General features: G+C 49.2%; 2 protein-coding genes across 4 annotated transcripts; both read left to right on the plus strand.

The window, feature by feature from the left end:
- Window positions 1–14,752: 14,752 nt before the first annotated feature.
- SEC14L2 (SEC14-like 2 (S. cerevisiae)) lies at window positions 14,753–43,964 on the plus strand. Of its 3 annotated transcripts, XM_006894783.1 has the most exons (12): window positions 14,753–14,947; window positions 16,929–17,004; window positions 21,208–21,251; window positions 22,423–22,482; window positions 22,739–22,927; window positions 24,377–24,472; window positions 24,818–24,878; window positions 26,046–26,129; window positions 32,266–32,372; window positions 32,459–32,598; window positions 32,719–32,888; window positions 43,638–43,838. In XM_006894783.1, exons 1-12 carry the CDS (start codon window positions 14,894–14,896, stop codon window positions 43,766–43,768), a joined length of 1,212 nt encoding a protein of 403 aa, XP_006894845.1. In that variant the 5' UTR covers window positions 14,753–14,893; the 3' UTR covers window positions 43,769–43,838. The 3 variants fall into 3 exon arrangements, with proteins under 3 accessions (XP_006894845.1, XP_006894844.1, XP_006894843.1); XM_006894782.1 differs by lacking the exons at window positions 22,423–22,482; window positions 22,739–22,927 and having other exon boundaries at window positions 14,894–14,947; window positions 43,638–43,964; XM_006894781.1 differs by lacking the exons at window positions 14,753–14,947; window positions 16,929–17,004; window positions 22,423–22,482 and having other exon boundaries at window positions 21,240–21,251; window positions 43,638–43,768.
- Window positions 43,965–46,835: 2,871 nt separating this feature from the next.
- On the plus strand, window positions 46,836–52,640 carry MTFP1 (mitochondrial fission process 1). The gene is made up of 4 exons (XM_006894784.1): window positions 46,836–46,938; window positions 47,837–47,964; window positions 48,507–48,739; window positions 52,568–52,640. Exons 1-4 carry the CDS (start codon window positions 46,872–46,874, stop codon window positions 52,638–52,640), a joined length of 501 nt encoding a protein of 166 aa, XP_006894846.1. The 5' UTR covers window positions 46,836–46,871.
- The last annotated feature ends 8,247 nt before the right edge of the window (window positions 52,641–60,887 follow it).

The following is a 60,887-nucleotide window of genomic DNA, read 5'->3' on the forward strand; positions in this document are numbered from 1 at the left end:
AAAATTTTAAAAAAAGAAGAATGATGTTGCTGGAATTTCCCACTCTGATGTCACAGTTTAAAATGCTAATTAAGGTGACTAGATTTGGCCCTCTTGTTCATTTTCTTATCTTATATGAGCTCAGACTGTGCTGTATAGTTGGATGAGGTTCAGATGAAACTGCAAGGTGCTTTATGATTTTAACTGTATCTTTAACTTTCTTGTGTTTGCTCCCCAAATTATGTAGCTACTCCCTAGCTCTTAATACCACTATTTGCTCTCTTCCTCTCATTCCAAGCAGGGGTCTTCATTGCCTCCTATCTCAATATATATCCACCAATCAGGAACAGATTCTTGCTTCTACTTGCTGGTTCACGCAGAGGACAGGTCTCCATCTCTGTAAATATCCACATCTGAGCAATGATGTCTTCTTTGGATCCACCGTCAACCTCCTTGGTCCCAGAAGTCAGGAGAACAAGAGTAGTATTGCTCTGGGCAAGACTGCACAGCAAAGTTGTCAGTTTGAAGACTAAAGTGAGCTTGATTCAGGCTAAAGTCTTTTCCATCCCTTACTATGAATCTGAGAGCTGGACAGTGACTAAGGATGCTAGGAAAGAACTGATGCCTTTGAACTGTGGTGTTGGAGAAGAGTACTGAAGATCCCATGGACTGCAGAAAGAACAAGCAGGTATGTCTTGGAGAACGTACAGCCAGAATGTTCCTTGGAGGCAAATATGATAAAGCTTCATCAAATATATTTTGGGCATGTAGCTAGGTGAGGCTATTCTTTGGAGAGGGACATCATACCTGAAAAGGTGGAGGGTCTGCGAAAGAGAAGAAGACCCTTGACAGAATGGACTGACACAGTGACTGCAGCAACGGACTCTAGTGTGTCAGAGATGGTGAGGATGGCACACGAAAGGATATAAAGTTCAGAGCTGTTTTCATAGGGTCACAATGGGTCTTACGTGACTCAATGGCACCTAACAACAACAGCAATGATGTCAGTTTAAAGACTAAGGTGTGCCTGATCTAAGTCATAATATTTTCAATTGCTTCCTATGCATCAGAAAGTTGGACAATGAATCAGGATGACAGAAAAAGAATCAATGCCTTTGAACTATGGTGTTGGAGGAAAGCACTGAATATCCCATGGACTGTCAAAAGAACAAACAAATCTGTCTTGTTAGAAGTGCAGTCAGAGGACTCTTTGGAGGCAAAGATGGTAAAATCTTGTCACATAAACTTTGGGCATGTTGTCAGAAGGGGCCGGTCCTTGGAAAAAGATATAATGTTGGGAAAGGTGGAGGGACAGAAAAAGAGAGGAAGACCTTTAACAAGATGGGGTGACACAGTGACAGTACCAATGAACTTGAGCATATCAGGGATCATGTGGATGGTGCAGTGCTTGTTGTTCATGGGGTCACTTTGAGTCATAGTTGACTTGACAATGCCTAACAACAGCAGGAACCTATGATGGCCTAGTGGTAAAGAGCTGCACTGCCAACCCACAAGCAGTCAGTTCAAATCCATTAGCTCCTCCCCTGAAGAACGATAGGGAATCTCCTCCCGTGTAATTTACTGCCTCTGAAAATGCACTGGATGATCAGTGATGGGTCAGCTCTGACTTGTTGGTACACAACAACAAAAGCTTTGCATCAGTGGGGTTTGCCGTGTCCCTGTAGACTTAGCAGGCATCCACAGTCCGCCTGAGATCTGTCCTCCCACCGGTAACCCTTGCTTACCCATGAAGAGACAAGAGATTGAAGATGTGCCTGTAGACGTGTGGGGGTCAACCTAGGCCAGTCAGGGCTCTGATGCTGGGGGAGCTAGAGGTGGGGAGCAGAGGAAGGGTTGGAGGCGATGGAGGAGCAGTGAAGAGGGAACCTGCTGCTGGAGAGAGTCTAGGAAGAAAAGCAGGAGAGGATTGGTGATTTGCTGCAGGGAGATACGTGAGCCCAACAGGGTCTCTTTGGAGCAGAACAGCTGAAGACAAGGAGGCTAAGGACCCTGGAGGGAGGGAAGAAATGGGTGAGGTGGTCACTGCACCTGCTTCTCAGGATTGGACCGGCAGGACTCAGCTCTTTGGGCCCCCTGTGGGGGAGCCAAATCCACTTTACTTCTGGGGCCAGATGGAGCTCGTGGGCAGGGGCTATCACTTTCTCACTGTATGTCACAGGGAAAGTCTCTTTTCATCTCTCAGCCTCTCTCTCCAGCTGTCAAATGAGAACTTGGACCCAGTGATTTCAGGGGTGCTCTGATGGTTGTTGTTATTGTTGTTGTTGTTGTTATGTGCTATTGAGTCATCTGCGACTCATAATGACCCTATGTACAACTGCCCTAAACTCTCTATCCTGTGCCAATCCGACTGTCTCTGACACACCTACTCCCATTACCCCAGTCACTGAATCAATCCATCTCATCAAGGGTCTTCCTTTCTTGTGCTGTTCCTCCACCCTCTCAAGCATGACATCCCACTCCAAGAACTGGTTCCACTTTTCCACATGTCCAAAGTATATCAGATGAAGCTTCAGAATCCTTGCATCCAAGGAACAGCCTGGTCTCACCCTCTCTAGGATGAAACTGTTTGTTCTCCTAGCAGTCCATGGTATATTTGATACTCTTCTCCAGCACCACAGCTCAAAGGCATCAATTCTCTTTCTATCATCCCTAGTCATCGTTCAGCTTTCTGATGCATAGCAAGTAATTGCAAAGACTGTGGTCTGAGTCAGACACACCTCAGTCTCCAGACTGACATCATTGCTCTTCAACACTTTGGAAAGGTCTCTGACAGAAGACTTGCCCAATGCAATTCATCTCTTGATTTCCTGGCTGCTGGTGCCAAGAGTGTTGATTGTGGAGCCAAGCAATCCAAAGCTGTTAATAATCTCAATCTCTTCAGTATCTATCATGATGCTGCCAATTGGCCTAGTAGTATGAATCTTTGTTTTCTTGATGTTGAGCTTCAATCCATATTGAAGGCTGAAGTCTTTGACCTTCTGCAGCAAGCACTTCAGGTCCTCCTCAGTTTCAGCAAGCAGGGTTGTGTCATCTGCATAACACAGATTGTTGATGAATCTTCCTCCAATCCTGATGCCACATTTCTCCTTACAGAGCCCTTCTCTTGGATAATCTGTTCTGCATATATATTGAAAAGGTATGGAGATAGGACATGTCCCTGGCGTACACCCTTCCCAATTTTGTACACGCTGTGATTCCAAGTGACTTGCTTCTTAGATACCAAGGTTTCCTGGCTCAGGGCTGGGGTACGTGCTGTGTACAGGAGCCTACAGCTCCTCCTGTCTCCTCAGTCTCCAAAGCTGCAGGAGACCTAGGGAGGAATGAAGCTGTTAATGAAACTTTGTGACATGGAAAGTGCTACCTCAACTGGAAGTAAGTTTTGAAGCGTTTCAAATATTTTAGAATTGATACAAGGAATAGGATATGTGAGAAGGCTGGCTAATTTCAGGGGGAGACACTTCTCAGCTGGGAAATTACCTCCTCCAGCAGACACAATGCTATGCAGAAAACCACAGAAATGAAGAAAGCCATTGGAGGACAAACCTTGGCCCAGATAGAAAGAGGGCAATGTAATAAACCTGCCACCAGGTGGCAGCCTGGTCCCTGGGGAACAGCAAAGGGTGCATGTTGGTCTTGTTTTCATATAAGCCCTTTGGGGAATGTAAAACGCTCAAGGCATCAGCTTCAGAGAGAGAGTGAGCTACCGTCAGCATCAGCCCAAGGCTGATTCTCAAGAGTTGGAGGCCAAATAGAACTCCATCCTCCAACCGTGTTACCAGTTCGGACACCAGCTGTCTCTCCCAGGACCCTCGCTACTTTCTCTGCTTCTTAGTTGGGTACTTTTGAGTCGAAACAGACCCATACCTGACCCTCCAGCAGGTTTTTAGAGGCAGTAAATTGCACAGGAGGAGACTGTGCATTGTACTCCTGAGCAGCTGGTGGATTTGAACTGTGTGCCTTTGGGATTGCAGCAGTTTTTTTTACCACTAGGTCACCAGAGATCCCTTCTCTGTTGGGACTGGTAATTCATCGTAGGGGCCTCACCGAACTCATGAACCCTACTTCCAACTCTGGGGTTTATTAGGGAATAAATAGGTTACAATTCTAGATCAGGATCAATCAACTTAAAAGCAAGAGGAACTACTCAGGATACAGTTCTCCAATCAGGGCAGTTTGGGGCCATGACCACAGGCAGGTCTTTCTCTTGGCACTGGTCCTTGCTCTTGGCCTTCAGTCCTCAGTTCTTGCCTCTCACTCTCCTTGGGCCTGGCCTCTGCCCTTTCTGAGTGGACGTTACAAAGCTCTTTACCTACATTGGTAAATATCCCAAGGCCTCCCACTTGACAAGCCTCCTGCCCAGGGGCACTCAAGTCTCTTGCACTGGGGCGTAGCAAACTTACTTAGTGGGATGGTCTTGTGTAATTTTGTTGTCATCTCACATTGTTTTTTTGGGGGCTTATTTTCAGAAGGAACTGGCCCTTGGAGAGAGACATCATCCTGAGGAAGGCAGAAGTCAGCGAAAGAGAGGAAGACCCTCAATGAGATAGACTGACACAGTGACAGCCACAATGGGCTCCAGCCCATCTCTGACAGAGATGGTCAGGACGGCGCAGGACAGGACAAGGTTCAGATCTGTTGTCCACAGGGTTATTAGGAGTCGTCGGTCGATCTGATCGGACCTGACAATAACATGTTATCTTCCGAGTCACTACGCTCTATCCTTGAATCTAGATGATTAGTACCTCGGGGACTCTGGTCCAAAGGACATGCTCTGCTCTCAGCTCTTTTCGGTTGTAGGGCATTTTCCCTCCAACCTCTGAAATTGCCTCCCTTTGCTTTATAAGTCTAGCAGGATGACAACATGGGCTAATCACCTACAAGGGTGCTACATGTACCTTATTTGCTTTATCGAAACTACCCAATCCTCTTGGTGGGCCACGAGTACCTTATTTGCATATTGTTAGATGCCATCCAGCCATCCCCAACTCATAGCAATCCTACACAACACACAATGAAGCCCTGCCAGATCCTGCACCAGTTACACGCAATTATTTTGTGGGAGTTTTAAGACTATAACTGTTGTTGTCTATGACTTGTGGCAACCTTATGAACAACAGAGGGAGCTCTGGTGGCCTAGAGGCAAGAAACTGCATTGCAATCCCAAAGGCACTTGGTGCGAAGCCACCAGCTGCTCTGCAGGAGAATGGGCAATCTTCTCCCATGCAATTAATTTCCTCTAAAAACCCACCGGAGGGTCAGCTATGGGTCGGTTCTGACCTGACAGTAAACAACAACAACAATGACAGATCTGAACCTTGCCCGATCCTGTGTCATCCTCACCATCTCCATCACAGCTAGAAGGGGCAATTTAGAGCAATTGACTCACCACAAAGAAGGTTGTATTGTTGTTGTTGTTGTTGTTGTTGTTGTTGTGTACAGGCAAGTTGGAACCGACACATAGCTGACCATCTGGCGGGTTTTCAGGGACAAGTTAATTGCACAGGAGGAGATTGCCCATCCTTCTCCCATGGAGTAGCTGGTGGATTTGAACCACGTGCCTTTGGGATTGCAATGAAGTTTCTTGTCAGTAGGCCACTATTGCTCCCTACAAAGAAGATAATGTCTAATTTACAGGAACCCACCACTTATGAGGACTTCAGGTCCAGTGAGCCCCAAAAAAGAACTAGGCTTGGAGGGTGAAGTGATGTGTCTTGGAATTTGAAGGTCCCTGAGGTTCCTGTCACCTTGTTGGCATGTGTCCTAGGATCTGTCTTAGAAAGTCTGAGACCAGCCCTTGTTTGCCTGCTTCCATCACTGTGTCCCCCATTCAGCCCAATCCCAAGTTCAGAGAGGGAAGATGACTTGTTCAAGATTCTAAAGGCAGGTACACAGCAATAGCTATTCAGTAGTGCATATGTAGGTTGTTATTGTGTGCTGTGGAGTCAGAACTGACTCATAGCTGACTCTCCAGTGGGTTTTCAGAGGCAGTAAGTCACACGGGAGGAGACTGCCCATTCTTCTCCTGTGGAGCAACTGGTGAATTCAAACTGCTTACCTTTGGGGTTACAGTGCAGCTTTTTTACCACTAGGCCATAGGAAGCTAGAAAATTGGGGGTGTCTGGGGGCCTGACTTCTATTCCCTAGTCCAGCCCTCAGAGAGTGTGAGATGATATCAGGCATGTCCACAAATGGATGCCAAGTGAAACCTAGAAAACAGACAGTGAATCATAAGCACATATGCAAGTGGGGCCATTTCCGCCCATGATAAATGCCGTTAGAAAGCTATCACATAGCGCTGGCAAAGGCCTAAGCTCTAGAATTGTTAAGGTTCAGCTGGGGGAATGGAGACCTGGACTGAAAGGGCGATATGTGGTTTGAAACCTGAAGAATGAGAATATCCAGGGACGGAACGGGGCGTGTCAGTGAAAAGTCAAACACTGACAACGTACCAGACCTTTCTCAAGTGCCTTTTCACATTTGGAATCAGTACATCTCAATATAATACTTGCAGGAAGGACAATTATCATTGACATTTTGCAGGTGGGAAACTGAGGCACAGAAGTCCAGTAACTTTAAGAGGTCATAAAGCCAGGGGTCCAGGGTCAGCGGACCCAGACTGCTGTATCCATACCCTTTCTCATAAACACTGGTGCGGTCACTGGCCTTACTGTGCCTTCTGACTACACCCTGACTGTTTCGGGAACTCCAGGGGCTTGGTGGTAAAGAACGGCTCTGCCAATCCACAAACGCCAGCTGATCTGTAGGAGAAAGATGGGCAATCGCCTCCTGTGCAACCTACTGCCTCTGAAACCTTGCTTGAGGATCAGCTTTGAGTCAGTTCTGGCTTGTTGATAACATTTCAACACCACCACCACCAACATCATATAAGGATACAGGTAAGGGAGAAGGGTGGCCTAGTGAGTAAGGAGCTGCACTGCTAACCCAGAGGCACGCAGTTCGAATACACCAGCAGTTCAGCTGGAGAAAGCTGGGCAACCTCTTTCCATGCCATTTACAGTCTCTGAAAACCCGGGGAGGTTCACTTACGAGTAGATTCTGACTTAAGGGCACATAACAACATAATACCTAGGGATGTATATCTAGGTGCAGAAAGCTCTGATGGCCTAGTGGTAAAGAGTGGCAGTGCCAATACAAAGGTTTGTGGTTCGAATCCACCCGCTGCTATGTGGGACAAAGATGGCTAATCCCCTTGGTGCAGTTTACAGCCTCTGTAAACCTGCTGGCAGGCCAGCTAGGAATCAAGTCCTGATCATCACGTTGTTGTTGTTATGTGCCATCGAGTTGCCTGCGACTCATGGCGACCCTACGTATAACAGCCCTAAAACCGACTCTGTCCTGTGTCAATATTATTGTCTCTGACACATCTACCCCCATTACTACATTCACTGTATCAATCCATCTCATCGAGGGTCTTCCTCTTTTGAGATGCCCCTCAAACCTCCCAAGCGTGATGTAACAACAATATATCTGGATGGAGGAGGTAGAAGTAGACTTGGCAACCTAGCCTGCCCATGGGGTCTCCAGCTAGTGCCACAGATGGAATAGCATCACCAGCCCCCCTCCAGGGGGGTCCTGACTCCCTGCCCCAACCTCTCCTTTTCCCACTAATGGGCCCCTTCCATTCTGACACTCCGAGACAACTGGAGCCTGGTGAGAAAGGACTTTGAGATTAAGGCAATGATACCCAGGGAGGAGAGGGCCTTAATTAGGGAGTTCGGGTACCAGGAGTGCAGCGGGGAAGGATTTGGGAAGGATTTGTGCCTTCACAAAGCTGGGCTGGACTGCGGAAGTGAGGAGGAAGTGGGGATCCTGGGGGAGGAGCGATGTGGGCTCGGTTTCCCACGGTTTTTTTGTTGTGCAAACGCAGAACGGCTAATCGCTTACATTTGTGCACACGTGTTTTTTCCAGCCATTATTTCGCTTCGAATTCTCACAGTGGCCCCGGGAGGGAGGCGAGGATTATTTTTCCGCCTGGGTTACAGGCCCCCAGAGAAGGCAGGTGACTTTGCCATGGGAGCTGACCTTTGGCACCGGGTCTCCTGGGTCCGGATTCAGGTTCCTTCTTACGCTCTCATAGCCTTGGTGCAGGGGGAGAGGCCAGATTGGAGGGGGCTGCAGTTACAGCAAAAGTGATTGAAGAGGGACGTCGGCGGAGCAGACCCCTTGATTCTTCACTACGAGGAGAGGGGGAAAGCAGGAGGGAGAATGGACAAGAGCAGAAGGGGATGCTGGGTAGCTGGGCTCCCCCTGCCTGAGCGCCCTGCAAAGAGGCCTCCTTCCCCTTCGCAGCACCCCCACTCCTACCCTCAAGACGTGTATCTGGTGAGAGTTGTCTGTGACTTTAAACTTTCAGCTTCAAAGAGCTAAAATGGACCCCTACAAAGAGCTCCATTCTTGTTCCACATAGAGTATGCCAAGGCCCCAAAAGGAGGAAACCCCTGCTCCAGGCCCCAAAGAGCACCCTCAGTTTAGAAGAGCTCCCTAAAGTCCTTCCTGACATTCACCCCCCCAACCCCACATCCAAATGCTCCTCTGGACTTGCCCTCCCCACTGCTCCAGCTCCCACTCCACACTCCATCTAGCACTTTTCAACCCCCACTCCCTGGCCACAAGCACTCCTAGACCTGGAAGGTCCATGGAGGTGTTTTTTCCTCTCCAGGGCTAGCACAGTGCCGCCACAGTTAAGTCTTTCTTGAATGAATAAATAAATGAGTGGAGACTAGAAGAATGAATGAATGAATGCGCAAATGAGTGAATGAATGGTCTCTAAGCCTCTCCTTCAGTCAGAAGGCCCTGACGGCTCCTCTTCTGGGGCCCTTTGCCAGTAGGACCTCTCCTTGCTCAGCTACACACCTTAATGTCTCTCTGGCCTTGCTGGGCCCTCTCCTCTCTTGTGTCCACACGCCAGCCCTCTGGCCACTCCTCTGGTGATCCACTCTTTTACTTTCAGGAAAGCACACTGATCTCCCTCTCCCATCCCTGCTGCCCCCTATGACCCGGTCAATCATCAATCAGGTCTCCAGGGAACTCCTGATTGGCCAGGGACCCTTGTGTCTGCACTCCCTGGTGGTACTGTCCTTGCTGTACAGGAATGACCTGTCGCTTTGGCTGTCACCTTCAGTCCAAGAGCTTCTTAAGGACATAAGTTGGCCTCATTCATTGGGGCAGACCACACCTGCTGTGCAAATAATGTTTATGAGAAGTGAGGCTGCTCCAATCAGAAGGCAGATCCTGGGTCATCTTGGAAAAGGGTAGGCACAAAGTTTGGGTGAATCTCTTCATTCTGGGAGCTGCAGCTCCTCAGGGATGGGAGAGGAAGAGGTTCCTGCCAGCACCCCCTCCTCTGCCAAGCTGTCTGAACACAAGGGCTTTTCGGAATGCTCCCTCCACTGTGGACATGGAGTGTTCCACAAATATTTGTGGACGAGTTTAAATGACCATTCTCTCAGACTCTTCAAATCACCATGCCAATCTCAGCGCCGCCCCCTCTCCAACAGGCACCGCAGAATCCAAGGTCAGAGTACTCAGTGGCCTCTGATCTCCAGGCCAACGCCCCTCATTGCAGAGAGGAGGGAACAAAGGCTCAAGAGCAAGGGCCAGGCAAGTCAAAGTCACTGTCATTGCCGTGGAGTCGGAACCCTCCAGTAGTGGATTTTCAGAGGCTGTAAATAACACGGGAGGAGACTGCCCATCTTTCTCCCCAGAGCAGCTGGTAGATTCCAACTGCCAGAGAGGCAGCCACTTTCAGGTTAACAGCACAATTCTCTACTCACAATGCCTGTCTGCTGGTGGTGTAACAGTAACTGCAGGATAATCCAAGCCTTCGGACCAGGAGTCCTAGCTCCCAAAACTAAGACCATCACCATCACCCACACTCCTCCAGGAGCCTTCTGAAGCTCACACTCGCCAGCTTTCTCCTCCAGTCTTTAGTAATCAACTCCGAACCTGCCCTTAAGCCTTTTAACTCTGGGGCTGGGGTGGAACATCAGCGCTCCATCTCCCCTGCTGGGAGAGAGAGGTAGGGGGAGGTCACGTGGGGTTGGGTAGGTAGACCAGGGTAAAGTTCTTGCAAACTTTGTCATCACCTTTTCATTTCATTGGATCAAGGCCTTAAGGGTAAGCGGACAGTTGTTCTGAGTTGGAACTGACTCATGACTGACCCTCCAGCAGTTTTTCCGAGTCAGTTAATTGCTCGGATGCTTGAAAGGTAATAATCTTTCTGCCACAGAACAGCTGGCTGGCGGATGCCCATTGCCTGCAGTGCAACTCCTTATCCACTTGGGTGATCAGAGCTCCCTAAACGAGGCTGTGTCTAGACCACAGCATGCTACTTCTCTGTCCTTGGAGAAGCAGTTGAAGCCACTGGGGCTGCTAGGACAAGAGGGAGGTAGGACCTGAGCCTAACTGAGCGGGACTGGGCAGATTCGGGAAGGAACTGGGGAGTCATGATTGATTCTTGAGCAGGCGAGCAGTGCACCTCTCCCCCCAGAGGGAGAGTTGCTGGGGATAAGGAAGGAGTGGGGGCGGGGAGGAGGCATTCTCTCCCTAGTAACCAGCTTGGTTGCTAGATTATGTGTCTAGGATTTACATTATCAGATTAGCAGAGCTGTTCCACAGTGGGTGTTCTGGAGGTGGGTGAGTTCCAGGAGGGGCAGAGGAGGGAAGGTTTCTTTTCTTGGTTTCATCTTAGGGTAACTCTAGATTCCTGGGGGTGGAGGTGGGCGGGAGGGCCCTTAGTTGGGGCTGCAGTCTATTCCCTGATGGGTTGATGTGTGTATGATATGTAGTAACCTCTGCTTTCTTGAGGGCAGCCTCTGCTAGGGAGTCCCAGGCTAGCTGAGTACTCTGAGCACTTGGGTTCAAGGCTCAGTGTAGTACTAGCACTCACTCTCACTTGACCATGAATCATCCACGATCTCCTCATCTGTATCAAATCACCAGAATGCACGCGGGACCCTCAGAGGCTTAAAATGAGAAGGGAGAGTTCAAATTTATAAACTGTAAAGTGACGAGCCAAACGCCCCAGTTGCCCAAGGGCAGACTCCAGGTCAGAATAGAACTGAGTTCCATAAGGTTTTTTTGTCTTTAAATTTATGATTTGAGTGAAAGTTCACAAAACATATTGAGGTTTTTGCCAATTAATTATTCATGTACATTTTGTTCCATAATATCGGTTACAGTGTGCGCAACATCCGATCTTACATTCATTCCATAATCTTTCCCTTCTTTCATTTTAAGCATTTCACTCACTCAATCACTCACTCACTACCTTCGAGGCAGAATCGACTCATAGCAGACCTTCCAAGGGGTTTTCAGAGGCAGTAAATGACATGGGAGGAGATTGCCTACTTTTTCTCCCACAGAGCAGCTAATGGTTTTCTCCACCCCAACTTCCCCTCCTTGGTAACCACACAGAATGATTCTCTCTGGATGTAAACCACTCTCTAGCTTCTTATAACAGGATCTTATGCAATATTTGTTCTTTTGTGACTGACATCTTTAGCAAACATAATCTTCTGTAGACTCATCCATACTGTGTATTGTTTCACAATTCTTCATTGTTTCTCGATGTTGCATAATACCCCGTTATGTGAACATACCGTGGTTTCTCTAGCCATTCATTGATGGGCACTTGGGTCGATGAGCACCTGAGCTGGTCCCATCTTTTTGTTATTGTAAATAATGCTGCAATACACAAGGGTGTGCATATATCTGTTCATGTTGAAGGTCTTCTTTCTTTAGGGTGCATGATGGCCTATCGGTAAGGAATTGCACTGCCAACCCAAAGGCACATGGTTTGACTCTACAAGCTGCTCCAAGAGAGAAAGATTGACAATCTCTTTCCATAAGATTTTCTGCCTCTGAAAACCCACTGGATGGTCAGCTGTGAGTCAAGTTCATTCTCAATGGCATATAATAATATACCTTTGGAATTCCTTCAAGTTGGAACTAACTCATAGCTGATCCTCCAATGGGTTTTCAGAGGCAGTAAATTACATGGGAAGATATTGCCCCTCTTTCTCCCATGGGGAAGCTGATGGATTCGAACAGTGTGCCTTTGGGTTGGCAGTGTAACTCCTTAGCACCCAGCCAACAGAGCTCCTTAGTAATGGAATAGTTGCATCAAATAGGATTTTGAATGCCTGCCTTTCAGAATTAGATCGGAGAAGGATAGACAATCTCCTCCTGTGCAATTACTGCTTCTGAAAACCCGCTGGAAGGTCAGTTATGGGTCAGTTCTGACTCTATGGTACACAGCCCAACACAACACAAGTCTCTGGGTAGATTTAAACCTCCAACCTTTCAGTTAGTTGGACTCTCAGAAATTGACCTGTCAAGTGAAGTGCTCTTTTAGTCAAAGGGATCTAGAAATCTGGCAATTTAGTAATCCACTTTGCTCCTTGCACAAATGTAAGGGGTACGCTGTTCTGGTTTCCTTTCAGTAGGCTCTGCCTTGGAAGCACACCCAGCATCTCAGCCCCTGACCTAGCAAAGACGGCAGCCATGTTCTGCGGGTCTCTGGGCCCCAGACCTCCGGTCCATGGCCCCTGCTGTGCCGTGCAGCAGAATCTGATGATGGGGCCCAAGCATTTTAACTGGGCTTGTCCTGGCCTGTAGAGAGTTCTGGTAGCCTAGTGGTAAGGAGCTGTGTTGCCAGCCCTAAGGCATGTGGTTCAAGTCCACCAGCTAGCTTCTCCACGGGATAAAAATAGGCAGTCTCCTCCTATCTGACTTACTGCCTCCGACAACCTGCTGGAAGGTCAGCTACTAATCAGTTTCGACTCCATGGCAAATAACAACATCTGTGGTCCATCTCGGCCTCCTACTGCCTCCAGGTGAGGAGTGAAGCTGGTGGTGTCTGCCCTTTGCTCTCCTGGAGACTCTAGTGTTGGGGTGGGCTGACGCTCTGGGGGGTAGTAGACCCATAGGTATTCATCTCCACAACCAGGCACCCTCCGCGTGCAGACAGCGGGCATAGCTTTCCCCATGTGTCAGCTTTGTGCAGGCCATGTTTGCTTTGGGCCTCAGTTTCCTCAGCTGTTAAATGAGGCGAGCTTTGCAATCTCTGAATGGTCTGTGAATGACTTAACTCTCCCTTCCTGGGCTCCTCATATCTGCCTCTCTGCTTCTATGAGAGCATCTCTTGCATTCATTCATTCACTTATTCATGCAGTGCACACTTACCGTGCACAGGAGGATGCTGGCTGGGGCAGGGAACTTGTGGGGATTCAGAGGAAAGAAAGGCCCTTGTATCCAAGAAGCTCCCCCACTAGAAGGGCCACATCAAGGTCCTCTGGCTCCTTTCTATCCAATCCTCTCTTCCTGCCTCTCTTATTGTGGTCTCACACCCCATCCACCTTTACTTGTGTTATTCCCCCAGCATGGAACAAATGAATCTGCCTTTGACCTCACTCTTCCATCCTGTATTCTAAGGCCCAGATCAAATGCCAGCTCAAACACTTGCTCTTTCATGCTGTATTCGAAGGCCCCGCTCAAATGCCCCTTCCTCCTTGAAGCCCTCTGTGATTCACTCCTCCTTGCGCAACAAACTCACTTTTGTATTCCAGCTGATGTGTCTTATCTTTGGAAAGGCAGCCTGGCATCGGATTGGTTTCTGGGTCCCTGTGACAGCATGCAGGGCCTGGCACACAGAAGGAGGAAAGAAGGCCCGAGGGGTTATGTGAGCGATGCTGCCATGAAGGTAGGCGCGATATGACAGGACATCCATCCAGTCAGAGGACGTAGGATGCTAAACCACAAAAGGATGAGGCAGGAGCTGGACCGGGGGCTCAGGGTGAGAGGAAGGTTGCACAGGTTGGGAGGCTGCTGCCAGGAGTCTACTACCCAGGTAACACCAGCAGCCACACAAGAGCCCACAGCCCTGGCCTCGAGGCCTGAGCTGGGGACGCAGATAGACAAACTGATAGCTGTCATCATGTTCACTGTGACCGCCCAGGGAAGCTGAGGCTAAGCCTGTCCTGGGCATGGCCCTATAGCCGATAGAGTGGACTTCGTCCTGCTGCTGACTTGAAGAAGCCTGGGTGACCACCCCTCTTTAGAGGGTGAGGTAGTATGAGTTTAAAGGGGTGAAGTCTCAGGCTGCCGTCTCAAGAGAAGAAGTGGAGGATTTGGGATTCAAACCCAGAGCTTCTGCTTCCCAAGTAGAGGAGCTGCACCTCCCTCCGTGGTGACCCAGGGTGGGTGTTCTTTAGGAGTTTGGGGACAGGACACTGGGTGCGGAAACAGAGACATCTCTTAACCTCCTCAGCGTGTTGGCCTGCTCTCTGCCAGTTGCTATGACCTGCTACAGACAGTGACCTTAAACGTGGCAAACCATCTGGTAAACCAGTGGCCAGGCATGGGAAGGTCAAGAGGCCCCCCCATAGGGTAAGCCAATGCCACAGTCCCCCCAAAGCAGAAGATGCCTAGGTTTAGGGAGCATTGGGGATACAAGCTCCTAACCATCTTGGGGGCAAGGGTTCTACCTTTTGGGGACTCCGATTTTAGATGTGTCCATGGACATCTAGATTTTAGATGTGTCCATGGACATCTAACTCAATCCCTTCGTTGTTCAGATGGGGAAACGGAGGCCCAGAGAGCTCTCGGGTCTCCCCCTAAAAACTGACACTGACCGTTAAGGGGAAATGTGGGCGTAGACGCCACCTTCGCTGCCCTGGCCATCAGGGACCCGGGGTTCGGACTCCTGCTGCGGGGTGCGTCTCCCCCCTGCCCCGCCCACGGATCCTTTAAGAGGCGGGGCTTGGCCGACAGCCCCGCGGCCCGGGCAAAAGGCTGGCACTTGACTCGGGCGGCGAGAACGAGCCCCGGCTCCATCAGCTGCAGCAACCGCCGCGCCGGAGCCCGAGCCACGATGAGCGGCAGAGTCGGCGACCTGAGCCCCAAGCAGCAGGAGGCCCTGGACAAGGTGCGTCCCCGCGGGGCCCGGCTCCGCCCGCAGCGGCGTTCGCGGCAGAGGCGCCGAGGAGCCGAACGGCGGGACGGGCGCTGCCGGGGCCGCAGGGGCGCACCGCCCGCTCACCTTCCGCCCGCGCCCCCCGGAAGCCCCTGCCTCCCCCCCGCCCGCTGCCGAGGGGACCCCCCGGGAAGTTCCTCCACCCCCCGCCCCGGCCCCCGGCGAGCGCTGGCCGGTGCCACCTGGGGAGAAGTGGTTGCCTGGAAGCCCTCGGCGGCCGCTCAGGGCACAAAGGCAACATTCATCCTGAGCACTGGCAGCTGGACCCGGGGGGAGCAGGGGCTGGGCCCCAGGTTTGCTCCCATTTCCGGGAGGTTTTCCTCCTGTCGGTGCAGCGGCGGCGCGATGGAAAGGGGCGGACAGCTCCCTCCCCTGGGCTCCTGGCCCCTGCTCCAGCCCCCCCCCCCATCGCCCTGCGACCTTGGGCTGAGCCTTTGGCCTGCTTGGGGGTGGAGGTGGGGTGTATGTGTCGGTGCTCCCAACGAAATGAGGAGGTGGGACCAGATGATGAAGCGGGGCGCTTCGGTGTCTGAAGTCTAGGATCGCGTGACTCACGCTACTTGGCTGGGGTGAGAGTGAACTGAATTCCACCTCTTCCCCCGTCCTCCCCTTCCCAAACTCAAGTTGCAACTCAAGCCCCTCTCTGACCCGGCACTTGGAGCTGATGCTCTTGCGAGGGCAGAGGTGAGCCTGGCTTTATCTTTGCACCTGGGCTGGCCCAGCGGAGGAGGGGACAACTATTGGAAGGTTGTTACCCTTAGAGGAGGGAGAATGGTGCTTCTTGAGGCCAAAGCTGGAGGCTTGAGAACTGGGCAGTTTTCCATCCTGGGAAGGAGTGGGGGTGAGGGAGGTGCAGCAGGGCCCAGGCACCCTGAGGACCATGGAAGCTTTGTCCGGCCTGAGCTCCCCTCACCCCCCACCCCCCACTCCCAAGACTAGAGAGGAAGGCTCCAGAGTTTGCTGCTGACCTGCAGGGGACTCAGGCAGGATTAGAGGGTGATTATAATGGGAACCTAGGGCTGGATAGGGTCCTTGGTGAGAGGTGGCCCCATGCCTGGGCCTTGAACAAACTCTTTTCCTGGGCAGCTGGGAGCTGTTGGGAGGGCCCTCAATCTCTGGTTGACCTAGGCACAGGACACAAGTGGCCAGTTCTTATTGGTCCCCTCTGTGGGGTCACTGACCAGGGGATGTGAGTGGCTAGAAGCTGGGGGCTGGGAGAAGGTACATGGGACCTGCTTGCCACAGTGTAGTGTTGAAATTGGTGTGTTATCCTTGAGGTCACTGCCCAGTGCCTGGTTTTGGCCCTCCCTGAATTTCACCTCTGTGATCTCACTCATCTAGATTGCCAGGTCATGCCCCCTTTTTATCTGAAGCTCTGAGACCACCTTCTTCCTGACTGTCCCTTCTCCTCTGTTCCCCAGCCATTCCAAGATGAAGAGTGCAGGAGATAACAACAGAAGGGGTATTCTCTGGACTCAGATAGCTCCAGTTTTGCATCCCAGCTCTGCTCCTTACTCGCTGTGTGACCTTGGGCAGGTTTCTCAACTTTTCTGGGCTTTATTTCCTTCATCTGGAAAAAGGGAATCATGGTATCTTGAGGCCTGCTGACTCTAAGGCGCTGTGAAGAGCACACGGCCGAATGATAACTTTTACTGTGGCTTGTACCAATTACCACGGTCACAGTTAGCTGGGCACACGCCCGCCTCCCCACCAGCCCAGGGCGTGGAAGGGTACACTGCGAGGTCCGCAGCAGCATCTAATTCTCTTCCCATTATGTCCCTGCTATCCAGCACCAGTGAGGGTCCCAGGCAGCACGACTGTCTGCTGAGTTAAATAATGTGAAAGAGGGGACAGCAAAGGCCCCTGTGAAGAGTCCTGGTCAAAGGTCAGTCAGGGTGGGACCTGCCACTCACCCAGGTACCTCTCCCCACAGTTTCGGGAGAATGTCCAGGATGTACTGCCCACCCTGCCGAATCCAGATGACTATTTCCTCCTGCGCTGGCTCCGAGGTGAGGGACGAGGGGCCATGAAGTGGGAGGTGGGGACAGAGGCTTGTTCTGGCACACTCTGGAAAACACTGCCTGTGGCAGGCAGAGACTCTAGAATTTTCCATTTTAAGACCCCAAAGAGCGCTTGGCAGTTAAATACCTTAGCCCAGCTGCGACTCACAGAGGTGAGGTGACTCCCTCATGCACACACAGTGAGTGGGCTCCAGGGAGAGAAAAGACTGGAATCCAGGTCTGCAGACTCTCAGTTCTTTCTAGTGAGGCCATGTCTCTGATGGACTTGGGGAAGGGGGTGGAGAGGAAAAAAGTGAGGTGCGAGAGGCCTCGTGCGGGAAGTTGGCGGCAGAGCCCAGTTTAGAACCTTCTGTGCCCCGAGGAGACAGTAGGCCCTCTGCTGCCAGCGCCAGTGCAGGCAGCTTGAAGGAGGCCAGTGTGCACCAGGAACAAGGGAGCTCAGCCTGACCTGCATTGACAAGAATCTCCTCAAGCTGTGGGCCAAGCTCCAGAAATGCTTAGTTCCAGGTCCAGGCCTGTCTTGGGCTTACTGTGGCTGGTCTAACCTTTCCCCTTGGGAAGACAGGACCAGACAGTGTGCCCTGTGTATTGACAGCACAGATGTCTGTGTATAAATCGAAGCACTGTTTCCAGAAGCATTAAGGTAATATCAGTACCCCTACTCCTCCTATTTTTTCTCCATCCTTCTCTTGTCATTCATGTTGTATGTCACTTTCTTTCTCTGGCTTTTCTCACTTGAAGTTTATAGAAAGTTTATTATCACAGAAGTAATTAAGAAAATTTCCAGAAGTGAAAGTGTGTTGTGTAATCACACTCTATATACACACCAAAAATATCAAATACAGATCCTGCCTGATTATTTACTAACTCAAATGTATAACATAGGCATAGATTCCCTAGGAGCCTCGGGACACGGACGAAGAGATCTCTTCTCCTGGCCTCCCTGGAAATTGAATCTCTCTCCCTCACTCTTGGGGAATTGCTAAGTAAACCTGTCCCAGGCACAGGTGCAGCCTGGAGAGCCACGTGCTGCCTATTCCCTCTTCTCAGAAAAGCTGTAAACCCACCCACCCAGCCCAGAGGGTGGAGGGGCAGCTTGGGGGTGGCAGCAGTTAGTCCAGGGGGGCTGGGAGGAAATTGTGTCCTAGCATTTGCTAAAGGACTGTAGCTGGAAGGAAGGGGTGGGTGGAAGAGAGTGGGAAGGCACTGGCCTCCTTAAAGGGCCAGCCGCAAGCTGATCAACCTGACAGCAGGACTGCCTTAAAGGAAGAAATGGGGTCCAGAGAGCCAGGAATAGATACTAAGCTCTCTTCTGTTCGAGCCATTGCTAACTTGGAACTCCAGCTGCTAGTCTCTTAGGTAATCCCCTCCTGGTCCCGTGATAGCCCCTCTCCTTGGGTAATGCATGACAGGAATTTTGAGGGTACTTTCAGTCTCAATTAGTCAGATGAAACAGTGGCGGCCCAGAGAGGGGAAGACACTTAGCTGAAGCCACACAGCTGAAAAGGAGCAGAATGAGGTCTGAAGCCTCAGCCTCCCTGGGGCCAGCACTTTTTGCAGTGAATTTCAGCTGTTCTCTGAAGCCATCAGTGTGGCTTCTGGGTGATTCCTGGGCAGGCACTCAGGCCTGGCCGGTAGCTTCTTGGGCCCTTTGGTGAATTTCAATGAGGGTTTTTGTTGGGTGATTGGGATTTTTTTCCGTTTGTTTGTGGTTTTTTTTGTTTTGTTTTGTTTAAAAAGAGACCTGCGCCTGTTTCCCCTTTGATTCTAAAGGAAATCTTTGCAAGCTTCACAGCCACAGAACACGTTTGTCTAAGCTAGGTGGGGGTGCCAGGTCCCAATCTGCATGTTTTCCCCCAAATGTGGCTGTTTTCTGGGAGCTGCAGGCCTTGGGAACAAGCACAGAAGCCCCACTGACACCCCTGACTGGAACTGAGCTCTGGGAACCCCAGGAAGTAGGATCCAGGATGAAACAAGGAGGGAGTGGGAACCCCCCACCTCCCAAACTGGTCCTTTGTTACTAAGCCCTTTTAATTTCCATCTTTATTTCCTGGAACCCCCAGAGGGACAGAGGTAGACCCTTCCCATCCCATTTGATAGGACTACAGAGTGATCAAGTAAGAACTGGGGACAGAAGCCACCCTTGGGGTTGCTCCAGCCAGCCCTGGGGAGGCCTGACTCAGCAGCCAAGGTAGGAACCCAGTGGGGAACCCCAACAGCAAGAGACAACTTGGGGAGACCCTGGATGTTGGACCCTAGCAGATAAAGCTTAGCTGGAGAGCTTCCCCTGAGATAAGGGGCTCATAGTTCACCATTCCTGTCCCGTTGGAGGATAAGGGATCTCCTCCCTGTAGGGGTGTTTTGGTTCCCACATGAGGGCCCCATGTTCACGGTCCAGCCAAGCTCCCTCATGAGATATTGCTTTGCGTCCTGTTGTAGGATTCCCATAACGCTGGTCTGTCTCATCTAATGAGCATAGTATATGATACTGACGGGTGGTCAGGATCTTGGCCAACATCAAACAGAAGATACAAGAGCTGGAATGCAAACACATGTTACATGACTCTGAAACCTGCCCCATGCTGTCATGATAGCATATGAAATCAGGCTACAGGGGCACCTCATGAGACCTGCAAATGTGTCCCCTGCTCCCAGTGACACGTGTAGCACTTGATCAATATCTAGTGATGCACCTTTTGGGCCACAGAGGGGACAGGACTTCACAACAGCCGAGTCAGGGAATGTGCTCAGCCACTCCTAGGTACCAGTGACAGTCCAGAGGGCAGCCTGATTAAGGGACCAGTGACAGTCCAGAGGGCAGCCTGGCTGGCCCAAGTTTCAGGCCCGTCAGCAGATCTGGACGCTGATCAGATCCACCAAGGACATGCGGCTGGGAGGGGCAGTTCATAGGTCAGCTGGCGATGTGGGTTAGAATCGGGATCTTGAAAGGTCTTTAAAGGATGAAACGAAGCTGACTAACAAGATGAAATTTGAGAGGGATGGATTTAAGGTTCAGGAAAGCACTCTCCATATATGGGAAGGAAGGCTTAGCAACAGCCCAGGTGAAGAGGATTTGGCGGTTTCAGTTAACTCTAAGCCCCACCTGAGTTAAAGGTGTGCCAGCTTGCTAAGAAAGGGGTTTGGTTTTTTGAAGAAAGGCAGATGGTACACACTTTGGACAGATGCTTTAAGAAGGCTGCTCGCACACTGGAAAACAGCCAAAAGCAAGTGATATTAGGATGGACTTGAAAGCAATCTATGCGGTTTGGGGAGAGGATCCGAGATGGGCAGTGTGATTGGATGGGGAGACTTGGGCTAATAGATCTGGCCAGTATTGGCAGGCTTGACTTGTCATGTGACATTCTCAAGGGTGTCTCTGGAGTTGACCCCCAGTTGAGAACAACAGTGAGAACTGGCTGCTGAGGCAGGAAGCCTGGAGGGGCCAGTGGGAGCTTCATGTTCAAGATCAGGCAGGCCTTGCAAAGATGGGCCCAGGTGGACTTTGATGCTAAAACCTTCTAGGAGCTCTCAGAGGTCCTTGTGTTTCTTTATTCTATCCCTTGAGGAAGTAACAGAAGTGACAAGTGGTTCAGTCCCGCTGGGGTGAACTCAGATTGATGCTCATCTGTGTGCCCTCGGGTGGCCTAATGGGTAATGAGTTGCACTGCCAATCCAAAGGCAGGCAGTTCAAATCCACCAACAACTCCTCAGGTGAAAGATGGGCGCTCTCCTTCTGTGTAATTTATCGCTTCTGAAAACCCGCTGGAGGGTCAGCTGTGAGTCAGCTCTGACTCAATGGCTCAAAACAAAGTCTTTGGACTTTGGGTTGATATTTCTTAGAACTGGAGGGAGGGAGATAAGCTTCAAGGGAGGCAAACCAATTGATAAAGGATCCAAGATTCACTTTCCCTGAGAGAGTTCACATTTGACCTGACTGCATCCGCTGGAATAAAGCTTTTTTGAGCCAGAGGCCACGATCCTGCCCTCAACTGCTCTGAACTGTGGCAGCTGTAGTTCTCTCAAAGCCTTCTCTGAAGGTCTTCACACCAGGTTTTCCTGTGGGATGTCCCAGAATCGGTTAGGATGACAGCCGAGAGGAGCTGGCCCTCCCTGGCCGCTAGGGAAACCTTCCTCTTCTTGTACATGGAAAGAAACTGACTGACTGACCCTGATCACGTTTCCCTTTTACAGCCAGAAGTTTTGACCTGCAGAAGTCAGAGGCCATGCTCCGGAAGGTGAGGCCCACTTAAGTCTGCATCCCACTGTGGCCTCTGTTTCTCCCGTCAGAGTCCCACCTTGCTTGGGCAACCTCTTGCAGACCCTGTCCACTCTAATTGCACCCTTTGGCTTGTTTAACCTGCGCGAGCATTGTTGTTGCTAAGTGCTGTCAATCTGACAATTCACAGCAGCAACAGGTCTGAACTTCGCCCTCTCCTGTGCCCGCCTGGCTGTCTCCGACATAGTCAAGGCCACCTTTACAGTCCCCATGTCCATCTGTCTTGTTGCGGGTCTTGTCCTCCTTCAGTGACCCTCCACCTTTCCCAGCATGTCCTTCTCCAAGGACTGGCCCCTCTTTACAACCTGCCCAGAGGATGTGAGATGAAATGTCACTAATCCAGAGAACTCTGGTGGCCTAGTGGCAAGAAGCTGCACTGCAATCCCAGAGGTACACGGTTCGAATCCACCAGATGCTCTGCTGGAGAAGGAGGGGCAATCGCCTCCTGTACCAGTCAGATCTGATTTGACGGTACACACACACACAAAAATAATAAAATAAAGTTTAAAAAAAAAGTAATTTTCACTAATCCTTACCTCCAAGGAGCACTCTGGCTTCACCTTTGCCAAGACATCTCTGTCTGTCCTTTTGATGGTCCATGGGATATTCAGTATTCTTCTCCAGCACCACAACTCCAAGGAATCAGTTCTTCTCCTGTCATCCTTAGTCATTGTATCGTGATGCTGGAAGTTTGACCACTGGTATCCCAAATACCAGCAAGGTCATCCATGGTGGACAGGTTCCAGCAGCTCTTTCAGATTTAAGACAGACTAGGAAGCAGGATTTGGCTATCCACTTCTAAAAAAATAGGCCTTTGATAATTCCACGAACAGCAGAGGCACACTGTTGGGTATGGTGTTAGAGGTAGTGCTTGACCATTTGCCAGCCAATACCGCCTGAGCCCTTCAGTCCAGATTGGACTCCATCTCCTGGAAGCCGAGAACTCTGAGTTCTGGGCCAGTCAAGAATTTTACCACCTCTTTTGCCAAGACTTGTACAATGACTTCTGTCCTGTTCTTTGAATAATTTGCCTGTAGTCTGTCCTTATTGTCCCCCTGTGGTCAGATGCCTGTTAAGGGGTGCTCACCCGTCTCACTCTTGGTCCTCATTCCTTGGTCCTATGTTTGCAGCACGTGGAGTTCCGAAAGCAAAAGGACATTGACAACATCATCAGCTGGCAGCCACCAGAGGTGAGGGTGGAGCCTCTTGTCCAGGGTCCCATCCAGGTCGATGAGGCCCCGGTCTACATCTTCGGGCTCTTGAACAGGGACTCTCAGTAGAAAGGTGTGGCAATTACAAGTGAGCCCTGATGGTTCCCAGTCCAGGAATTCATTGTCACCTGGAGGAGGGGCATCAGGAAGAGTAGACTTGAGAGCCAGGTCCTGTAGTTCCAGGCTGGGAAGGGTGCCCAGGGCCAGCAGGCCAAGCTTCTCTGTCTCTGCGCAGGTGGTCCAACAGTACCTGTCAGGTGGCATGTGTGGCTACGACTTGGATGGGTGCCCCGTCTGGTATGATATCATCGGACCTCTGGATGCCAAGGGACTGCTGTTCTCAGCCACCAAACAGGATCTGCTCAGGACCAAGATGCGGGACTGTGAGCGGCTTCTACAAGAATGTGGCCGGCAGACGGCGAAGGTGAGCAGACCACCCCGGTTAGTTGAAAATGACTTAACCTGTTCGGGAGGCATTCAGATCACGGTGGAGATGTCATAGGAGGAAAGTGAAGCATTAGTTTCGGGGTGAAACCCCAACTTTTGCATTTCATAAACCAGACATTTCACATCTTGGGGATGGACATAATGTTGTTGTTGTCATGTACCACTGAGTCTCCTGCGACTCACAGTGACCCTATGTACAACAGCCCTAAGCCCTGCTCTAGCCTGTGCCAATCTTATTGTCTCTGACACCCATACCTTCATTTCCCCAGTCATGAAATCAATCCATCTCATTGAGGGTCTTCCTCTCCTGTACTGTCCCTCCACCCTCCCAAGCATGACATCCTTGGAGAGGGACATAATGTTATCAAATTTTAATTTTGCCATGGGCTTAAACATTAAACACGATTACTATCAATTGTTGCCATAATTAACACACACACACACACACACCACACACGTTGTTGTTGTTGCTATGTGCCGTCGAGTCCACACACACACACATACACTCAAAAAATAAGAATAAGGGGAGCTCTGGTGGCCTAGTGGTAAGGAGCTGCAACTACAATCCCAGAGGCGCACGGTTCAAATCCACCGGATGCTCTGCCGGAGAAGGAGGGACAATCTCCTCCTGTACCAGTCAGATCTGATTTGACGGTACACTCACACAAAAATAATAAAAATTAAAAAAAATTAAAAAAATAAGAATAGTATAACCTCAAAATAAAGGACAGTCCTTTAAATGGAAGAAATATTGCTTAATAATAAACTCAGTAAATTATATTTCTCTCATTTATCTATCTATTATTGTTATGTATCATCAAGTCAGAACTGACTCACAGCTGACCCTCCAGTGGGTTTTCAGAGATTGTAAATTGCACGTGAGGAGACGGCCCATCCTTCTCCTGAGGAGCAGTGGGTGGATTTGAACTGCCTTGCCTTTGGGTTGGCAGCGCAACTCCTTCCTGCTGAGCCGTGAGAGCTATTATTTATCTGGGGACTGGTAAATCATGGGCACAGGTCAGTTCCTCTGGGCTTAGATTGGACAGAGAAGATCTGTGCCCATGAGATAAAGTATCCACACCAGGTCCCACGTGAACGCTGCCCGTGGAGTGCTCAGCGAGTCTGAGGGAGGAGGCAACAGCTCAGGCTGAAGAGGGGAACAACCTCAGATGTAGTTTTGCTCTACCCAGCTGTGGATGAGAACAAGGAAACCTGAGCAAGAGGAGTGGCTGCCTGCGCCACAGTTCCGGCGGGCTGATAATCTCTCTCAGTCTGGAAAACTCTAGACACAGTCTTGCCTTGACCTAGTTGTGCTCCCCCCACCCGCACCCCCTAGTATGTGACAAGATTGACATTTGCCCTGATCTGGGCTGGTGGGTTTTTGTTGTGGGGCCACTGGGTGAAATTGCTCCTCTATTCCCTTCAGATGGGGAAGAAGGTGGAGACCATTACCATGATTTATGACTGTGAAGGACTTGGCCTCAAGCACCTCTGGAAGCCTGCCGTGGAAGCCTATGGAGAGGTGAGGGGCCTGGGACACGTTCTCCCAGGCAGGAGAGCAGAGAGAAGACTGGGGAGCTGGGCCCTTCTGCTTGGCTGCCCTGAAGGCTGGAGGGGGGTGGATCTAGTTATTTATTCATAGTTGACCCTTCAGAGGCTTTAAATCACATGGGAGGAGATTGCCCATCTTTCTCCCTCGGAGCAGCTAGTGAATTAGAACTTCCTGCCTTTGCATTAGCAGCGCAACTCCTTAACACTAGGCTACCCTGGCAGAGGTGATGAGGACAGATTCTGGCCTAGATGAAGCAGGGCCTCTCTCTCTGGCAGAGGTCTGAGCCTGCTGGCACCCTTGGTTTTCTTTCCACAGTTTCTCAGCATGTTTGAGGAGAATTATCCTGAAACATTGAAGCGGCTTTTTGTTGTTAAAGGTAAGTTGGGCATCTCCTCTGAGGAAGAAAGAGGGGCCAAATGCTCCTGGGGAGATTAAGAAGAGGAAAACGAAGTAGGCCAAACAAGGGGCCTGTGGGACACATTGAGAAGGTTAACCTTTTCTATGAAACTCAACAATTTGCTGCCATCGAGTTAGAACCGACTCGTAGCTGATCCTCCATTGGATTTCCGAGGCTGTAAATCGCACAGGAGGAGCTTGCCCATCTTTCTCCCATAAAACCACTGGTGGATTCGAACCATCAGAGAGGTAAAGACTTTGGTGCAACTCCCTCGGGCTACATCACCAGAGCTCCCTTTACGTTGTTGTTGCTGCTGTTGTTAGGTGCGATCGAGTTAACTATGCTTCACAGAGATCCTGTGAACAACGGGTCTGAACCTTGTCCTGTCCTGTCCTCACCACCTTTGCCATGCTAGAGCCTAATGTCATGGTCCCTGTGTCAGTCCGTCTCAGTGAGGGTCACCTTCTCTTTCTCTGACCCTCGACCTTTCCCAGCATGATACTGCCCCCCCCCAAGACTGGCCTCTCCAGATCACATTCCCAAAGTATGTGAGGCGGAGTTTCACCATCCTTGCCTCGAAGGTCCACCCTGCTTACACTTCCTCCAGAATGACTTGTTTATTCCTTTTGGCAGTCCGTGGGATGGTCAGGGCCTCATCTTCAGCAATTCACAGTTGAAAAGCATCATTCTTCTGTCGGCTTGTTATGTTCACTCCTTCCCCTGAAGGAATTCCTGGGTGGGGTGGACAGTTAAGTGTTTGACCATGGGCCACAGAGCTGCTGCTTCAAACCCACTCAGACAGACACCTGAAAGACAGGACTGGCTATCAGCTTCCAGAATCGGAACCCAGAATTGGAACCCTGAAAGGTCATCATCAGGGGGCGGAGTTGTCTCTTGGGGCTACTAACACCCACCTAGTTAGAGCCACATGGCTGGGTGAGATAGGAAAAGACCGTTTGACTATTCATTGCTATAGATGAGGAAGCTAGAACTCAACGAAATGTACGGATAGTAAGAGGCCCATCATAACTGAGACCTCGGCTTCCTGTCCGAGCTCCACAGCACCAGAAGACATATGAACCAGTTTGTGGAGAAGCGGCCACAGCTAGGGACAGACCTGACCTCATCTCTTGGTCTCTATTCCAGCCCCCAAACTGTTTCCAGTGGCCTATAACCTCATCAAGCCCTTCCTGAGTGAAGACACTCGGAAGAAGATAATGGTGCTGGGAGGTGAGTATCCCATCTCTTCTTAACCCCACAGTCCAGACTAGGGCCAGCCTTAGAGCTGGTCATAGCAACAGGCTCTCTAGCTCCCTCTGCTGGCCCTGGATCAAGCTGACACAGAGCTGTCATTGTTCTGAACCATCCAGTTAGAAACTACCGTTAGCTGATCCTCCAGTGGATTTTCAGAGGCAATTCGTTGCATGAGAGGAGACTGCACCTCTTCTTCCTGTAGAGTAGCTGGCGGATTTGAACCACATGCCTTTGGGTTGGCAGCACCATTCCTCACCACTAGACCACCAGAGAGGTCCGTGGAACAGAGCTAGGGCTTTGTTATTTGTTTTTGCTAGAGGAAAATAGTGGGCTCATTGTCGAGTCAATAATGAATGAAAATTCTTGCCCTCAAGCAGCTGACAGAATAACAAGAGAGGGAGGATGTAGATAGAGAGCTTTGCCACAGGCTAGTGGGGACTCTGGGGAAGGTAAGAGAAGGCACCGTGGAGGTCCCGGAAGCTCCCCCTTGTAGGCAGCATGGAGTGGCTTCACTTACAAAGCCCTTGCTGTGCGCCAGGCCCTGGTCTTGGTGCTGAAGCTGTAAAGTTAAGAAAGAAATATACTGCTATACATGTGGTTTGGGGAATCATAAATTCTGGTCCTGACTTTGCTGTTCAGCTTTTAGTTGGAATTATACCTAACTCCCACCATCTGTACTGCGTGAATAATCATATTTAACTAACCCACAGGTGTGTTGTAAAGAATTGGTAATAAAAAGTAACTCTGAACATATAAGCAGTTTAAAGCCCAGATTGTTAAACAAATGATTAAGAGAAACAAAGCAAACAGGTTACATTTTTCTTTTTCTTTTTTTTTTTTATTTTTAATTATTTTGTGTGCGTGTACCGTCAAATCAGATCTGACTGGTACAGGAGGATATTGCGCCTCCTTCTCCGGCAGAGCATCTGGTGGATTCGAACCGTGTTTCTCTGGGATTGCAGTGCAGCTTCTTGCCACTAGGCCACCAGAGCTCCCCATTAGGTTACATTTTTCTAATGAAACTATGAGAATTACTTTTAATCTAGCAAAAAGGGATGAGAATGTGCTGGGCAGGGTGGGGGATGAATTACCATGCAGTTGTACAATTTGATGGGTGGGGGGGGTGAGGAAAATTGAAAGAATCTGTAGTGAAAAATAAAAAAAATTATAATTACAAAAAAAAAGTCTCTTGCAGAGCTCCCACTTTCTAAAGGAAGGGAAATCCAAATTGATGTGACACCACAAGCGTGCAGGAGCAATGAACAGAAGTCACCTTGTTTTACGTAAGGGGGGAGCAGTAAGCTGAGTCTTGCAGAATGAATGAGCGTCTGCCATGTGAAGCAAGAAGGAAGGATAGCATTTGGTCAAGACCTTGAAAAGCATGCAGCAGGCGCTTCTGGTGGAGTGGGAGGCAGGATGTGGCAAGGGATGAGCTGGAGAAGGTTCAGGCAGGATCTAGGCTGCAGGGAGTCCAGGGCATGGTCCGGGGAAGCTGAGACATGACTGTGCAGGCCATGGGAATAAGACAGGAGATCTGAACAGGGAAGGGCCACGATCAGATTTTAAAGAGAAATACACCGTACTAGCAAGATTGTAGAGAACAGACCCAGAAAGACAGCACAGATATAGGTTTGCATACTGTGACCATTATTCATACAAAGGGTGTTACACAGCTGGACCAGGGCAGTGGCAACAGGGAGAGAGAGGAGAGATAGACTTAAGACTTTTGAGAAGAAAAAGTGCAGACTGGGTTTGGCAAATGGGAGAGAATGAAGATTCTAGAATGATCAGTATGATTGAAATAATGTTGGGGCCTTCATTGTGTTTAACTGGAAAGAAAAGGTTGGAATTGCATTTGAGGAGTCAGTGAGATAGATAGATGTTGGGAATCCTTGAACCTGGTGCTTCAGAGAGACTCTCAGGCTGGAGGTTAGGGTACCATCGAATGTAGGCAGTAGCTTAAATCTTGAGAATAGAAAAGATTGCCCACGGGAGAGCGGAGACTCACAGTGGGAACGTTGGGCATTAGCTGAGCTCAAGAGCAGGTAGGAAAAGAAGAACCCATCAGGAAGAGAGGGATGAAATGATTAATGAGGTTGGCAGAGAAGCAGGTCAACAGGGACTAAGCTATAAAGGAAATGAGGAGAACATTGGACACGGAGTGGGGAAAGTGTGACCCAGAACCAGACATGGAGAGTCCAGAGTTATGTCAGCTCTGGACTTGGAGGAGTCTGTTCCTGCTGGAGCCTGAAGTGAAGCACTGGGCGAAGGGGCTAGAGAGGTTGACTAGGAGCAGTTTATGCAAAGATTGATAGTGTCTAGGTGAGCCCTGGTGGCCTAACAGCAGGAAGCTGCACTGCAATCCCAGGGGTGTGTGGTTCAAATCCAACAGATGCTTTGCTGGAGAAGGAGGAACAATCTCCTCCTGTACCAGTCAGATCTGATTTGATGGTACACACACAAAAGAATAAAATTTTTTTAAAAAAGATTGGTAGTGTCTAAAGAGTTGAACTTTTTTGTTAGGTGTTGTCAAGGTGACTACTGCTAACAGTGACCCTGTGAACAACCTATGACCCTATTTGACCCTTGCCTTGTCCTGAGCCATCCTCGTGATCTCTATCACGCTCAAGTCCATTGTGGTCGTCACTGTGTCAATCCAGCTTGTTGAGGGTCGTCCCCTCTATCTTTCCCAGCGTGTCTCTCTAAGAACTGATTCCTCTTGAAAATATGCCCAGAGCAAGTGAGGCAAAGTTTAACAGTCCTCGCTTCTAAGGAGCATTGTGGTTGGATTTCCTTCAAGAGTTGAACGGAGAAGGAGGCATTAGAGAGTCTGATGGTTTCCCAACAAGAAGGGGGGAAATTGATAAACAGTTTTTGCTCTCGTCTTTGATAACATGTTCAAAACGGAGTTTTCCAAATGTGGACTGGCACGACACGTGTGAAGAGTGAAGGAGTTTGGAAAGGCTGGGCCTCCTGGAGTCTAGTCCTGCTCCAACAGCCAATTCTACTTCCTGTTGCCTCCATTGCTCTTCCTGGAAGAAAGGAAGAACCAAGGGATCTCTGGTGGCCTAGTGGCAAGAAGCTGTGCTGCAATCCCGAAGGCGTGTGGTTCGAATCCACCAGATGTTTTGCTGGAGAAGGAGGGGTGATCTACTGTAACAGTTGGATCTGATTCGATAGTACACAACAAGAAAAGAAAAAAATTGAAAGGAAGAACCTTCTTGGCCTAAATTCCAAATCTCTTGCTGTGTTGGGAGGACAAAAGAACCTTTGAGCAAAAGGCTTAGGAGTTTGGGCTCTGCCGCATGCTTCCACCCACAATGTGTGTGAGGTGGTTTGGTTTCCTGGCAGCAAACCAGAACTGTATAGAAGGTTCAATCTGTTCTGCCACCCACACCCTTCTAACCAAGCCTGCCTTGGGCTGAGAAGGTATGGAAGCTTCAATAGAAGAAGAAAGAAATTCACTTTTGAGGTGGTCGCTGGAGCTTGACAGTGCAGATGAAATCACAGCAAGACCCTGAGATGACCATGTGTTCCCAGAAGGTGCTTAATTGCATGTCCACTTGTAGACTGGTAGACCCTTGACAGACACTGCAGGGTCTGGCCAGCATGAAGGCAGAGAACACTGAGTTGTGCTCCATGGCTTGCAGCATCTGTGTTGTGTGCCTTCAAGTTGGAACCAACTCATAGCTGAGCCCCCAGCAGGTTTTCAGAGGCTGTAAATCACACAGGAGGAGATTGTCCATCTTTCTCCCATGAAGCAGCTGGTCAATTCAAACCACCTGCCTCTGCTCTGGCAGCACTGTTCCTTACACTGTTCTAGGCCACTATAGATCATCCACGTAGCACCCATAGTCAGCAGGAAAAGGGTTTGAGTCTCAAAACACTGTGCTTGACTGGAATTAGTCCAGCAATTTGGATTGGTGGATAAGTGGGCCACTGGAGTCATAATTTTCTAATCAGGAAAGGGCTGGATTAGAAAAACAAGCTAGATGTTGCTGTTGTTGTTGTTGTTTTGTGCTGTTGAGTGGCCTGTGACTCACAGCGACCCTTTGTACAACAGCCCTAAACCCTGTTCTATCCTGTGCCAATCTCACTGTCTCTGACATACCTACCCTGATTACCCCAGTCAATGAATCAATCCACCTCAGAGAGAGTCTTCTTCTCCTGCGCTGTCCCTCCACCCTTCCCTTGCAAGCATGATGTCTCTCTAAGAACTGGTCCCTTCTTGCAGCATATCCAAAGTATGTCAGATGAAACTTTAGAACCCTTGGCTCCAAGGAGCAGCCTGGTTTCACCCTCTCTAGGATGAACCTGTTTGTTCTCTTAGCCGTCCATGGTATGTATATTCGGTATTCTTCTCCAAAACCACAGCTCAAAGGCATCAATTCTCCTATCCTCCTTAGTCATTGTCCAGCTCCCTGACACAAAGCAAGTAATTGCAAAGACATGCACCTTAGTGATAAAGGAAGAAGTTCAAGCTGCTCTGAAGGAATTGGCAAAAAATAAAACCCCAGGAATTGATGGTATACCAATAGACATATTTCAACTAACAGATGTTACCCTAGATGTGCTCACCAAGTTGTGTCAAGAAATCTGGAGGACAACCACTTGGCCAACTAACTGGAAGAGATCTATATTCTATATCATATTCCCATTCCAAAGAAAGGTGATCCAACAGAGTGTGGAAATTATCGAACAATACCATTGATATCACATGCAAGCAAAATTCTGCTGAAGATTATCCAAAAACGATTGGAACAGCACATCTATCTGCCGGAAGTCCAGGCTGGGTTTAGAAAGGGTCATGGTACTAGGGATATTACAGCTAATGTTAGATAAATCTTGGCTGAAAGCAGAGAGTACCAGAGGAATGTCTACCTGTGTTTCATTGATTATGCAAAAACTGTGTGGATCATAACAAACTGTGGCTGACTCTGAGAAGAATGGGAATCCCAGAACATTTGATTGTACTTATGTGAAACCTATACTTGGACCAGGAGGCAGTCATCAGAACAGAACAGGGAAATACTGCATGGTTCAAAATTGGGAAGAGTGTATGCCAGGGATATGTCCTATCTTCATACCTTTTCAACCTATATGCAGAACAGATTATCTGGGAGGCTGGGCTCTATGAGGAGAAGTGTAGCATCAAGATTGGAGGAAGATTCACCAACAGTCTGTGTTATGCAGATGAAACAACCCTGCTTGCTGAAACCGAGGAGGAAGCTAGATGAGTGGCAGGTAAACAGCCCCCAGTGACAGGTACAGGAGTCACACAGGCTGGTGAAGGTCAAGGGCAGCCATGGGAGCATCAGCCTCCAGTGATAGCCATCAGGCAAATGACTGAGACAGCCTTCTGTGGGATAAATTAGAAAATTGGACCCCCATTCCCTGCCCTTTTGGAGTTCAGTCTAACCGGAGCAGGACATAATGGTTCTGCCCCATCTTCCCACTGCACCTGCTGTGTGTGTCCTCTTTGTGGGATGTCACTCTCTCCTCCTGTCCTTTCTTACTTGAACCTCACGTGTTCGGCACCACCTTCCTGGGCATAATTCTCCTGACATGTGGGGCACTTCACAATTTCCAAAGCCTTCTCAAAAACTAGGGAGAACCAGTGCGCTCTTGTGGGCTAGTGGTAAGGAGTTGCAGTGCCAAGCCAAAGGCACTTGGTTCGAATCCATTTGCTGCTCTTTGGGAGAAGGATGAGCAGTCTAGTCCTGTGTGATTTACGGCCTCTGAAAACCTACCGGAGGGCTAGCTATGGGTTGGTTCCGACTTGAGGATATCTAACAACAGTAGCAACAATAACTTAACCTTGAGAACTTGGTTCTTCTTTCAGGTAACCCTATGGATCAGGACTTTTTAGACTCAGAATGATGTGATTTTCCTAAGGTTTCACAGCTGGTCCGAGACAATGCGGGCAGGAAGGCAGAGCACCTGATTCATGGTCCAGGGCTGGGTGACCCCATGGGTCCTACAGTACTACGCATGCGTCATGTACCTCTGGGGTGTGTGTGTGTTTTCTCCTGTCTCTTCGTGTGAACTGCCAGGTCTGTGAACTCTTGCCTTCTGGTGACATGACTCTCTCCTTCCTTCTCCGTCCTGCCAGCGAACTGGAAGGAGGTTTTACTGAAACACATCAGCCCTGACCAGCTGCCTGTGGAGTATGGGGGCACCATGACTGACCCTGATGGGAACCCCAAGTGCAAATCCAAGGTATGGGGCTCCCGGGGCTGGAGACAAACAGAGACGCTTGGCTCAAACCTTCCTTTACTCTGGCCTATTTCACACTTTGCTTCTAGATCAATTATGGGGGTGACATCCCCAAGACCTTCTATGTGCGAGACCAAGTGAAACAGCAGTATGAGCACAGCGTGCAGATTGCCCGGGGCTCCTCCCACCAAGTGGAGTATGAGATCCTCTTCCCCGGCTGTGTCCTCAGGTATGGCCGCCTCTGCCTCCCGCACTCCCGTGGGCCAGGGCGGGACAGGGCCTGGTGCCAGGACCCTCGAGAGGGCCTGCCAGGAAGGCTTATGTCTAAATGGGCTGGTGAACCCCACAGGTGGCAGTTTGCCTCGGACGGGGCGGACATCGGCTTTGGGATTTTCCTGAAGACCAAGATGGGGGAGCGGCAGCGAGCGGGTGAGATGACGGAGGTGCTGGCCAACCAGCGGTACAACGCCCACATGGTGCCCGAGGACGGGACTCTGACCTGCAGCGAGCCTGGCATTTGTAAGTGTCTATCTTGGCTGTGCTTCGAAGCCTCTGCCCTGACCCTGCCTGTGAGGGCCTCCTTCCTCCTTTCGATTCTCAGACTACGGGTTAGCGGCACAATGTGGTTCAGACCGTGGCACGATTTGCAGGCTGTTGGAACTAGATATGGTGCTTCACGGGTTCTGCCCTCTCCGTGCATGAGGAGGGAACATAGGCTGAAATGACTCGCTCAGATGACCCAGCTGATGGACAGCGCGGGGTGGAACCCTGACCTGAGGCTCATGTATATGGGTCACTCCCAGTTCTCTGTGATCACAGGAATTTTACTGTCTGGTGCAGGTCTCATTTGAGTCTATAACTATAGTCAGACACTTTGAGGGGATATCTCTATCTCTATCTCTATCTCTAATCTCTCTCTCTCTCTATCTATCTATCTATCTATCTATCTATCTATCTATCTATCTATCTATATCTTTATGTCAGATCAGAAGGGCCGCTCTGGTGGCCCAGTCTGTAGGGAGTTGCATTATAAATCCAAAGGTGGTGCCTATCTGGTGGTTCAAATGCACCAGAGGTTCCTTGGGAGAAAGATAGGCAATTTCCTCTCATGAGATTTACAGCCTCTGAAGCTCCCCACTGATGCATCAACTATGACTTAACTCACTGAGTGAGAGGCCAGAGATGAGACATTGTCCAGGTGGCGGCGTGTGGATCACAGTGCCGAAAAAGCCGACCTCTGACCCCTGTGAGTGTTGCTTACACAGCTCCAGGTTGACCACAAAATGAACATAGAATCTGAATAGCAGTTTGTACCAGAGGCGTATGGATGGTCAACAGACATGTGAAACAATGCTTTAACCTCCCTGACTTTATAATATCTATTTTAATTCCCTTTGACTCAAGCAATTCTGCTTGTGGAACTTTTCTTCACAGCAACATGTATACAAATATACAAAGACTCAGGTACCAGGGTGTTCCTAGCAGCTCGGACACCTGGCAGGAAGCCAACTGGCTATAATAAAGGTCTTGTAAAATGTAATTAATGATCCATTCATACAGTGCCATACCTCATACCACATACCTATTCATGAGGTCTGGTGGTTTAGTGGTAAGAAGTTGCATTGCCAAACCAAAGGCAGTTGGTTGAAATCTGTTGTCTGGTCTTCGAGAGAAAGAGGGGTAATCTCCTCCCATGTGATTTATGGCCTTCAAAAATCCTCTGGAGAGTAAGCTGTGAGTTGGTTACAACTTGAAGGTTTGTTGTTGTCGTTATGTGCTGTTGAGTTGCTTGCAACTCATAGCGACCTATGTACAACAGCTCTGAACCCTGCTCTATCCTGAACCAACCTTACTGTCTCTGACACACCTACCCTGATTACTCCAGTCACTGAATCAATCCATCTCATCGAGGGTCTTCCTCTCTTGCTCTGTCCTTCCACACTTCCAAGCATGTTGTTCTTCTCCAAGGACTGGTCCTTCCTTGCAGCATGCCTTAAGTATGTCAGATGAAGCTTCAGTATCCTTGACTCCAGGGAGCAGCCTGGTTTCACCCTCTCTAGGATGAACCTTTTTGTTCTCTTAGCAGTCCATGGTATCAGTACTCTTTTCCAGCACTACAGCTCAAAGGCATTAATCTCTTCATCATTGTCCAGCTTTCTGAGACATAAAAAGTAATTGTGAAGACTATGGCCTGTATCAGGTGCACCTTAGATTCCAGTCTGACATTGTTGCTCTTCAGTACTCTGGAGCAGTCCCTGACAGGAGATGTTCCCAGTGCAATTAGTCTTTTGATTTCCTGACTGCTGGTACAAGAGTATTACATAACATAATATTCACGCGAGAAGGGAGGTCTGGTGGCCCAGTCCACAGGGAACTGTGCTGCTAACCCCAAAGTTCACCTCTCTGGTGGTTCAAATCCACCAGCCGCTCTGTGAGAGAGAGAAAGATGAGCAGTTTCCTCCTGTGCAGTTTCCGGCCTTGGAAACCCCATCAAAGGGTCAGCTATGAGTCCAATTGGACTTCATGGTAAGAAGTTTGAGGAGTTTGTTTTATTTTTGTTCATGGGAGTAAATTGCTTCTTAAAGATGTAAGCTGATAAATGGGAAGCAACTCATGATGCATGACAGGTATATATGTACTTACTTTGGTGGGGGAAAAAAGTATATCCATAGACAAGAATTCTGGGGAAATCTATACTAATTCTAGCGTAGTTATTGCTGGGGTAGGAGGAGAGTCTTTATGAAGAGATTTTTAATTTTTTTTACACTATTTCCACAAACATAAAATATTTTACAGTGGCTACATTCGTAAGCAGAGAGCTTTGATGTCTTCTTGTTATGTGTCATAGAGTTAACTGCAACTCATAGTGACTCTATGCACAACAGCTCTGACCCCTGCTCTATCCTGACTCGTTACCCATGTTACTGTGTCAGTCCATCTCATCTGCGGTGGTGAGGGATTGCACTGCTAACCCAAAGGTGTGTGGTTCGAATCCACCAGCTTCTCCATGCAAGGAAGATGGGCCGTCTCCTACTGTGCAATTTTCAGCCTTTGAAAAATTGGAAGAGGGTCCGGATCTGCCTCAGTGGTATACAATAACAACAACAACAGCATTCACAAGCAGAATAGCCGCATGTACACTCTGCCACTCCATCTATGACATATTCAGTTCACTGCCTTTGTCAGCCCCTAGTAGAGGCCCTGGTGGTGCAATGGTCAGAGTGTCCAGCTTCTAAGCAAACTGGTGGGGATTCAAACCCACTGGCCAGGCCTCAGGAGAAAGATGAGGCTGTCCAGTCCTATAAAGATGTAGAACCTTGCGTGCCCAATAGGGCAGTTGTACTTTATTCTTAGGGTTACTGTGAGGTATCGTTCAGTTGTTTGTTGTTGTTCACCGTCGTGTCGGAACCAACTCATAGCTGACCCTCCAGCAGGTTCCTAGAGGCCATGAATCTCATGAGAGGAGATTGCCCATCTTTCTCCTGCAGAGCAGCTGGAAGATGCGAACCATGTACCTTTGAGATGGCAGCCCTGCTCTTCATTTATTTAATTTATTTAGTAATGACATTTTAAAAAAATACTGATTTATTTACAAAGTTTGAATGCATTGTTTTTTACAAAAGATCCTTCTCCTTTCCTTCAACCCCCACTCACCGAGATTGTGCAGCCCTATGATTAACAACCCCCCATCCTCACCCCTCTGTTTCCACCCTCCCGCCAGGCTTGGATCCTCATACTCATTCTGCAATAATGGTTTAATACAGTATTTGTCCTTGTAGGCCTGAGTTTGTTCACTTAGCATAATGTTCTTCAGTCCCTCCCAAGTTGGGTTGTATTGTTGTCGTTGGTTGCCATCGAGTCAACCATGACTCATGGCAACTCTATGAACTAAAGGTCTGAAGTCTTTCTATAACTAGTGACATTTATCAAAGTTCATAGAGTTTTCAGAGGCATGTTGTTTAGGAAGTGGATGTCAGTAGCAATTTACAAAATCATTGCTCCTGTGTGCTGCATAGTATATTCCATTATATGAATGTACCACAACTTCTCAATGCATTCGTTTGTGGTTGGACATCTGGGCTGTTTCCATGTTCTTGCGATGGTGAATGACTTTGCTATGACCATTGGTGTACAAGTTTCTGTTTGAGCCTCAGTTCCTCTTTTCTTGGGGTATATTCCAAACAATGGAATAGCTGGGTCATATAGCCCGCCTCTTTAGCAGTAAACCAGCAGAGTGGCAGTTGGTTCAGGATGAAGGGGTCAGGTGTGGAAAATTTGTGGGTGCGTGGGCTCATCAGACTGGCTTTTCAGCAAGTGGCTTAACCTCCCTGAGCTCAGTTTCCTAAATTCTTTGCCTCATAGAGTACGATGCTGATTAACATGCTAAGGTTTGTGTAGCTCTTAGCGGAATGTCTGGCGTTACAACAAGCACTCGCTACAGCAGAGTCACTATTATTATTAGCCGGGCAGGGCTGGGGGATAGGGGCTGTTCCTGAGATAGAGCCAGGAGATGTAGAAGCTCTGTGCCCCATTTCCTTGGCAACATCAAAGGATCTGGTCGAACCTCACAGATGTCTCTCCACTGTGTCCACGTATCACCCACCCTCCAGATCTCTCTCTTCACGCCTACATTCTGGGCAACCTTCAGTCTCTGTGGCCCCCTCCTCAGAGGTGCTCTGTGTCTCCAGGGAAGAGGGGGAGTCAGCTGGTTGGTGAGCAGCTGGGCCCTGGAGGAGAGAGCATATACCATGTGCTTCAGTAAGAACAAAGATTTTTGCACCAGCCCAGATACTGCCATTCACACAGAACAAGGCATTTTGTAGAGATGGGCTTGAATGTTGTTTTTTAATGGGTGAGGAAACTGAGGTTTAGAGAATCCACACCCTGCCGTCAGATCAACTCTGACTCATCCCAACCCTAGGGGACCAAGTAGAATTTAGGGTTCTTGGGGTTGCCAAGGCTACAGATGTTTATAGGAGCATATGTCCACATCTTTCTCCTACAGAGTGTATGTTGGATTCAAACCACTGACTTTTTAAAGTTATTAAACAAGCACACTTAACCCCTCTGCTACTGAGGCTTCTTGAGCTCTTCCTTCTTTCTCATGGGAGTCACCCCTGCCCCCTAATATCCAAAGCACTTTATTCCAGATCTGGGAGGACAAAGAGAATTCTCAAAAATTGCCTCCTTGAGTCACTTTTGACTCCTGGTCACCCTCTGTCAGATTCCTGAGGCTGTAAATCTTCAGGCCACTTCATGGTCTTCTCTTGGATTCGAACTGCTGATGTTTCAGTTAGCAACTCACCGTGTGACACACTGTGCTGCCACCAAGATGCCTTCCTGGAAGTACAGCTCTTGGTGCTGTTGAGTAGACCAAGACTCACAGCAATCCTGTGAACAACAGATCAGAACCGTGCCCTGCCCTGTGCCATCCCTCGGCCTCCACCATGCTAGAGTCTGGTTTATAAGTCACCATGTCAGTCCATCTAGTTGAGGGTCTGCCCTCTCTTTCACTGACCCCTACCCTTTTGCAAAGAAATTATGAGATTGGCCACTCCTTGAGGTATGTTGTTGTTATATGCCATTGAGTTGGAACTGACTCATAACTGGCCCTCAGGTGGGTTTTTAGAAACTGTAAAATGCATGATAGGACTTTGGCCATCTTTCTCCCACGGTGCAGTGGGCGGATCTGAACCACCTGCTTTTGGGTTGGCAACACTACTCCTTATCCATTAGGCCACTAGAGCTCCCTCCTTCAGGGATAGAGAAAAGATAGACTTCTCTCACAGAGTGACTGTGTGGACAGCGAAAGATGGAGGACCTCGGAGATTCCTGGTCATGGAGCTCTTGACCATAGATGGTCCTAGAGATTATCCAGCCCATTCCTTGATTTGGACTGAGACTGGCCCAAGGTCAGGCAGCTACACTACCCATTTCCCAGCACTGCCATCATCTCTCCGTCCGCATCATTGTCTCACAAGTAAACAGCCTCAGAAAAGACCGCAGCTCTACCTTGATCAGGCTTAGGGTTGCAAAGCCCACATTCACTTCTGCTGCTCTTGGCTCCATTCCTAGCAGGAACCTTCTCTGTCTGCAGGGCTTGGATCTGCTGGCTCCCCATTCCCAGGGCGGGGGCAGAGGCAGGCCCCACTGGCCTCCGCTCATCCTTTCCAGGTGCAGAGACAATGAGTGTGGGTTCAGTTAACCTGAGCGCTGGGAGATCGCAGGGTTAGGTTGCCAGTTCACCAGGAGGAGGGCAGGACTAAACAGCCCCTGCAGAGTGGAACGTAATCATCCTGTGGGAAAATGGTATTCTAACTGCAGCAGCGAGCAGCCTCCCAGGCCTCTCTGGTCCTTGTCTGAGACCCTAAGTTACAGAGAAGGAGAGACACGCTAAATTGATGCCACATTTTTGCACCCTTTAACTCCGCTCATTTACCAAGGTTTTTCTGAGTGCAAGACAGAAAGAAATTAACAGGTATGGAAATAAGACTCAGAAAAAAAGATCTAGATTCTGCCTGCCAGCAGTGCACAGAGTGGCCCAGGGGACTCTGGGAGTTAGACACTGCTGCCAGCCAATGCCAGATGTGAAAGGGGCCTGAGCTCTGAGTTTGGTTTTTACCACTGATCCTCTGAATGCCTTGGAAAAATTGCCTCTAAAGAATTAAGATTTTGCTTGCTTTTTGAGGGAGCTCTGGTGATCTAGTCTTTAGAGGGTTATATTGCGACCCTGAAAGCTGTACCTCTCTGGTTGATGGTTCATATCCACCAACTGCTTCTCAGGACAAAGATGGACAGTCCTGTCCTGTGCGACTCAAGAAATCCAGCGGAGGGTCGGCCCTGAGTTGGTTCTGGTTCGGTGGCAATGAGCTGAGTGAGCTTTGTTGCGCTGAGGTAGGCTGAGTGCTGCGGGCAAGAGCAGAAGATCTTAATCTGGAATCCACGGACCCCTGTAGGTCCTAAATCCTAAAGACCAAATTCAGTAACTTCTTGAGGTTACCTGTCCTCATCTGAAATGAAAGTCACAATATAACAGTCCTACATAATAAAAAAAAAATCAATGTAAGGTCCTATCTATAAAATAAAAGGGAGCTTGGTGGCCTACTGGATAAGGAGTTACGCTACCAACCCAAAGGCAGCCAGTTTGAATCCATCAGCTGCTCCAAGAGAGGCAGATGACCAATCTTACCTCATATGATTTACAGCCTCTGAAAACTCACTGGAGGGTCAGCTGTGGATCAGCTCTATCTTGACAGCACATAACAACTACCACAACATAATATACAAGAAAAAAAGAACAGGAAGCTGACTCAGAATAAAGTGTATTTTTTTTTCAGTACTTCAGTGAGAGGGCAAGATTGTCTCAGACCTGTTTCAGAGACATCTCTTCAGAGTGGTTCCTTTTCCCAGCGGGTCCATTATGACACCCTGGGTTTTGAAGCTGTTTCACATACTTTGGGCATGTGGCCAGTAGGACATTATGCTTGGAAGGGTAGAAGGACAGCGGAGGAGAGGGAGACCCCAGATGAGATGGATTGCTACAGTAACTGGGGCAATGAGGCTGGGTGTGTTGGAGTCAGTGAGACTGGCTCAAGACAGGGTTCAGAGCTGCTGTAGATAGGCTCGCTATGGGTCACAGATGACTCAGTGGCGCTTAACAATAACAGGGGACCTACAATTGTGTGTTTTATTAGATTTGTCAGGGAATTTGCTTAAAAAAATTAAAAAAGTGTTAGGACCCTTGGGTGAGAGGATGTCTGTTGACTCTGTGGGTCTGCAAATCGTGACAGGTGTCCAAGTAAATGGTGTAGATGCTGAAGTTGTAGGAGCTGCACTGACCTTAGGCTTGTGTCTCAGGACAGACTGTTATTTTGAAGGGCAAAATAGCATCTTAGACGGAGTCTTCTTACGTGTGGAGTTTAGTCTTGGAAGCTCAAAGACTTCTCCACATGCCCGACCCTTTGGTTGCTATGGTTCGTCATCCAGGGCAGATGGGAAGTTCTCTTTCCACAAGTCGCTGCTTTGGAGGCATTGGTCCTGACACCACTGGCCTCCTCTCTGGTGCAGAGAGGAGATGTGTAATAGTCACTCTGAAGAGCTGGCTGGTGGTCTAGTCTATAGGGAGTCATCCCCTTCATCCACCAGCACCGTGGGAGAAAGATGGCAGTCTCCTCCCCTGTGATTTACAGCCTCTGAACCCCGAGGGAGCTTCAGCTATGAGTGGGTTCCAAGTCCATGATGGTGAGTTATGAGTTATTTCACATCATGGAGAGAGGGCGGTAGTAGGCTTACCCTCAGCCTAAATCATGCTTTTTATCCAGGGGCAGGAAAGGAAAAGACCTAAAAGACCAGGATTTTAAAGAGATTAAAAAAAAACCAAAAATCTTGGGGAGCTCTGGTGGCCTAGTGACAAGAAGCTGCACTACAATCCCAGAGGTGCACGGTTCGAATCCACCAGACGCTTTGCCGGGGAAGGAGGGACAATCTCCTTCTGTACCAGTCAGATCTGATTTGACGGTACACACACACACTCTAAAATAAAAATAAAACTTAAAAAAAAACCAAAACAAACAAAAACCTTGGAAAAGTGAGAGAAGACAAAGATGAGGAAGGGGATAGAGCTGGAGTTTTTGGTTGTGTGTGTGTTTTTTTAATTTTATAAATTTTAATGAAAATTTACAGAGGTTTTGGATTTCGATTCATTCATTGTTGCACTTTTCTCCCTGCCCACCCCAGAGTTTTTGTTTTTACACTCCATTCTCTTGAAGGCTGTTTGAAATGGAGCAACTTCCCAAAGAAACAAGGTTTGATAAAAACAGTCCGTTCCTTTGCCAGGGTTTGGCCTCCTTGGCCACCTGTGTGGCTTTTTCCTCTCCTCAGAGGAAACCATTGCTAACAGGTCTTGTCTGTTAAAATATTTTCCATGCTACCTACAGGACCTGTACATGAATTCATAGAAATTATGTCTGTCATCCAGTGTATATTTGAAAAAAAATTGCAATTGCAATGGTAAATAAAACGAATTAGAATTTAAATGTTTAGGGTAAACATTTGAGTGGTACCAACAAAAAGAACTAGTAGCAAGGGAGCTCTGGTGACCTAGTGGCAAGAAGCTGCACTGCAATCCCAGAAGTATGCAGTTCGAATCCACCAGATGCTCTGCTGAAGAAGGAGGGGCAATCTCCTCTTGTACCAGTCAGATCCGATTTGACAGTACACACACACATAATCAAAGAACTAGTAGCATAGGTACACATAACAGCCAAAATTAAAAAAAAAGTTTGTTTACATGTTTACAATATGCTAATAGATGTTGCAAGCTAATTGTTCTGCATTTTTCTCTTTTGGCCTGAGGATATATCATGGACATTTACCCCAGTCACTTATTTTTAAATTTTTGTACTGGTTTATTTACAAAGTTTATAGATACTGTTTATATATATATATATATATATATATATATATATATATATATATATACACACACACACACACACACACATTGTGTTTCTTTTTTTAATATATACACACTGTTTTTCACACTAGATCTTTCCCATTTACTTCACCCACCTCCCCCTCCCTCCATCAAATTGTGCAACCCTATGATGAACCCCCTACCCTCCCGCCCATCTTCACCCCTCTATTCCCTCCCTCCCCCCTTGCAACCTCATATTCATTCTACAAATTACCTCCATCACTTCTTAAAGAGCAAACTTCTTCCTTTTTATTCCAAAACATTATTCCCTCATATTGAAATAGAGTACAATCTGTTTAAGCAATTCTCCTCTTTGCATTTGCCCCAATCTGTATATTACACACAGTGTTGTAATCATGGTCCCTTTATTATCCTGTAAGATGATTTCCTGGTTCAAACAGGTTTGCATTTTGCCTTTTATCAGAAACTGAACAAGACTGAGTTTTCTAGGTCTACATTGGCAGGAAGAATTGCCAGTGGCACAAAAGTGGTTACAAAGTCCTGGTGGTGTTGTACATTATATATCCAGCCACTAACCTAAAGGTTGTTGGTTCAAATCCACCAGCAGCTACTCCAAGGGAGAAAGTCTTCTTCTATAGATATATTTCCTTGGGAACCCAATGGAGGGTCTCTATGGATTGGATCCATTGCATCAGTTTGTTGTCGTTATGTGTTGTTGGGTAGATTGTGACTCACAGTGACCCTATGAACAATAGCTCTGGTCCCTGCCCTATCCTGACCTATAGGCGACTGTCTCTGACACATTTGCCCCCATTGCTACAGTACTCTGTCAAGCCATCTCATCCAGGGTGTTCCTTTCCAGCTCTGACCTTTCTATGCACGATGTGGAGCTAATACTTCGCTCATAGAATTGTTGTGAAAAAATAGTAAAATAAAAGATAAATTACCAACCCAGTACTAGGCAGATTGAGACATACAGCCATTATTACTATTATTTTTTACTTTATTATTATTTGCACGTGTACTGTCAAATCAGATCTGACTGGTACAGGAGGAGATTGCCCCTCCTTTTCCAGCAGAGCATCTGGTGGATTTGAACCTCATACCTCTGGGATTGCAGTGTAGCTTCTTACCACTAGGCCACCAGAGCTCCCACAGCCATTATTATTATTATTATTATTATTACTGCTGCTGCTGCTGCTACTACTACTACTACTTCTGCTCCCCCTAGCTCAGATGCCTCCAGGAAGCCTTTCATGTGATTTCTTAGAGCTCCCTCTGCTCACAACAAAGCATCCTTGGAGGCAAAGATGACAAAGTTTCATCTCACATACTTTGGGCATGTTGTTGGGAGAAGCTATTCCTTGGAAAGGGTTAACCTGCTTGGAAAGGTGAAGAGATGGCTAAATAGAGGAAGACCTTTAATGAGATGGACTGACATAGTGACTGCAGCAGTGGGCTCTAGTGTATCAGAGATGATGAAGCTGGCACAGGACAGGAGAGAGTTCACATCTATTGCTCATAGGGTTGCTATGAAACGTACTCAACTCGATGGTACCTAACAACAACTACTTACAACCTGCCAGAGAAGTGATTGCCTCTGTCACTCATGTCAGCATGGCACTTGCCGTGCGTTCCCCTCCACACCTGTATGTGAACATTTTGTCAGCCCCGCAAGGCGGAGTTTGTTCTCAAGAGCCATGGCTTATGCCTCCTTTATCCCCATTACCTACCCACCACGCTCCCTTGCTCAGCAGACACAAGTCAACACTTGTGGTCCCCAAACCCTTTGTCAGGATTATCTGAATGTCTGCTTTTCTGCCTCCCCTCAGATGTCCTGCGATTCGACAACACCTACAGCTTCATTCACGCCAAGAAGGTCAGTTTCACCGTGGAAGTCTTGCTTCCCGACAAAGCTTCGGAAGAGAAGATGAAGCAGCTGGGGGTGGTCACCCCAAAGTAATGCCTTCTCCCACTGCAGGCCTGGCCCCCTCATGTCTCCTTGCCGATTTTCACCCCCTGTGGCAGTCAGTCCCTAACCCCTATGGCTCTGCGGAACTGGGCTGGGGGGAAGACCTCAGGCAGAAACTGGGGCACATTCATTTCAGAATTAGGGAGAGGGCCTGAAGTGGATTTCCTTGCTCTCCAAATGACCTGAGAGAGCCCCAGGGGCTGGGCACCACAGTATTGACTATTGATCTCATAAACTGTGCCAAGTTCACCTGGCCAGTGACTAAGACTGCAGGGGAGAAATGAAAGGGGAGAGATGGAGATCTAACATCGTAGGGAAGCCAGCTGCAAGGGAGGACTTGCTCCCACGTGGACATGTAAATCTAGATCATAATGAGGAGTAGCAGGGTAGCCAATTGCTAGAAGTGTGGGGACCAGATTTCCATAACTGAGGCCAGGATAGCTTTGGGCTTTCCCCCTAAATCACTGGAGGAGGTGTTGTCGGCATAGATTGTCCCATTCAGGGGTAGATAAGCCTACCTCCACCTCCCCCGGAGAACCTCAGTAACTCCTGGGTGCACTGGCTGCCTCTTTAATTATTAGCGATTGTCAGTGACTCAGAGCTTGCTGGGACAGTAACCTTGGGTAACCAGCCACTGTCCACAAGGCAAACAAAGCACATAGGACATTACCTCCAGGGAACCCAAGCCCTACAAAGGGCTTCCATTCCCTTTACTACTGCTGGCCTCTTGCCGAGTAATCTGCCTTCTGAGCACCCCAGACAAAAGTGGGATCAAGACAGCAGCACACATTTGGGGCTCTCCTGGGATGCCAACCCAATTCTGAGCCAGCTCTTGGCAGTCAGGTGCAGAGAGGGTTCTTGTGCCTAGGGGACCAGGTGGAGAGACTGCCTGGGTGGGAGGCCAAGGGCCAGGCCAGCGGGGGCTTCACCATACAGGATCGGGTGGGGAACTCTGGGGATGGAAGCTTCATAACCTGCGAGCGACCACAGCTCTTGGGCCAAACTGTGCCCCACAGGGGACGAACGCCAGGTCCAGCGCTGCCTAAAACAAGGGAGGATGTCCAGTCTCTGGCAGGAATGCCTGTCCTTCTGATATCCAGGCCCTGGCCCAGCCTGGACAGCTCAACTTGACGAAGCTGAGGGTGCACTGGGTAGGGCTACGGCAGACAAGAGGAGGCCCGAGGCCTCGTGGGCCCACACCAGACTATCCAAGAGGACATCCCGGCCTTGGTTTACAATGCTCTGTTAGGAAAATTAACCAATGAATAAAGCAACGTTCAGTGCGCAGGGTGTGCAATTCAATGACAACCGGCGACTTGCTTTTACCTGCCCTAACTGTAAACCACATCCACGACTTCCCGCCAATAGGCGGCACGCACGAGCAGAATTTCTCCTTTGCCCTTCTCTCGCGTGGTCTTTCCCTTGGGGCCCAACGGAAAACATGCTTCCTGATTGGTCCGGCTGATGAGCGGTCTTCCGCCATCTTTTCTAAGGGTATTGAGGTACTCCCTGCTGTCCTCATGGTGAGGGCAGAGGCCCCACCCCGCTCAGGTTTCCCTGTGAGCGTGAGCGGCTCGTGCACGCGGACAAGTGCATCCTGGCGAGAGTGCGCTTCGCCTGCGGTGGTGGGCCAAGACCGGGAGGAGGAGGACCGGTGGAGCCACGATCACGTGGTATTAGGGACCGTCTCCCAATTCCATGCCAGCTCTGCGTATGTGTCAGGATGTTGGTTGTGTATCGTCAGGAAATCGACTCATAGCTGACCGACCCATGGGCTTTTTCCAGAAGCAGTGACTCTTAAGGGTAGACAATCTTTCTCCCAAGGAGTATCTGGTGCATTCAAACCGCGCGCCTTTGTGTTGGCAACGCAACTCCTAACCTCTTAAGTACCAGAGCTCCTTAGTGGCTGGGGGACAATTCAAATCCCATCTCCCTGCAGAATCACCGCTGCCCGAGTTGTCCTTCACGACCCTGTGATGTCAATGGCGCACAGGTTTGAACATGCCATTCTCAATAGGCATTAATCATCTTCATTTTACCCACCTTCATCTGATTTTACTGAATGAGCCCTACTGCGTGCAGTTTACTGCCTTGGATTGTTGCAAAGATGTAAGGAAATTATTCCACAGTTCAAAAGAAGAGAGCTTGGCACAAGTAAGCATTTAATGAATATTGCCTCCTTTCATTTATATTTTACAAATGTAGCAACTGGTGCTCAGGGAGGCTAACAGTAATATGAGGCACAGTTGGGATTTGAACCCAGGACTTCTGTATCCTCTAGTGGTGTGCCTTTGCCTGTCCACATTTCAGAGTTGTAGTGACTCTGAATTCAGTTTATTCTGGTAGAGGAAGGATCTCCCTGATGCTGTTAACACAAAGCACGCTCCCTAGTCCCCTAGATGTTTTGCTTGGTTCACAAGAGTCATGTGCGCTAACCCTGCCTCCCTCCATTCATTCATTCAAAGTCATTCCCAAAAGACTTGGTTAGGGCCGACCAATCCCAGTTAGTGCTCCAACGTTGAACATGGGGAGCTCGGGGAGCAGCAGGGGCTCCGGAGTTACACTGCCTGAGTTCAAATCCTCCGCTCCACACCTTAAAAAAGGACCGGCTTTGCCTTGAGGTAATTCAGCTGGGGTCCTTACCCAACTCCTGGCTCAAAGTAAGCTCCATAAACGTGACAGTTATTCTGACAACCATCCTAGGGCGTGGACTCTGTCATCCCCCCCCCCCCCATTTTGCAGATGACTAAAGTAAGGCTCAGTTTAGCCCATGTTAAGCAGCTAGGAGGTGTAACATCCCAGTTCGAACCCCGGCCTCTTTGGCTCTCCTCAAACCAGTCAGTCCTGAGAAAGGTGGAGAAATCACACCGCCCCCGTCAGCCTAGAAAACGCGTCAAGAAAATTACTCAGGAAAACCCGAGCCCGGGAGAGGGGCTTCGGTACGCGGGGGAATTTGCAGACGCTCCCTGCGAGCGGGAACTGCACGCACGACTTGTCCTTCAGCCCGGGACCTTTGGCCGGTCCTGCCGCACAGTTGACTGGAGGCCGAGGCGTCAGAAGCTGCTGCAGTGGCCAGGGGCACCGTAGGAGAGCCATGCCTGAGCCGCCGCCGCGCGCTGTCGAGCGTGACCTCTACCGGGACACGTGGGTGCGGTACCTGGGTGAGCTAGGGGCTCCATGGTCCCTCTGACCACTTTGTGCCTGGAGTAGTAATAGCCAGGAGCAGGCGGGAGGGTGTTAGCTCTCATTTCACTTCAGGCTGGAAACTGGGCTCACAGAGGGCAAAGGACTTTCCCAAGGCCACACAGCGCTGGTGGGACCAGACTTATTCTCGGGCGTCTCTGCAGGTCAGCCTTGCAGAGCCTCGAACCCGGATCTCTGGGGCATGCAGCGATCGCGCTGACCCTGGGCATGCCTGAGCCTTGGCTATGGAGTCAGGTGCACCTGGACTCCCATCTCCGCACTGGGCTGCTGCCTGAAAGGTTGGCCCTGGCAACCCACTCAGAGGTGCTGCGGAAGACAGGCCTGGCGATCTGCTTTAGGAAGGTCACAGCCGTTCAGACCCAATGGAGCAGTTCTACTCTAAGCAAGGGGATCGCCCTGAGTGGCAGTGGACTAACAACACACCAACCGCTCACAAGCTGTGTCTGAGCCTCAGTTTCCCCTTTGGGTAAATGAGTCGTAGAGGAGGGCTCCCCTCATTGGGTGGTGGTGCTATGAGATTCAGCCTGGCACCTGGTGAGTGACCAGTCTTTGGACTGTTTCCCCATTAATACAGACGCTTCTAGAACTTGCGCTAGGAAACGAGAACCTCTAACCAATGGGTGATGGTAATGGTGCCTCTGTGCTTGACCCCCACCCTCCTACAGTGACTAGCACTGGAGACGGGGACCGAGGCTCAGAGAGGCGAGAGGCAAGGAAGCTCGCCTAACGTCACCAGCGAGTGTTCAGCTGGTTAGATTAGAACGAACCAGCGCGCTCCAGCGGCTCCTTGTGGAACAGCGCGTGTTCCTGAGAATGAAATGTCATCCAACCTCCTTCCCACCTTTCCCCACCCAGGCTATGCCAATGAGGTGGGGGAGGCCTTCCGCTCTCTGGTGCCAGCAGCTGTGGTGTGGCTGAGCTACGGTGTGGCCAGCTCCTATGTGATGGCAGATGCCATCGACAAGGGCAAGAAGGCAGGAGAGGTGAGTGGCTAGCCCCTTGCCCCTTGCTTACCCATGCACTTCAGCCCGCTTTGCAGGTGGTAGGGTCTGACCCTCCTTTGGGATTGTCCACTCCCTGTTACCTCACCTGTGCTGCAGGCCCCGACCTGTGGCCTGCGTGTGCTAGAATCCCCCTCAGCCCCAGTGTGCACCTCAGTCCTGACCCAATTTGGAGATAGTTTATCTTTAGCCCTGTAATTGGTCCAGTCCACACCATGCCCTGCGCATGGTCTATTCGGTACCCTGAAACAGCACATGGTCGAGTCCACGCATCTGTATGGTCCACACCCTGCCCTGCACCTGGTCTAGTCTAGACCCCTGTCCTGGACATAGCAGAGTCATTCTCAAATCCTACTGTCCTCCCCAGCCCTGTGTGTGGTACAGTCCAGAACTCAACCCTACCCTCATGAGGTTTCCACACCCTCATGGGTACTGGCCGCCTTCCCAGCCCTGGGCCAGCCTCATGCCCCATATTGGAGTTTACCACCTCCACCCAGCTGTGTAACTGCCTCTTATGTCCACAGGTGACAAGCCCTGAAGCCGGCCGCAGCACCAGGGTGACAGTGGCCGTGGTGGACACCTTTGTGTGGCAGGCCCTGGCCTCTGTGGCTATCCCTGGCTTCACTGTCAACCGCGTATGTGCTGCCTCCCTCTACGTCCTGGGCAGCACCACCCGTTGGCCGCTGGCTGTCCGAAAGTGGACCACCACAGCGCTGGGGCTGCTAATTATCCCTGTCATCATGCACCCCATTGACAGGTGGGTCCCTCCCAGCATGGACATAGTAGGCTCCAGGTGTGGAGTTTCCCCGACTTTTCACTGAACAGGAGAAGGCTAGCACTTCAGGCTTTGGAGGTGTGAGTGATGCTCAGAGGTGTTGGGCTCTTAGTCTGGGATGGGCCAATGACAGCTTTCTTTGCGATGTTTTAAAAAACATTGTGATTGGAGTGAAAGTGTACAAAGCAGTCAGGGTTTTCATTCAACCCCCTCATGTACATTTTGAGTTTTTTAAAAAATATCTGTTTTTTACTTAATTTTTCTACTCTAAGCTCTTACCACCACCATTCATTAACTATATAGAGAGCATTATTTCAGTGACTCCATATTACAGCAAAATTACATTAATAAATCCTAACTTTTTAGCAGTCTTCGTATAATAGACATTAAAAATATTTTATTATTATTATACTAGTTTATTTACAAAATTAGAATACATTGTTTTTCAGAGCAGATTCTTCCAATTTCCTTCATTCCTCCACTCATCAAATTGTACAGCCCATGATTAATCCCTCCCCCCTGCACACCCTCCTCCCTCTGCTTCCCCCCTCCCCCCTTTGGACCTGTATGCTCATTCTACAGTAATGGTTTTATACAATATCTGTCCTTGTTCTCGCAGCACAACGCTCTCCAGTCCCTCCCAAGTTAGGTAACAGACATTAAACATCTTAAGAATGTTTTTGTTTGTTTCTTAATAGCAAATCTGTTTTATTTAAAATGCACACTTTTTAAGGGAGCTCTGGTGGCCTAGTGGCAAGACGCTGCACTGCAATCACAGAGGTACGCGGTTCAAATCCACCAGATGCTCTGCTGGAGAAGGAAGGGGCAATCTCCTCCTGTACCAGTCAAATCTGATTTGATGGTACATGTAAAAATAATACAATAGAAAAAAAATGCACACTTTGGTGAAAGTGGGCTGAGGTTCAATTGGCATCAGCTTCTAAAGAGTGTTTTTGACATAAATAATGATGACAGAGTTCTTTTTCTTTTTAAGGGCAAGTTTACAAAGGTTTGTAAATCAATTTTCATTCCTATTGTAAATCATGTTGGCTTTTCCTTCAATCACTCTTAGTCATTTTGTTTTATGACTTTGTAATTACAGTTTCCTTGGATCATTCATATCCATCTTTAGAACATTAATTATAGATCAATATAATTAATGATAGTATCTGATTAATATACTGTATACTGCCTCTCCCTTCCCCCAACTTAACTATTTCTTTTTATTCTCCTCTCCCTCCATTCCCATCCTTGGATGTTATGTGCCATGAAGTCAGAACTGACCCATAGCTGACTCTCCAGTGGGTTTTCAGAGGCAGTAAATCACGTGGGAAGAGATTGGCCATCTATCTCCCGAGGAGCAGCTGAATTGAATTGAATATGAATTGTTGGCTTTGGATTGGCAATAGCGCTCCTTACCGCCAGGCCCCAGAGCTCCTGCCTATCCCTAGTAGCCGTCCAAAATTAGTTCTGTGTATAAATCTTCCTTTAGCCTTTTACAATAGTGGTCTTCTACCGTAATAATCCGTTTGTGACTGCCTTATTTTGCTTATCAGAATGTCTTCTAGACGTATCCATGTGATCCACTGTTTCATGTGGTGCTTTTTTTTTTGGTGAAATTGCAAATTTCTTTGTTTCTTCCACTTTTGCTGAGTTCATTTTGTTTTTGGATTTTCTGACCATTTTCTTCATTGCACTTGTAGTTTTTAAAAAAAATATTTTTTATTGGTTTTCATATAATAATACCTTGACAGTATGTTTCATTCATATATATTCCTATACATCATATTCATTCATATACATTTTATACAATCTTTCATTTGCATTGTTTTCCATATAGTCATTTATATACATTCTACTTTACATTATTTTTATACTAATTCACAAAATTCTAATACATTGTTTTTCACACCAGATCCTTTCCATTTCCCTCACCCCCTCTTCAAATTGTAAGACCTCATCTGCATCCCCACCACCGCCCACACATCCTCACCCCTCTATTGTTTTAATGTTTTCTAAGTCTTTAGGATTTTCTTCTTTTTCCTTTTGGTAAGAAAGTCTATTCATTTTCTTGGGGTTTATAAATTACCATTTCATCCCTAAGTCTAAAACAGTTCACTGTATCTTAAGACATTAGTAACAATACCCACAGGGTGATCACACTTTCCCTTATTCCTCCCTATGAGTCTCATTTCCCTTAATCCTTCTGGCCTATCCTTTCCTGACTTCTTGGCTTTTTCGTGGACAAACCTTTCTCTTTTTTACCTTACATGGTTGGCTATTCTATGGAATGAGTGTCTCCCTGGTCATCTTATAGGCCTATTATTTGTCAGAAAGTTGAGCGAAGGGCGTGAGTTTTACTCTAGGTTTGAAGAGTGATTAAGGACCATAGCTCGGGGCTTCACCCAGTCTCTATTGGATTTGAGTTTTGTTCCACATTCCTCCCTACTCCATCTGGGATCTTCATCTGTGATCTCTTTAAGAGTGATCAGCGGTGGTAGCTGGGTACCATCTATTTCTCCTGGTCTCATAGAGTTTGCATGCTCTGCTGGCTCTTTGTCCGAATTGTTCCCATGTAGCTTTGCTTTTCTTCCGTCTTCTTTGTTCTGGACAGGATGAGACTGGTAGTTGTACTTTAGATGGATGTATGTGAAAGTTTTTAAGACCCCAGTTGATACTCATCAAAGTAGGATGTAGAATATTGTCTTCTGTGGACTGCGTCATGCCAGTTGAACTTGATGTTCGCCAAGGCTATGGATCTTCCTTGGGACTTTTGTTACCATTCAGGAACTTTCTATGGTGCTTATGCCCTTGTCATAGGATCTAAAGGTACTTTAGCAGTAAGGGAGGAGGGGGTCCTTGAAGGTATGGGACACAAGATGGTTACAATCTCAGAAAGTCTAGTGTTACAAAGACTGGTAGGAGCCAGTGCACTTGGGAGGGGATGGGCTTTGGGGACCCTGGTGACAGGTGCCCAAATAGGCTAAGGAAAACAGGAATTAATTGTTTTTTTGAAATGAAAAAGGCCAGAATTGGTAACTTTCAGGCATAGCTGGATGTTGGCCCCCAAATGATGTCATTGTAATGTACTATGAGTTAAAACTTACTCATAACTGACCCTCTTTCAGAAGCTGTAAATTGCACGGGAAGAGATTGCCTCTCTCCCAGCAGAGCAGCTTGTAGATTCAAACTGTGTACCTTTTGGATTGGCAGTACAATTCTTTACCACTAAACCACCTTGATCTCCCCATTCTACTCCCTTCTCCCACCCCACTCTGTGCTGGTTTTCCTCGTTCTCCCTTTGCGGTAGCAGAAGTGGCCTCCAACAGTTCCTCAGCTCTCTCTCATTCTACTTATTTAACAATGAGAATTCCATGGGAAGCTTCTGAATAGTGACATCAGAAATCTCAAAGCAGGCTGTCATTGGTCCATTCTGGGCCAGGTGCCCACCTCTGAGCCTGTTCTTCTTTTCTGATTGGCCCAGGTTGGGCTCTTTTCAGAACCAAATATGAAGTCAACTTAGTAGATCTACCTTAGGCTAAAGGTGTTGGCTGTTTTCCTTGTGGCTTCCTGGGTTACTGGAAGAAAGGGTCATTTCCCTGAGGACTTGAGTAAGTCCTTTATCTGCTGTGTGACTCATTTTCTCCCATTGGTGAAAGAGAAGGCTTCCTAGGTAACCCAAGATGGCAGGAGGAGACTAGAAGTTCCTTAGGTGGCATTTGTATCCTGAATCCAGGAGTCCTTTCCCCTAGCCCTGGCCCCCTCAAAGCATCCTTGATCAGCTGCTCACCGGCCCTGTTCTCTGCTCAGGTCTGTGGACTTCCTTCTGGATTCCAGCCTGCGCAAGCTGTACCCATCTGTTGAGAAGCCCAGCTCCTCCTGATTGCACTCTGGCTGCTGGCCTGGGGGTTGGCCCACTCCCTGCTCCATGCCAACTTCCTCCTTGACCAGGGACATGGCACCCAGCTCCATGAGGTTCGAGGTCCTGGCACCAGAGTGGGTTTTAACAGGACTGAAGCTTAGACACCAGCCTGGAGGAGCTTTGGCTGCAGCTGGACCTCGTCTGCTTCCCTTGAACCTGTGATCCTGTGTGGGTGTGGACCCTGGATTGGCCTAACCCTGTCTCTGATGTGGAAGTAGCACCCTCCTAACTGACAGAGGAGGACACCGAGACCCAGAGGGGACAAGCGGTGTGCCTGCCCACCCTCCCTCGGGAACCGAGGCTTAGCATCCAGAGAAATGGGGTGAGGTAGCAAGGACGCCTGAGGACCAATTCTCTGATCGGCCCATCTTGGGTGCCAGGCCCTCCCAGGGGCCTAATAAATGCTCAGGAAGTTGACTTGTATTCGACTTTTCTGTTGGGGATGAGAGTGTCTAGTGATGTGGAGCAGGCCTGGGTCCCCAAGCGGAGCCTCACTTCTGCAGTTACACATCCCTCCTGGCCTGGTACTGGCCCTATGATACCCTTCAGTCTGTCAGCATTGCCCTGTGGGGCCCGACCTTTAAGGTGGCCCATCGCCCCCTTTCTGCAAGTCCTGTAAAGTTCCGGGAGGGGCCCCTGCTGGGTCAATTGCTCCTTGGCCTGATGGCAGCCCTCCTCTAAGCTCCTCCCAGGACCCCTGTGAGGGGGTTCTTAGGAGTCTTCAAGAAAAGAGAGGCACCCTCACTCCATTTACCTGTTTTCCTTGGGGTTTCCCTTCAGCGACTGGGCCTGGGGGTTGTGAGGGGGCCTTTCTTCCCAATTCTGTACTTGTCTACAATAAACAAGGTGGGGATGGAAGGAGTCAGTCTGGCTTAGGCAGAGGGGCTGATACAGGGGTGCGGGCAGCAGCAGCCCAGGTCCCGCTCACTCAGCCCCACAAATCAGCCCTCACCAGGCCACTGGCTCTGCCACTTGCAGCCTGCCACTCAGGTGCAGCCGGGTGGGCCTGCCTTACACCAGCCAGAGGCAGAGTGGGCTGCCGGTGAGCCAGGAAGGGGGCGCTGGAAGCGTGGATCCGCTCTGGGGGTGTCTACAGCTGCAGGATGAGTCTGAAGGCTTCTCTTGGGCCTGGAGGTACCCCTTCAGGGCAGTTTGGGCCTTTGCCTGCTGCCCTTGCCCCAGGCTGGCTGGGCCCCTTGTCCAAGCCCTGCCCCCCTACCAAGTCTACTCCTGCTGCTTCTGGCTCTGTGTTGGGGGTCTCCCACATCCCTGCCTGGGCTGATACTCAGCAACCCCCATTCCCTCCTTGTATCCCTGAGAGGACACCCACATATTCTTTGTTCACTCCAGCTACCACTTGAGGGACTTTTCAACCAGTCCTCTCTTTCAGGCTTCTTCACTGCCAGTTGATAGTTTATGCTGTAAGCCTGCCCTATTCTCATCCACCTCCCAACCTTCTGCCCCCCTCTGTACCTCTGAGCCCCCAACTTGACTGGAAATCTCAGCCATCTCTCAGCCTCCTCCAGGACCACTGCCCCTTAGCCGGGCTCTCTCTGAACCCCATCTGGTTCTTGACTGTGTTGTTGGGAGCCCCACCTTGTAACCGCTGGGGAGCCACGAGCTGCCCACTCTTCATGTTTGGTCCTGAGATCTGGCACATGGTTGGCGCACGCACGAGGAAGCTGGTGCGTCTTCAGACACCTGCTCTGCTTTGAAGGGGCAGTGATTTGAGTGGGGAGGTGGGGAGGGCTGGGACCGGCTCTGCTGACCACACCCTCATCTGGATTGTTCTCTGGGCACCAGCTGGGGCCATGCGGCTTGGGGACGGCCTCCTGCGGGAATGTAAGCAGACAGAGATTCTCCTGGCCCTGAGGACAGAGACCCAACTTGAGGTCCACCACCTGTGCCTTGGCTCCTGCCCTCCCTCCCTGGTCCCTGTCATGCCTGGCTATGTGGTCTTTGCTGCCCCATTCCAGACTCGTGACTTCATCAGGCTGGTGAGGGGGCTGCTGAGGGACAAGGCTTCCAGAAACCAGGTTGGGGGGGCGGCATCTGGGAGGTTTTGAGGGTACATAGCTGGGGTGACAGGACTGGAGAAAGGGGTTGTTCTTAGGTGCTGTTGTAGCAGACCCTCAGGCAGTTTTCAGAGGCCGTAAATCACATGGGAGGATATTGCCTAGCTTTCCCTTATGGAGCAGGGATTCGAACTGTGTGCTTTAGGATTGACAGTGAAACTCCTTATCTCTAGGCCACCAGAGCTCCCAGGATAAAAGGGTAGAATCAGATTATACAAACTCCTTGTGTGACCTTGGGCAGCTAGCTGTAGCCTCTGAACCTCAGTTCCTTTTCCTAAAAGCAGTAGAGGTCTGATTATACATCACTTGGTGGCCCTGGACGTGGCACAGCCTTGTCTGTGTCTTAACCACGTGTCCTGGCCTGCGTTTGTCCGTTGCATTCTCAGCAGCACTATGAGGGAGGTGTGTGTGTGTCTATTATCCCATTACCCAGAGAAGGAAACCAAGGCTTAAAGGAGGGCAGTTACTACCAGGAGCAATTGAACACATCACTTCCCTAAGCTATAACGTGGGAGGAGATCTTGAGCATTTTTTAGGTAATTATGACCCCAGGGAGGATGAGTGACTTTGAGGCCACAGGGTAAGGTAGGGGTAAGTGGAGGGGGTACTCCCCCTGGATCCTGGTGCAATTCTTTGCTGATCTGGTCTACATGCCCCTTCCTAGTTCACCCCAAGCAGCCCCCCATTCCTACCTTCCACCATCACGTCAACTGCACATTAAAGAGGTGAGGACCACCTCGTGCCCTAAGTCCACCTTGGGTCCTGCACACACTGCCGGTTCTGCAGGACGGAGAGAAGGGGGCTGGCTGGGGGCTCCCTGCTAGTGGTCTGGGCTGTGGTGGTGGTGTTGATTGCCGTTGACCTGAGCACGACTCATAGCGACCCTATGAACAAAAAGACCTGAAGCCTTTCTAGAACTCATCATTTCTCAAAGTTTATATTTTCCAGAGGCATGTGGCTTAGGAAGTGGGTGCCACTTCTTCTAAAATTTTAGAGAAGTTAAATATTAAGAAACATTTCCAGCGGTTTTGAACTCTTCTAATAGTAACAAAGTTACTGATAGTGTTATCAGTGAGGACTGTTGAACTAGTAACATTTGAATTTTAAGCAGATTATTACACAATGAATTAATGAAAGGACTTAGGCAGAACAGAAACATGAATCACATAATACTGTTTTTTAATTTTTAGGTTCTAGTATACAGCAAGTGACCATATAATGTTTCATGGGGACAAATTTATAATATTAAACGGTTGAAAAATGAAGAAAAGGACATCAGAAATATCAAGACGTAAAGATAGCAAGGCAAAGTTCTATATTTAGAACTCTGTCTTCTGGATACTTCCGTTTGGCTGAGCTGTCTGGGGAATTTGTCATGAGCCTTCAGTGTTTGCTTTCTGGGCGCCCTGATATACCAAGGGGACTCCCGTCAACCCCTCTTTATTTTCCTGCCAGCCCAGAAGTTCCCACCTTACCCCCGGCCTCTTTGGTTACTGGATCCCTGGTGGAGCTTGGACATCTGGATTTCAGTGTGAGGCTTTGGCTGGCGTCATCCCTTCCCCCAGGTGGGGACATTGCCTGGGCTCAGGGAGGGTCCCACAGGGCAAGGTCCCCAGAGTAGGGTTTCCTGTCTCTTCAGCTGGGACACTCCTGGGGACATCAGGGACAGATGAAGGTGGCAGAGGGAAGGGCCTGGTCCCATCTTCCCCAATTCCCCCCTCAATATCTCTGGGCCTCACCTCTTTCCATTTGGTTTCCATTCCAGCCTAGGTTGGGACCAATACCAGCACCTTTTTTGCTGTGCTCCGAGCTAGCTCCACGTGGAATTTGCAGTCATTCGCGTCTCCCATCAGCCCTTGCAGCTGTATGTGGATGAATGTGTGACCAGCTCCAACAGGGGACTGAAAGTGGCTCTTCTAAATTACAGCTTCATCAGACATCATGGGTATTGGACCTGGGAGGGGGGGTATCTCTGGGGAGGCTGGAGAAGAGGCTGAGAGCCCACCCAGAGCTAGAAGGCAACAGCTATCCATACCGCTCTGAGCCCTTTACTGCTTTCTTCACCTCCACTGCCTCTGTTTGCCCTTCTGTAAAATGGGGAGAGTGCCAGAATCTTCACAGCTTTGTTGCATAGCCTGACTGGGGAGGTGTTGAGCTCAGAGCTTGGTGAGCAAGATTCTCAACAAATGATGACACATGATGGCTTGAGGCCAGCTCCCGGTTCGGAGTTGTCCCCTGGGCCCTGCTGAATTCCAGCTTGGCCTTCCAGGTGCTTGGTGGATGGCAAGGAGGCCTGTTTACTTCCTGCCCCGGGAGGTCCCTGAGAGATCGGAGTTCTCCTTTCAGGCCTTCAGCTTCATGGAGTCTCCTGATGGTAGAAGTGGGGACATTCCCTCAGCCTCTGAATCTCCTCACCCTCATCTCCCTAGAATTCCTCATCCTGAGGTCTCTGTGCCCACAGGTTTATGTTTACTGTCAGCTGCTAGCCTGGGACACAAAGGCCCCCCTGATGGCATGAAGACACAGAGACACAGGCAAGTTGCGTGCTCTGAAGGTTTACTGCGTGGCCTGCCCCTGTAACAGCTATTTCATGTAGATGACCTCACTTTGGGGAGTCCTTGGTGGTATAAACGGTTAACGTGTTTGGCGTCAAACCAAATGGTTGGTGGTTTGAGTGCCCAGCGGTGCCTTGGAAGTAACACCTGGCAATCTCTTTCTGAAATTCATGGAGTCACTCTGAGTTAGAATAGATTTGATAGCAACCATTCTAGGTTTTATTTATTTCCTTTTTATGACCTTTGAGGTAAGGTTTGCACAGGAGAGGAAACTGAGGTACAAAGAGGTTCAGACCAGTTCTCTACAATTGTTGGCCATCTTAGTGATGGTTCCCCGAAGCTGGCCAAACCAGCCCAAGTGCCTCGACCTAAAGTGGACAGTATGAGGGATGTCTGGAAAGGAAACTTTAGACTCTGATGGAGACCCAGGTTCAAAACCCACAAGGTCCAGTTCTTGCTGGCTGTGACGTCATAGGGAAGTCAGTGAGCTTATGGAAGCCTCACTTGCTCAGACTTGTAAATTCCAGATCTGGTCCAAGGGGCCATAGTTTCTGGGCCTCTGACTAAAGCAGCCCCTTCTCTACTCCATCTTCCATGTGTCTGCAGGTGGGAAATTCTGGATGATGTGTCGCTGAGCAGGCTGTGTGACTGCTGTGGGCTGACCTGCCCAGTCCCCGAGCCACACTATGGAAGGGCTCTGGCAGGTAGGAGAATGCTGGCTTAGAGAGGAGAAGGAGAACTCTGAGACCAGAGTGGCAGTCGGTCCTGGGAGCCATTCACGAGTTTGGGTGGATGGGCTTTTGGAACCTTTGAGAAGGCTTACACTGGCTTCCAGAACCAGAAAGACCCAGATAAGTAGAATGTTAATTAGTGAAGCCACAGAGGGGCCTGATCCCTGGATCCCTGTCTGGGGAGCCTCGTCGGGTGTGTGACCTCGGGCAAATCTTTTCCCTCTTTAGGCCTGTTTCCCCAAATGTAAAAAGAGAGTTTTTGCCACTTCTGAGCTGCTGTTCTGATTATCAGTTTCTGTTATGTCATCTCCGACTCTTAAAGAGAGTAGAACTGAGCTCTGCGGACCTTTCCAAGCTGTGAGCCTTTGGAAGCACATCACCAGACCTCTCCTGAGATACCTCTGGGAGAGTTCGAACTGCCAACCTCCCAACACTAACCATTTGCACCACCCAGGCACTCCTTCTGAGCTGCTAGCTGAGTCTTTAAGGAGATTTTGTGGTTTAGTGGTTAAAAAAATTAATCTATTAAGCAAAAGGTCAGTCGTTTGTATCCAGTGATTGTTCAACATGAGGAAGACGAGGAGTCTGCTTCCAAAATGATTCAGAGTCTTGGAAACCCTCTGAGAGGCACCACTCTGTCCTAGAGGCCTGTTAAACATCGGAAAACACTTGATGGCAGTGGTTTTGGGCTACCATCCCTGATCCCTTCTAGGGATTTGAGAGGAAAGAGAAAGCTCTTAATTCATTGTTTATACGATAAGAGAAATGACTAATGAATTGCTTATACTATAAGGTGAATGACTATCTCCTCTCTCTTTGAAATGAAGTTTTTTTGTCTTGCTTACCTTAAAGCATCAGCGAATCACTTCTTGATGGCTAGCAGGTTATGCGTATGGGTGTGTGGTTTATCCTCCTCTCAGGTGTGTCTTTGTTTTCCAGTCCCTCGGTGACTCAAACCATCCAGCCACTTGGCTGTGAGCTTGCTCACCTTGTGACCTTGGAAGCCACGTAGTCCCTGAGTCCCCTTACGCTAAGCAGAGTAATTGCTATTTACTATGTACAGGAGAGGAAGACCTCGGATGAGATAGACTGACACAGTGACTCGGGTAATGGGGGTAGGTGTGTTGGAGTCAGTGAGACTGGCTCAGGACAGGGCAGGCTTCAGAGCTATTGTACCTCGGGTTGTTATGTGTCTCCATGGCACATAACAACAACATGTGTTGTTAATAAGTGCTACCCTGCCAAGACCAGGCCAGGAATCCTATTTTTTTGTGTCTAATCTTACATAATCCTCCCAACAATCCTATGCAACAAACAAGACTCATTTTTTAAAAATTTGTGTGTGTGTGTGTGTGAGTGTACCGTCAAATCAGATCTGACTGGTACAGGAGGAGATTGTCCCTCCTTTTCCCGGCAGAGCATCTGGTGGATTCGAACCGTGAGCCTCTGAGAGTATAGTTGCAGCTCCTTGCCACTAGGCCACCAGAGCTCCCCTAAGACTCATTTTCTACATGAGGAAACTGAGGCACAAGGTCACAGAGGAACTAGTTGAACTCACTTGCCCTACACTGTGTCTCCTCTCCAAACAATGTGATCCTGGGTGGCTATGTTGTCATCAGAGCTCTCCCTGCCCCTGCCGGCTCACCACTCTGCTTTTCCAGCTCCTAATCCACTCCTCTTTGTAATCAGGAAGCCTCCCCGCTCACTGACACAGATGGCTGGGACTCTGCTCCTGCAGGTGGCGCTCGTGTCTTCACTGGACTTGGGCTTCTGCATCTTTGCTCAATGCTGCTGGTCCTGGGCTCAGAGTCTGATGGCACATTCAGCCTCAGGCCTGGATCATGGGGTCTGAGGAAGCACCTATTACCTCTAGGTTTTTCCAATAAAGAGAGACAGGCTTCAGCTTGTTTGATTGTCGTGGGGCAGGGCAGGGGAGATGAAGCCTAGAATATAGAGGTGGGCCTCCCAGAGGAGGTGTGGCCTCAAGCTGACCGAGAAAGAGGCTACATGCCCAGGAGGCAGGTGGCTGAGTGCGTGGACTTCAACCAGGGCTCACCTCCACCCTGCTCCTTCTGCAGGCGTCCAGTGCAGGGTGCACGCCGTGGCCTGTTATTTACACACTGTGATGTGAGTGACTAAGCCTGCTCTTTCCTTGCAAACTTCCAGAAAGGGGCCTTAGATCAGGGGGTCAGTCAGTGGAGATAAAAGCATTTCCATGTAACTGTAAATAAAGATTAGATTAGAAGTTCAAGTAGCAAAGCAACCACATGCTCACATCTTCTACCTGGGGAAATAGTCTTGAAGATGTAAAAGTCATACACCAAGGTCACATACTCAAGGACGCCAGTCCTCTTCCCTCATCACCTGCTTCCTTCACCACCACCATCTGCCCCTCATCACCTCCCCCACCCCCCAAGGTTTCATTTTTGGGTTTTTTTTCACTCCATCATTTCTTATGTTGTTCTCGGAGATGAGATACTCTCTTCTCTCCCCAGCTAACAGCTCACCCATCACACAGTATGATCCCTTAGAGAAGCAGCCTGCCACCGCCCCAGGCCAGGGAACTGTTCTTGCTTCCTCCATCCGGGTGGTAACAGCTTGCAGCAGCCTAAGCCACTTCTTCCCCTCCCAGAGCACACGGTCAGGAGTCCTGAGCGTCTCCCTAGCTGGAGGTTGCGTTGCTGCCCAACCCCTGGGCTGATTGACTCCTGCTCTCTGTGATCAACTGTGATCCTGTGAGCGGTAAGAACCTCAGTGGCTCTGCCGGGAAGGAGAGAGGCAGTGACGGGAGACTCCTCATGAGAGCTGGTCAGATTTCACAAAAATACAGGACACTTCTGCTGGGGG

This window comes from Elephantulus edwardii, unplaced genomic scaffold (genome assembly GCF_000299155.1).
Source record: "Elephantulus edwardii isolate Elephantulus edwardi_28Jun2011 unplaced genomic scaffold, EleEdw1.0 scaffold00151, whole genome shotgun sequence".
Lineage (NCBI taxonomy): Eukaryota > Metazoa > Chordata > Mammalia > Macroscelidea > Macroscelididae > Elephantulus > Elephantulus edwardii.

Coding starts and splice junctions, on each gene's coding strand:
- SEC14L2 (XM_006894783.1), top strand. CDS start 14,894: ATGAGCGGCAGAGTCGGCGACCTGAGCCCCAAGCAGCAGGAGGCCCTG. Junction 22,928..24,376: donor GTGGCCGGCAGACGGCGAAG/GTGAGCAGACCA, acceptor TATTCCCTTCAG/ATGGGGAAGAAGGTGGAGAC. Junction 32,599..32,718: donor TTCCCCGGCTGTGTCCTCAG/GTATGGCCGCCT, acceptor TGAACCCCACAG/GTGGCAGTTTGCCTCGGACG.
- MTFP1 (XM_006894784.1), top strand. CDS start 46,872: ATGCCTGAGCCGCCGCCGCGCGCTGTCGAGCGTGACCTCTACCGGGAC. Junction 47,965..48,506: donor AGGGCAAGAAGGCAGGAGAG/GTGAGTGGCTAG, acceptor TTATGTCCACAG/GTGACAAGCCCTGAAGCCGG. Junction 48,740..52,567: donor ATCATGCACCCCATTGACAG/GTGGGTCCCTCC, acceptor TTCTCTGCTCAG/GTCTGTGGACTTCCTTCTGG.